This window comes from Temnothorax nylanderi, unplaced genomic scaffold (assembly GCF_030848795.1).
Source record: "Temnothorax nylanderi isolate EJ_2023f unplaced genomic scaffold, tnyl_v1.0 TNYL_tig0398_pilon, whole genome shotgun sequence".
Classification (NCBI taxonomy): Eukaryota; Metazoa; Arthropoda; class Insecta; order Hymenoptera; family Formicidae; genus Temnothorax; species Temnothorax nylanderi.
The window spans coordinates 107,372-172,889 of NW_027249460.1; the positions used below are offsets into that span (position 1 = coordinate 107,372).

The window sequence follows — 65,518 nt, forward strand, 5'->3', positions numbered from 1 at the left end:
AACGGAGGCAGAAAATGGAGTGGCTGACGACCCCGCCACCTCCAATGCCGCATCGCCGGGTCACGCCAGTGGAATACCTGGCCCGAAGGAAGGCCGCCGCCAAGCCAACTCCACCGCCGGCCGCACCACCGGCCATTCCGCCCGCCGCACCACCGGCCGCACCGCCTGCCGCACCGCCAGCCGCAGAGGGACAGGCACTCAGGCCCGTAGGCTCCCGGCTGCCCCCGAAAATCCCGGTAGAGGTAGAGCCGGGCCACGTAATCCTGGTGCCTCACAACGCCGCCCACGTCACCCGGGAATGGAAAACAACGGAAGGGGGCTACAAGTGGCATGTCCGCTTTAACCACGAGGGTACGGACCGAAAAATCCGGAAACTACCGGCCAAACCCAGGGCCCGTCCGTGAAGCGCCAAGTTCGCGCTCTAGAAAGGGGGGTGGGGTGATGTAACGATGCGCCCCGAAACGCATCGTTCCCGGCGAACATCAGCCGGATGCCGCCCGGCCGAACACCCGCCGGGCGAGACAAGGCACGGTGTGCCCTTTTTTTAAACATATTACCTCGCGTATAAGTCCGCGAACGGACTTACCGCGGCAACTGACTCGGAGCGCCGAGCGGTGCCGAAAACAGCCGAAAGCCGCCGAACGCAATCGCGGCGTCGGGACGCCGTATCTTCCGAACGCTCCGCCGCTCCATCCCGGCGCTCGCGATTGCCGTCGCGTATACCCCCGCCACACCGACACACCGCCGCGGGTATATAAACCGGCAAATTTTTAGCAAGATTAGATTCCGCCGTGAGCCAGCAAACCGATCCGACCTGTTCTCCGCTGCTCACGGATCCCGCAATCCCAAAACTCGAAACAACCAGAAGTTAGAGAGGCATCTCTGGCTCGGCCAAGTGACGAATCTAGGCGGTTGACTCGATCTTCCTTCCGAGGACTTGTGATACCGGAGTGAACCAGGGTAAGAGAGCTCTTCTCTTACTCGCCAAGGGTCTTGGCCACCCGGTACCGCTTCCCGCCCGCGTATTCCGAGACGCCCGGATGTAGAGAGACATCTCTACATCTGCTAAGGATCTTAGCCGCTCGATCCCGCGCGGTCCTGCACCGCGTGCGCTTGCCGCCGCCGCTGGCTAAGCCTGCACTTCCGCGGTCTCCGTATATATCGTCGATTCCGCGGCCTCTACGTATCGCCGTCGCCGTATCCGCATCCGCAACTCCCGCGATCCCTGTATATATCGTCGACTGCCGCGATCTCTGTATATACCGTCGACTCCCGCGATCTCCGCGATCTCTGTATATACCGTCGACCCCCGCGATCTCCGTATATATATCATCGACTTCCGCGATCTCTGTATATACCGTCGACCCCCGCGATCTCCATATATATATCATCGACTTCCGCGATCTCTGTACATACCTCCGACGCACCCGCGCTCTCGGTGCATGATTCCGGCGCACCCGCGCTTTTACTGTATGTTTAGTTACGCTTTATAGAATAAACTTGTTACGTTTCATTTCAACCGAGTCTTGTGTCTTCCTCCGCGCCTACTCCGAACCCTGACCAGCCGCGAGTTAAATCCGCGCTTCGGAAGCTAGGTTGTTTTAACCTGATAAAATATGGAAACGACATGTCGATCAGATTGTTCGATTCCGAGCGGCAACTGATGATAGCGATAAAGGTACAGCGGTACCAGCGAGCAAACCTGACGTTGCATTGCGACAATCGGAGCGTTTAAAAAAAAAACAGATGTAATTCAAAATAAAAAGGGAGGAGTTGTAATATATCCGGGCTCCTAACGAGAGAGTACGCTACTGTACGACACGTCGTCACGGGAGCGTGTGCTCCGAGAGTCAGGTTGCTCACGGAAGTCGAGCGTGACACACGTGTATTATATTCAATATAGACATCGTTAAGAATACTCTACTTTATTACCGATCCCAATATATAACAGTTACTATTGACGATTAGTATATAATAATAAGGCAATAATTTCAATAACTATCTAGCAATAACTATCTAGAGTCCCTCTATAATAAGAGTCGCGACTCGACACAGAGCAGTAATTTTTGATTGGTACGCATTTCGGCAAAATTTCGGCAAAAGCACGAGAAACAGAAAGAGAAAGAGATATAAGAGAGAAAGAGAAAGCGATATGAATGTATATCGCTTGAATATCGCTTTCTCTTTCTCTCTTATATCCGATGTCGCAAGTCTTATTAAAGGGACTCTAGAAATATCGAACAATGGAGATTTGATAATTATTATGAATTAACGACAAGAATACGTATGTGTTCGATAGTTATTATATTATTTTATTAATATTGGGTAATTAATCTATTCAAAAAGTACTAATACAGTATTAAACATGGCATTATCACAGAGAATTATTACACAGTTACTGGAAATAATAATGTAATTAAAAATAATGAGAAATATTATTTCAAAGGAAAACAAAAAGATAGGTATTTGAAAAGTGTATTTATTTGTACATACAAGGAGGTATACAATTCACCGTATTTATTGTAGTTTAATCTGTTTCGACTGTATTGACAAGCGGTATGATACATACTTTATCTTCTAATGTTCCATAAGGAACTCGTACACATTTTTTATTTATTGACTGAGGTTCAACACATATAATTCGATCAGACTGTTCCATTATATGGGCATAGTTCTTTGAACTAATACGAAGTTCAGCATCTTTAACAATCTCAATATTTAATGGTAATAATTGATTTCCCATGACAACACACCTTTTCCGTAAATTATAATTATTAATAGTAGAAACAATAAAAATATGGGTAATAACCATATACGTTCTACAAATCAATTCTACGGTATGATTACAGCGTTTTACAAGTCTCTTATAATCAGTAGAATGATATAGTACACTTTGAAATATAAAACGTTGATAAGAATGTACATCATTCAATACGCTTTCACGTAGTAGTGTTTCTATAGATGTTTGTTGGATCAAAGACAAAGACATATACCTATAACGTCCAAATAATCGTAAAAAATTATCATATTCAACAGAACACTGTATTTTACATTTTCCGAGCATTTTCACAAATAACGAATTTCCAAGAATATTTTTATCTTGTAGTGACCAAACAGTTCTTGACATTTTATCTATTACCTTAAGTCGCTGGTAAGATTTACATATTTGTTCGGGTACACATTGTGAGTTCTTAAATAACTTTCCCAAAATTCCGTTGAAATGTTCATAAGGAAAGGCAGAATGTGACCATACGGCACCAAAATTCTGAACACTCCGAGGTATATGACGCAACATATGAACATTATATTTTACAAACTCCTTACCATACAAGCTCTCCACTTGTGTGACAAATTTTAGAAGAGCTGCTTTTGCAACATTAAACTCACGTGTCGTAATTTTATCTTTTAGAAATATGTACATACTGAAGGTAAGTAAAAACCAATGTTTTATATATTTAGAAGGCATTAAATTAGTGATGCACGGTATAGAATAATATAGCAAATAATTCTTCCATTCAGAAGCTTTCCATAGTTTTCTGTCGTTAATGGATCTTGGAGTTCTACTAATTTCAGAAGGTGGTTTAATTTTTGTCAGCCTGTAATCAAATTCTGGAAGAAATTTATCCATATACCATGGTTTATCACTGTACACTGAGTTAAACCATGCATCAGCAAAGGTACGCGCTACACCTAAGAGCACACAATGCATATAATCTGGGACACACGAAGAAATAATATTGAATATAGGCAATGTCATAAGTATTGAAGGCCCCTTTATGCCCCTTATACTGATTCGTTTGTTAACAGCTTCCTCACAATCAGCTTCATGTTGTCTTATATTTCGTAATATACTTATACCTCCACAATACACTCGTGTATAATCTGCTCCAATTGATACTCTTTGGCCCTCGTTAAGGCAAAATGAACAACCAAAATGACCGTTAAACTGTTTCATGTTTTGTAAAAGAGGTCTAGCAACCGAGTCTACTGGAGCAAGTAATACATGAACTTTTACAGTAACAGGATCTCTGTACAAAGGTAATTTACATATTATTCCATCATTATGAAGGCGAATTAATTCTTGTACAAATGGCTTCAAAAACATTTCCATGACAGGTTTTTTACTGCCATACCATAGGCCACATAGTATCATATTCTGTCTTCTCAAACGATAAGGCAATTCATTGATGCTTACTTGAATAGACCACATGGATATCTTTGAGGATTTGTGCGTTTGGACACCATCTGTATTCCATTGCAAAGTGATGTCCGTTTTGGATATTACATGATTATCTATCAATTTACGATACACCTTTCCACTAACAACATCACTTTTTTCATTATAATACTGCTGTTTGAGGTGTTGCGAGATATCAGTATTATTTAGCATGTTTGTTAATTGCTCCGTTAATGAAAGATACATGAAGTAGTGCCCTGTTGTCTTCAAATTATTCTTATTATATTCATTTCCACAATCTTTGCATCGTGCAATAGCTGCATTTGCCTCAAATTCCAAAATACTTTCACAGTCCTGACAATAATATATTTTACGAACCGGAACAGGTGTTTCGAAGTCCTTGCAAAATAAATATTTGGATTTGTACTGCACATGAGGCAAATGACAGTCAATAAGTTGGAGCAAATGCGACAATCCTATATCTGACAAACCATGTCGTAACGCAAAACTTAAGATGAGCAGCTTGCTCTCTTCTTTTGTTAAGTTACATCCTTCAAACAAAGGTATTCTTTCCTAAACAAATTATTAAAATTTACTAAATGGCAATTAAAACATAGTCTACTGTTAAGTAAAATCAAAATCTTGTGAAAAAACATTATTTAAAACTTAATTTTTAAATACTTTACAAATCTATGAAGCTTCTTACAAGAAGTATGCGGCCGTTTATTAATATATATTTAATGGACAAATTAAAAAATGTAATTAATTATATATTATATACCATGTACTAAATTTATACAAAAAATTACAATTATACATAGATTTTTTTACGGTGTTCTGATGTCAGTAAACAGTAATATTCAATGAATATGAACATATATATTCAATGAAACCTCCATTATTTGAAGTAATAGAACAACACTTGGATGATCAAATATTTTAAGTAATCAAGCCGTAGAACGTTTATTTTTTGTACATCAAAACCACATGCTCGGATAATCGAAGATCAAACTGCATTAAATACAGTTTTATTTCGCTCTTAATGAAAATATATGCGTTCTACCAAATTGTATAATTTGCTTATATCACCATATAATAGTGTATGCATGGTCAATAATGACTCACCTCTACATCTGGATCCTCGGGAGCATCTTCAAATTGTCCCATTTCATCTTCATTACATTCAGTACAATTGCTGCTGATTTCACTGCTTTCATCGACATTTTCTGTCTCACAATGAGTAGTAACTGTCAATAGCTTTGCGAATAGTTGCTATTGAATCTCAATAGTATTTTTCCATAGAAAACTATTCGTAAATAGTTTTATGAATAGTTACTGTTGGACAATAATATTTAGTCCCTAAACAGTTTCTCAGTAGTCCGCCAAAAAACTACTAGAAATTTACTAATAGTTTTCCTGAACAGTTACTATTGAATCTAAATAGTTATTTTTCATAAGGGTAGCTCAAAATTGCCCGCGCAATGTTCCGACAAACAGAAACGAGGTCTAAAACGTGCTTCTGGAAATCTTGTAAGAGCACGTGGCGGAAGTTTCTGTTTGCAATAAAACTGCAATTAAGATTAGATGGAATGCATTTGTCTATCGGTACTGAAAATAGGGTCGCAAGATAAACTAAGAACCCAGAGCCCTAATAAAAGAGAAATCGACAATAATAATAAAAAAAAATGGATGCGTCACTGGAAGAATCGATAACTTAGACCCCCAAAAAATAAGACGGCGGGGGTGGGCCTTACGACAAAACTCGCCAATGGACAACCTTAAAAATAGATAATTATATCTAGCTCGAAGGGATAGGCGAAAAACCGAAAGTTACGTCACGATCGGAAGAGAACTCCACCAATCAAATCATATTAAAAAATAATCCCGCCTCCTTAATTCTGTATAAAAATCGCGACTTTACGCACTTGGAGACACTTCCGATCCGGCACGAGACAGTTCACTTCTGAGTCCGCATACTCATCCCAGTTTTCACTTACTTATTAAAGGCAGTTTTCTGTTGTTCGCCAACCTAAAGTATCGCGAGTAAATTCTGTGCGCGCTAAGTGCCACGAATCGCCCTCACTAGCGACTCGGCGAGACCTGCGGTCAGTACCAGCGCCCGACAGAAATATATATATATATATATATTTTACGTATACATATATATATATTTCAACAAATTGTAAGTCCTAAATATTCGTTCACTCTAACTTTCAATTGCCTGCACACGTATAAAAGTATATAAGTCGTATCATAATAGCCATTCTATTCCTGTCTCGAATAATCTTAGCGTTCTCCGCTCAAGATTGTTATAATTCCTCTCGAAATTACTCTAATACTACTTGCTCAGAGTAATTATCGAATCCTTACCTTAGCGACAACACGCTCAAGGCACTCCTCTACCGGCCCGTAATTCTGCTTCTCACGGCTCAGCTGTAATCCCCCAAGCATTATCTGCTCAGAGGATTTTCAGTTTTCTTGTTCTAGCGATATTCGCTCAGGACCTCTCAATACTCCCGTTTAATTGCTTTAGCGTTACTCGCTCAAAGTAATTAAGAATCTTTTGTCTTAGCGCTATTCGCTCAAGACCTCCCGTTAATTCTCAATTCTCCCGCTTAATTACCTTGGCGTTATCCGCTCAAGATAATTAAGAATCCTTTTGTCCTAGCGATATTCGCTCAGGATCTCCCATCAATCCGCTGTTCCTCCTTAAAGTTATTCTCCCGCCTAGTTGCTTTAGCGATTATCCGCTCGGAGTAATTAAAAAGCCTTTTCCTATATAGATAGTATGGAAACATAGAGCAGGCAAGAAGCGGAGAGAACGCATTCTGCAACATCAAAACCGGCAGAATCGTTTTCCGGTAATAACATCCGTCCTCTCCGGGAGATTCATCTCCGAGGACGCCCTAGCCGAACTGCGCCGGCTTAACACACTACACTCTGCTCTGACGACAGAGAACAACAATTTACCCGCGCCGGAAGTAATCGACTTGACTGTGCCTACACCGGTCATCGATTTAACCACCGAAAATCCACCCGCGTCAGATTTTGATGAGATCACCGCGCGTTTCTTCTCGATAGAAAATTTTATTAAATGTACCTACGCAAATCGTCCAGAATCCACATAATATACAATAACCGTTTACATAAAGTTTCATTTGTTTTAATATATACATTGTGACGTTGCAGTTTCGCTGCATCGTTGCAGCGCCCCGCCGCCGTCACAAGGCGCGGGTTTCGCGACCTTTTTCACGCCCGAGGACGGTTCAACGAATCGATACGAGATCTCCAGGGGCATATTGTACTCGCGTTGCATTTACTGATCCCTCTTATTTTATTTTGTATCATTTGCGTGGCGCCTCACCGAGCCGAAGACCGGAGTTTCCTGAAAGGATGCAGAGGACGCGAAAGCGGAGTCGACGAGAAGGACAAGGCAAGAAATCGGACGACGGAAAGCGGATCGAAGCGACAACTCGCGGGCCGCCGAGAGCGACGGAGCGCAGGAAAACACGCGCGCGGCGCGTGACACAGCGGCGGGCGAGCCCATAATGGCAGGGCCCCGGGACGCCGGGGCGAAATCAGCTCACCTGCCCTCCTCACATTACTGACCGGATCCCGGGATGGTTGGCCACCATTCCCGAACCGACAGGAAGGAACGCGGAGGCTAAAACGTCCCGTCCGCTGCCGGGGAGAATCCCGGAAAAATTGCCGCGCGAGCGAGGGCCGTTTAGCGCCCTGCGGAAAGCCGTAATTCACGGCCCTACGCACGAATCCGCCGCGAGCCTGCGAGCTCACCCCTCATTGGTCCGCGCTCCAACGTCGCGGGGCCGCGTACGCCCGGGGTGGGGTGCGCTATCGATTCCGCCATCGAGCGAAATTTCGGGAGCATTCGTGGATCGTCCTCGATAACCGACGCACGTCGATAGTCAAGTCGCGGTATTGTCTTCGCGTTAAGTCGCATTTTGGGAGCTGAGTACGACGTCCGGCTGCTCTCTTTACGACCCTTGGGACGACGGCGAGGACCCTCGGGAGAGAATCTGCCTACGGTGAGGTTGCCTCGGTAACGTTTTATGTAAAGCCACGACACCGCTCCCCGGGTCGCACTCTCGCTCGGAAAATTCGCGATAACTAGCGTATTCGCCGACAAGGCGTATTTAGCGATCGATAGCGAGAGCGAGGGGCACCGGAATGGTCTCGTGGCCGTGGAATCGCGATCGAAATCTACGAACCTCTGGAGATCGCGGTAGGCGCGTCGATGACGACGTTCGATATCGCGAATACGCCATTTCTCGCGCCCTTTGCTTTCACGACCGCGTGTCTCGTTATGCGTAGTATTTCGCCCGGTCAAATCTTAGATTCTGCACGCGATATTAATGGCGTTAGAGGGATATTCGCGTTGGTTTAATTGCGTTTCTTACGATTCGCGTTCGGACATTTAGACTATCCTCGCGATATCGGCTGCGTTGAGATCTTATTCGCGGTAGGATGTGGTTCGCCTTAAGATACCATTCGTGTCGACCTAATGTTGCGTCTCGTTATTACTCGCGGTAATCCCGTAATCTTTCTCGCGTTAATTCGAGTATTTCGCGTTATGCCGAGCGTCTCGGCGCATCATTTTTCGCGTTGGACGATCGCTGACGATCGCGGGTGTTGCGTTCGATCAGAATCACTTGCGTAATCTCAGTTTCTTGCGTTAGGATAAATCGGTCATTTCGCGTTAGTTATAGTATTGTTCGCGGTAATTCCGCATATTTTCTCGCGTTAGTTTAGTATTTCGCGTTATGTCGAGCGCCCCGGCGCCTTGTTCGTCGCGTTAGGATGTCCTTGGCGATATCACATGTTGCGTTCGTTCCTTCTTGCGTTGGGACGTTACTCGCGTCACGTTTATTCTCTGCGTTAGACTAAGACTATTACCTGCGTTAGATTAAGATTACTACTTGCGTTAGAATAAGATTATTTGGCGACAGAATCTCTGCACGGGTTTGGACCGTGCGCTCACGCGCTCCAAGCGTGACGCACTATCATTTCGCGGTATTTCACGTTATTATTTCGCGTTTATTCCAGTTACGCCGTATTCGGTCGTAATTTGACCGCTACTCCATATGATTTGTCCGCGTAATCTTCTGCTATTATTATCTGTGAACTTCTATAATCTCGGTGATTCAGAAATTTACTTCTCTTCTCGCGTTATTTCGCTTACTAACGGCGCATTCCGCGCGTTTACTGAGTTAACGTAAATTTCCGTTTATTCTGGCGTCCGCGTTACCACCTTTGGTTATTAAAAATCTGACGCCCGCGTTATCGATCACCTATTTGTTTCGGTTCGATTAAGAGACGCCGAATTGGCATTTACTGTTCATCCGAAGATTACTAAGGAATAAATGTTATCCTTTATTTGTTAATTGCTTGAGTTTACGACATTATTTATTAGACGTCACCCCGCCGAATACCGCGCTGCCCTTCATCAACCCCGCCCTGCTATTACGTCGAGCTAGCCATTCCCTCGCACACCGACTTATTTCGTTTCGCGTCTCGTTTTTGGTTTCTCGCGATTTCGCGGACGCGAATTTACGCGTCTGGCGCCCAACATTAGAATCGTTTCGTGGAGTGTCGGAGGTGCGAGAGAATCACCGGAGAGGCCTACCCTCCTGCTCTCCTTTCCCCTTTTGATCCGGCACACGTCCCGGACCGCTCCGGGAGTGAAAAAATCGTGACAACATATACACATACACATCTTACACTAACGCCTAGCTTATAATTATTTCTTTTATACCAGATAACACTCTTTTATGTCAAATAAATATAAATACTTATGTTAAAGACATCTCCATTAATTCATTAAATTAAGACCTCACCCTCAGTACCATCTCCCTCTCGAAATTGCATGAGGTCCGGTCCTAAGTTAAAGGGATTAAATTCTCTGACTTAAAAGAGGACCGACCATCGCACCGCTCACGGAAGGCGTCCTAGCGTCCCTACGGACGTTGACCCTTCCTGAGCCATTGAAAGTGCGTTCGGCTCGCGCCACGCGCTTCAGAGCGTGTACCTGCGAACATCGGAGTAAGTATCTGCTTGCGTCTTTCCTTACCCCTGCTCTTCTGGTTAGCCTTTCCTTCGCTTCCCAGTTTTTCTTATCCTAATCCTGGGGTTGGACGTAACAGATCAGATACAAAAATTCGAAAGGATATTAGGAGAGAAAATATTGACTTAGGAGTAAAAGGCAAATCTTGCATATATAATTTACTAGAATTTAATATGTGTTTTGGGTTTGCAATTGATTTATTTACACCAATCTCTAGAAGGCGTAGTGAACAAATTGCTATCTCTATGGTTTGATTCAAGTAATCATCAACATAATTTTTATATTGGGACGTTTATTGGACAAGTAGATAAAAGACTGTGTTCAATAACGCCTCCAAGTTATGCATCAAGAAAGCCTAGATCACTTACAGATAGAGCACGATTTAAAGGAAATGAATTAAGAAATTTTCTGCTATATTATGGGCTTCCATGTCTTCTTCACATATTACCAGAAGTTTATTACAACCATTTTAAAAAATTAGTCACTGCCGTATATATTTATCTCCAAGAAAAAATAACCTTTTATGAGGCAGATTTTGCTGACAATTTACTTCATGAATTTACTATTGAATATAGCAGACTGTACTCTGAAGCTAATGTTGTGTATGATATCCATTTATGTATGCATTTAGGAAAAATTGTCTCTATGCTTGGTCCACTCTGGGCTTAGTCCACGTTTGTTTTCGAATCAGGCAATGGATATCTTAAAAGATTGATTAAAGGCACAACTGGTATTGTAAGTCAAATGGGGCGCAAATATGTTATGTCCAAGAATGCCTCCAAATTAGTACGTGGTAAACAGTATAATGTTCGCAACAATATTTTAGAGTTTTGTTCAGACATATTTATGTATAAGCAACTGAAAAATTACACTGTCTGTAATGAATATACTCTTCTTGGCAGAAAGTATATTTCAGAACTTACTGCAAATGAAAGGGATCTTTACAATATTTTATTAATAAAATCCGTTTCAGTAGACTGCTACAATAGAGTTGTTAAATCTGGAGTCATTTATCAGGGAAAAAGGCACTCCAAACAGCAGCAATGACTCTTGTGTTCGACTAGATTGTGATGGTGCTTATGCATATATTGATTTAATATTTCTAGCTTATCAAGAGCAGTCATTAGACGTGTTCTGCTTCATTCGCCCAATACAATTGGCTCAAAATAGAAATCCTTACATGCCTCCACATATTAAGCAATGCAGTCTAGATCCATTTGGACCTCTCCAAATATGTAAGATGGGCAATATATCATCTAAATGCATCTTAATATGTTGTGATGGAAAGAAATATGTTACTGAACGACCTAATACTTACGAGAAAGATTAAAAAATGTTTTTTATTCCATAATCTTTTTATATGTATATATTTTGACTTTCAATTATTTATGTTTTAAATTATTTTTTCGATGTATGATCTCAGAAAAGTTAAGTGAAATTTTAGAGTAAAAATTTACTGTTATTTTACTCATTTCCAAAATGCATGTAATTAAATGCATGGTGAAGAATATATTGTGATAAACATTTAATGCGAGATGGTATTCAATTGTATTTTCCTTTCGTGCACCTTTCAGTGACGGTGCTTTATAACTTATCTACTTGAATTATGGCAAATGTAAATGCTTTCTGAATAAAGGTCGTGGGAACTACATGCAATCTCTATACATTCCTACACATTATTTCGTGTGCATATATGTATAGTTTTCTCTTCTATTATGTATGTGCGTTTTTTAGAATACAATTTGGTATACTCTGAGACCTTCTTTATAACTTTAAAATGCAAAGTAAAATATATTTCCATGACTTGAGACACTGTTTCTATTTCTGTGCACCATGACCATGTTTTAATCAAAAACTGCTCTAAAAACAAAAAAAAAAGATTAATTTTTACAATGCAACCTAAGTGTTGTTTAAAATTTTTTATCTCAAATAAGAGTTGCAGTACAAATTTAAACTAAATTTTATCTATAAATTTACTTTTGAAACATTAAAAATAGCTGCATGCAGCCTTTGCTATTACAGAGAACCAATGGAATAAGATATATGTATTAATTATACTCTTTTTATTCTACGCTAGTTAAACATTTGTTAAGATAGGTACACTAATTTATAAACCAAATAAGTAACATTTGCTTCGCCAGAGAATAATTAACACAATTAAGAATTTTTAATTGACTATATACTGGCAATGATTATAATCGTGGCAACGATTATAATCATCGTGACGAATCGTCACCGCGTTTCGACCAAGGATTCCTGGTTATTTAAATTAATGTAATTTTAGATGCTTATAATATAAGCGTCTTAATTAAATAATTAAATTTATTGCGAAAAATATTACCTCAGCCAGGGTTCGAACCTGGAACCTCCCTCATTCCGTGCGGACGTCGTACCAATTCGACCACCGAGGCATGTGGTAATATTTATCGCAATAACAATGTATTAAGATGACAAACAATATAAGATGGAACACCGCTTGGTCGAAACGCGGTGACGATTCGTTACGACGATTATAATCGTTGCCACAATTATAATCATTGCCAGTATATAGTCAATTAAAAATTCTTAATTGTGTTAATTATTCTCTGGCGAAGCAAATGTTACTTATTTGGTTTGAATATACACCTTTGACTGAAAAGCGGTGTTCCACCTTATATTGTTTGTCATCTTAATACATTGTTATTGCGATAAATATTACCACATGCCTCGGTGGTCGAATTGGTACGACGCCCGCACGAAATGAGGGAGGTTCCAGGTTCGAACCCTGGCTGAGGTAATATTTTTCGGAATGAATTTAATTATTTAATTAAGACGCTTATATTATAAGCATCTAAAATTACATCAATTTAAATGACCAGGAATCCTTGGTCGAAACGCGGTGACGATTCGTCACGACGATTATAATCGTTGCCACGATTATAATCATTGCCAGTATATAGTCAATTAAAAATTCTTAATTGTACTAATTTATAAATAATAATAAGAGAAATAGGATCGACAATATACAATCAAGAATTAGAAGCCTTGCGATCCAAGCCTAGTTCTTTGACGGCCTTATGTTAGTTTCTGTATATATATATACTATATATATACATATAATTTTTCCAACAAACTGCGCGCCGATTAATGTCGGACTTTAAAACACAGTTATTGTTAGAATTAAAAACCCTTCCCTCCCCGGAATTAAATCGACTCGATTTAATTATCTAAAAACTGTAAAGAATTTTATTGCGAAAAAAATTACCTCAGCCAGGGTTCGAACCTGGAACCTCCCTCATTCCGTGTAGGGCGTCGTAGGGCGCTGAGGTAATTTTTTTCGCAATAAAATTCTTTACAGTTTTTAGATAATTAAATCGAGTCGATTTAATTCCGGGGAGGGAAGGGTTTTTAATTCTAACAATAACTGTGTTTTAAAGTCCGACATTAATCGGCGCGCAGTTTGTTGGAAAAATTATATGTATATATATAGTATATATATATACAGAAACTAACATAAGGCCGTCAAAGAACTAGGCTTGGATCGCAAGGCTTCTAATTCCTAATTTATAAAGTTCACTAAATTTTAAATACTCTTCGTTAAGGCATCACTCTTCCTTAGATTTTTAATAAAAATAAAAAATATAAGTATGAACAATTTTGGTAGCAATATTTACAAAAACTTACATTGCAAATAATATAATAATCACTAACATAAATTTCAGCATATTTCTAAAAAATAATATGATACTAATCCTTTACTCGCTATTATTTAATTGTATATACTGAGAGAGTATAAACAACTGCAATTATCTGTATACACTGGGTATAAACAACTTCCTGGGTATAAACAACTTATTTGTATATACTGGAGGGTATAAACAACTCTTAGACCATCTTGGATATTGAATTCTGTATACAGATGTCCGGATATGCAAGTCGAACATACGGTATGCATGCACGTGAAGATACTTAATTGAGTATACGGAAGATTAATATGTGTATACACAAACCTTCCATATACTTACAACTGGGGTCTCTTTATACTTAAGGGGTATATTGGTCGTGAATATCCGAATACACAGGCCACGGAATAGGATACACGTATTTGATATACGGATACAGAAACTCTGTAAACGCATACATAAATTGTGTATACCTTCTGTATACCTTGTATATACTTTTTTGCTAGGGCTGGCCTGAGCGATCCTGCAGGTTAATTGGATCGCTCCTCTGCGCAACAGGTTTCCCAACAACTTTGGATTAACAGTCCAGAATAGCTTTCGTTCTAAGACGCCCCCACTCCTATCCATCCAGCTAACCTCAGCCCCTGAGAGTCCAACACCTCCTCGGCAGGGCACCTGAAGCTCCGATGGGCTTTCTATTTGGCTATAGTTTTTTTCTGCTGGTGATAGAGCTCTGGACGCACAGGCGATAAGTCTTTTGGTGTTATCTGGCATTATATGTGCTAAATATGCGCCGATTCCCTCGTGAATGCATCTGCGGCTGCAATTAAGGGTAGATCTGGATCATAATGGACGAATTGTAACTCTGATGTTAGTAGCTGTTTGAACTTGCAAAATGCTTCTTGGCATTCTGGTGTCCAACGAAATTCTACGCCTTTTTTTAGTAAAGCGTCCCTCGGGGCCCTCAGTTTACGCATATCCTTTATAAACTTGCTGTGATAGTTAATAGCTCCTAATAGTGATCTGAGCTGCGGTACTGTAGTGGGTGCTTGCATGTCACGGATTGCCTTAATCTTCTCAGGATCTGGTTTGATTCCTGTGCCGTCTATTATATTTCCTAAGTATAATAGTTTATTCTTATAGAATTCGCATTTAGACAATTTTACTCGAAATCCAAGATTTTGTAATCGAGATAGTACCTTCCTCATGATGTTGTCGTGTCCTTCTTTGGTTTCGTGATAAATAATAAAGTCGTCTATGAATGTATCTACTCCTTCTATATCTCCGAAAGCTTGTTCCATGTTTTTCTGGAAGAGTCCCGGTGCTGACTTACCTCCGGGTGCTAGGCGGTTATATTGAAATAAACCCTTATGGGTGTTGATTGTTAATAGTTTGCGAGATTCTGGGTGTACCTCTACGTTCAGGAATGCATCTGAGATGTCAATTTTTGAGATATATTTGCATTTCCGTACCTTTGCGTAAATGTCTTCTGACAGAGGTAGTGGGTGCTGGCACGGCTCTAATTGTTCGTTGAGGCCTGTGCTGTAGTCTCCGCAGATTCGTATGCTGCCGTTTTTTCTGCGGGTTACGACTATAGGTGCTGCCCATTCTGAAAAATCAATAGGTGTGGTTATTTGGGCATCGACTAATCTTTGTATCTCACTTTCGATTAACCCCATGGAGCCGAAAGGTACAGATCTCTTTGGACGGAATACTGGTTTGGTTTCAATGTGAGTTTAGGTTGAAAAGCGGTAACACACCCAGGGGTGTCGCTAAACAGCTTGGGGAACTCTCTGATGAGCTGGGCTGCAAATGCTGCTGGATCCACTTTGATTGTCGCACATATGGTGTTTAGAGGTACTTCAAATAGGCCGAGTTTTTCCATAAAATCAATTCCTAACACATTCAGTTTGGGGTTAGAAAACACCTGAATTGTGCCAGTGTGCAACTTATCCTTGAATTGGACTCTGGCGTCGAATTCGCCGATGAATTGCATGGCGTGGGCAGTAGCACTGGCTGCCGATATCGTGGATGGTCTTAGCGGTTGCGGGTTCAGTTTTTTATACAGCTCCTGTGAAATGATGGTGCCGTCGGAGCCAGAATCCAATTGAACGACCACCGGTACTTCATTGACTTGTATCTCGATGTACTTGCGTAAGGCGTCGAGTTGATTTGATGTCGCTTGACATACAACAAAGTTTGATGTGTGTTCCTATTTTGCATTTGTTTGCTTATCTTTAGCTTTTTGTCCAGGTGTGAGACAAAATCCCTCTGTATGCCCTATTTTACTGCATGTTTCACAACGGTGATTTTTAAAAGGACATTCAGATTTATAATGGAGTTGTCCGCAACCCCAACATGGTGAGTTTGGCTTCTTCCTTGGGTGTGAGTCCTTGGGTTTGTTAGTACTCCTGACTTGTGTCCTTATTGCGGCCACCTCTGCTGTCTGCAACATTGCGGAGTCTTTTTTGATAGTGAGGAATCGTTTGGCCTCTGATACCAGAAGTTCTACTGAAAGTGTGTTGCTCTTCTCAGGTTCCTCTAGCAGGGTTAACAGTCGCTCTCTGAATTGATTTGGAGTTATTGAGGAGACCTGAAATTCTTCACATAAGCAATTAACCCTAGCTCCGTATGTCACGTAATCTTCTTCAGCTGATTTTTCTATGTTCAGACATTTATATCTTTTGTTGAATAAAGACTCGGTTTCCCCGAAAATGGTCTCGAGTTTTTGTACTGTTTCCACAAATGATAAAGTGTTGGGCACTCTTGGCAAAATAATGCTAGCATACTTGTCGTAAGCTTCTTGACTAAGCTTTCGTAACAGTAAACGTACCTTAGCTGCATCTTCTAGGTTATGTCCGTCCTTTGTGAATACGTTTTCATGTTTTTTATACCATTTTGCAAATGAGGAAGAAGGTTCCGGCTTGAAGACGTCGATACTGCGGCTGAGCGTGTCTTGTACTACCTCTGACGGGTTAGCTGTTTGACCCTTGCCGACGTGTCTCATGGTCTCTGCGAGTGCATCGATTTGCTTTTGCATGTGCGCTTGGAGCGCATTTTGGTTAGCTTGAGCTTGTGCCTGTTGTTGCTGCATCTGCGCCATGAGAGATTGTTGCTGCTCGAGCAGTTTTGCAAGGAGTGCGTCTGCCATGACGTTGGTGCGTCGGTCACGATTATCCTCGTCGCCACTGTTAGGTTCTTAACTAACGTACAACTTGCTGGTGCTTATTACACGTTTATTCGTATGCCTGTACAACAGTTCTGATTCCCGCGCGTTAACCTCTCGCCCCTTACGTACTGCCAACCTCTAGCCTCGGTGGCCCCCTGAGTATATTGGCGGCGCTGCCAACATCCACTCTATCTGTTACATAGATGCGTCGCTCGTGTATCAACATAGGTTCGCATGGTTTTTCTTAAGGCGGGTTCTCAACTCCCTAACATCCCCCTTTTTCAGATAATCTTAATCTACTTATAAGTTTAATCTATCCGGTTGTTTTATTATTCTTCCGCTTCTAGTAGTTGTCGGATTTCGGTAGTTTAACTCAGCCTCATCTAAACCTCCCTCTGTATTGCTTATCTCTAGTTCGCTTTCTGATGCTATGTTATTCTTTGTATCTGACGCGGCATCCCTTTCTCTGTGATTGTCCTGCCTATTTCTTTCTCTTCCGTCTTCATCATCTTCTACTCTCTCTCCCCTATCACTTTCTATTTCAATATAACATTTCTTTGTTTCCTTCTCATCCTCTTCTCTCGGACTGTTAAACAAATAATGGTTCCTCGGTACTCTTCTATTTTTTGCATGCTTAGCAACTTTTATAAATACTCTGTTTCTGATATATTCAGAACCATTATCTGTTTTTACATGATATGTTCTATCTCTAGTTTTCCGTATTACAAAACCCGGTATCCAATTACCCTTTGGTTTTAGCTGTATTGCTACTCTACTTCCATTTTTTATTTCTGGTAACGACCTTGTTCCTCTCTTGTTATAGTAATGTTGTTGTATCTTTTGATTATCTCTAATTGCTTTTCCTAACATTTTCCTATCTACTAATTTGGGTATTAACTTCTCGTTAGTACTTGGAACTGTTCTTCGTAACTTCCTGCTCATTAGAATTTGGGACGGTGAGAAATTCTCAAAGATTGGCATGTTTCTATAATAAAGGAGTCCCAAATAAATATCTTTCCTTTCTTCTAGAACTTTTTTGAACATGTTCTTAGCCGTTTGTACATTGCGTTCAGCCATTTCATTTGATTGTGCATATGTAGGAGAGGTAAGGATATGAGTGAACTCCCAGTCTCTAGCAAATTTTTTGAATATATGTGACGAAAACTGTGGTCCTCCTTCACTTATTACTATTAGCGGTATGCCGTGCCTCGCAAACATTGCTTTTAAAACATGATTATTCTGTAACTACTACTTTCATCTGTCACTTCTTCTATTTCTATGAATTTAGAATAATAATCAATTACTAGAAAATAATTTTTCTCCTGTAGCTCAAACAAATCGCACCCTACTTTATTCCACGGCAACATTTTAATTTCATGTGTCTTTAGACTTTCGGACCTTTGCGAATTTGAGTATTTTACACAAATGTGGCACGATTCTATCTTTTGTATGATTTCATTGCTCATTGTCGGCCAGTAAACCGATTGTTTTGCGAGAGCCAAACATTTTTTAACTCCTAAATAATTGTAATGTATTTTGTCATGTTCCGTTTTGTTTTTCCCCCAGACAATAACATCATCTATGTATTGCTCACATCCTTCACAATCTTCAAAAGTTTGTCTAAATTTCTCCTGAAACACTTCCGGAGCTGATATTAAACCATATGGCATTCTCAGAGATCTGTACCGACCAAAAGGTGTTGCGAAAGTGCATAAATATGAGCTTTCTTCATCTAAACGTATTTGATCAAATCCGCTTGTCGCATCTAACGTGCTGAAAACCTTGGCTCCTGCTAAATTTGCTGTAATTTTCTATAACGTTTTAATTAAACATTGTTCGCGTTTTATAGTGTTATTTAGATCTTTTGGATCCAGACAGATTCTCAGACTACCATTAGGTTTGCGAGTTATTACCAGAGGATTCACCCAATCCGTAGCCTCTTCTACCTTTTCAATTATTTTCTGTCTTACTAGTTCATCCAGACATTCTTTTAACTTAGGCAATAATGATAAAGCTACTCTGCGTGTCGGATGAATCACTGGCTGCGAGTTTTCTTTTAACTTTATATGATATGGCTTTGAGAAGCAGCCAATTCCTGAGAAAATCTCTTTATACTCCCTCACTAACTCCTCATAAGTGCTACTATCGTTTATACTTTCTATCTTCTTTATAATATTTAATTCTAAACATGACGATAATCCTAGGATTGCTGGGAGTATTTGTCTCAACAATATAAAAATCTATTTTGAAAACTCTATCCTTTTTCTTGGCACTTATTGTACATATACCTTTGACCTGTAACTTATCCCCCGTATATGCCTTGAGCATTGTATCCGTTGGTTTGATCCTAACGTTATCTAAACCTAATGACTTTAAGTGTACTATTGACATTACATTACACATTGCCCCTGTATTTACTTTGAATTTCATTCTTTTATTCTTTATTTCTAACTCTGTAAACCAGACATGTTTCTCGCTATTATTTTCAATCGCTCCTATAAACAAATATTCTTCATCGTCCTGGGATGTAAGAGTATCTACTTTCTTTTCTTCTTTTTCCTGAATTTAATTTACTTTCTTTTTATTGCTACTTTTACATACAACTGTAAAATGATTTTTCTTACTGCATTTTGCGCAAAATTTTCCATATGCCGGACAATTGTTTAAATTGTGATTCTTGCCGCATTTCGTGCATTTAACTATTACTTTTTCTTTAGCTTTGTAGACACTTTTACCTCCCCCTGCCTGTACCTGACCTAACTTTTTCTGCGATTTAATTAAATCTACTGTTTCCGTCGTTTCCCCGGTGGCCTCCATCTTCTTGCTCTAGATTTTCGCCTTCTCCATCACCTTGCATTGGTGAATAGCCCGTTCTAGCGTCAGCGAGTCATCCTGCAGTAGCTTCTCCCTCATCTTGTTGCTGTTGACTCCGCAGGTGATCATACATTTAATTAGGCTGTTCTGTAGATCCCCCAGCTTGCACTTCTGGGCCTGTTCTGTGAGTTCCACCACGAACTGTTCCAGTGACTGTCCTCCTTTCTGTCTCATCGTGAAGAACACGTATCTTTCATACGACAAATTTTCCTTTGGTAGAAAGTGTGCTTCGAACTTCTCCAGTAATATAAGCAGCTTGTCTTTTTCATTTTCAGTTAAAGTAAAGGTTTTGTATATTTTGAAACCTTCCTTCCCTATGTAATGCAGGAGCTGGGCACATTGAGTTTCTTGTGGCTTCTTCGACACCTCCGAGGCTTTCAGATAGTTCTCGAATCTGCTACGCCACATCTGCCAGTTTTCTGCAACGTTCCCCGACATCCTCATGGGACTAATGCCTCTTGAATATCCCATTTTATTTGTTTTCTTATAGTCATGTCTTCTTGTCCCGCCGGTGCGCGGTTTCTAGTTTTCTAGGTTAGCTGACTTGCCACCTTTTCCACGTTGCTAGTCCTCTTTTCCTTAATTTGTTTTGTTTTCTTTCTCTATGTTTACGACTGCGCCATGTTATATTAGGAGAGGTGCTAATATATTAATAGCAATTAATCTGCAAGCGTGTATATTCTTAAGACTCACTTTAATCGTGTCTCCACTCTATCTGTTACATAGATCCGTCGCTCGTGTATCAACATAGGTTCGCATGGTTTTCCTTAAGGCGGGTTCTCAACTCCCTAACAGTGTCGAGCCTAGCTCACGTGTGACGAGTCGCCGTCGTGAGTTTCACGTCACTCACTACCATGCATCGCATTAGCTGATCATTTCATAGGTATATGGTACATGGCAGCCCAATATACCTAACCTTGCAGCCGCACCCTTCCGAGCAGCCGCACGAGTCGACACCACACCCGAGCGTGCGAATAACAATCGACTCACGGATCCTTGTGGAGAGGATTCCGGAAACGAGGGCTACCAGGCCATCCGAGAGCGAGGGATTTGCCAGCCCGAGCGGCAAGAGCGAACCCGAGGACGAAGCCGCCAAATAAGCGACCGGAGGTAACAACCGGCCGGCGGAAGTAACGACCGCGAAAAAAGCGCATTTTACATTGAGATTTTCGGTTAGTTTTAGATTAGACACCGCGGTCAGTTATAAAATTAAGTTTCATTTCATAAATATCTAGTGATATAAGCGTGTTAAAAATCATTGGTGATGGGTTTAGGTATAGATGCATAGTCATTAAGTAAATTAAGTTGCGCGCCGTACTCGCCAGATACCTCGATTATACAAGTACGCGAGTAAACTAAGTTTATTTCCAATTATAGGCTCTTGCAATCTGATAATTAATTTGCATTATTATTATTTCGATCGGTATTATAATTTCCCTGGCGTAAAAAGCGAGATAAATTCTTTTAGTTTTGCGCAATATAAGAGCCGCAAATCATCTCCAGGATTCGGGGAACGCCCAACGCTTGACCGAGATCGCGAATAAGATAGCGGCCCGCGAATACGCGAATCAAAAGGTAACGCCGGGGAATAACGGCACAAACTCATGTAGAATATCCGCAGTAAGCGTGCCGAAAGGTCCGCGAAGTAGGCCGACCACCGGGTCGAGTAAACGCGAACCCGACGACTTTCTCAAGAAGTCGGAACGCTAACAGTTCAAGGACACCCTAATACGCGTCGCGCACAGGTCGGCGTCAAGGCCCGCACCGGGGCCCGCGAAAACGCGAGCCAACAACTTCTACGGGGAGAGACCTCACGGGACGACCGAGGGGGGTCCCCAAAACGATACCAAGGGGTCGGCGTCAAGGTCCGAACCGGGGCCCGCGAAAACGCAAGCCCGACGACTTCTTCGAGAAGTCGCGGCGGAAACCTACTCAGGGGAGGCCGACGAACACGCCGGAGACATTCCCGTCGACGGCCGACACCGGGCCCGGAAACTACGGAGCCGGGGATCGGACGCGGAGTTTGCGAGCGGATATCGATTAAGGACGCCCCAGAGAGTCGGTATACGAACGCGCATCGACCGGAAACCAAATTTAAGATCCGGAGGTAACGACCGCCATTCCAGAGATAACAACCGCCGAAAATTTGTAAACCGGGTATCGGATTGTAAGTCAGACGCGAGATTATAAAGCGTAAAGCGTCGAGAACATTCGATTTGTGAAGATTGAGAATGTATAACATTATGATGCGAATCAGGTGAATATATTGCGATAAAGGTAGATTCGAGAACGTTCGACCGGCAGCGAGCGGAAATTTCCATAGATAAATACAGCCGAGGTAAACAGATCGGAATGCGGGCAAAAACAGCCGCCGCGAACATCTAAAAGTGGTAAACACATAGGAATACGAACTCCGAGTCGAAAACAAGTTCGAGCGCGAGTCGTGGTGGGGGAAGCCGCGACGAATCAGCGAGACCGAGCGAAGAGGAGGACTCGGGGAATCGCTCGACAGAGGTACGCGCGTACGGACGTATCGAAGATACACCTCTGAATACAATCGGGCACTTAGCCACGATTGTATAACGCTACCGCCCGCGATACTAAAGCGGGAATACATCAATGTATAAAACATATCTTAGCGCGCAAAGCGAATCTTGTGAAACTAAAATTCTGGTATTGGTCATCGAGTCTATAAGACCATCCTGAAATCAAAGTGTTACTGTAAATTGATCGAAGAATAAAAGATCGTTAATTTACATAAAACAAAAGTGTCTCAAGTTAGTGAATACTTACCTGATACTTACCTGATCCTTCGATATCGGCGAATCGTTGTCCAGCGGCGATCCAATTCCAGCGTTGACGATCCATCGTTGTCCAGCGGCGATCCAAGGTCACATCGTTGGTGGTTCATCGTTGTCCAGCGGCGATCCCTCGAAGACAGGAACCTGAAACAGAAAAGATGGTTAATATTAGGATTGAATTCTAATAAGAAACGAAAAGCAAACCTTCTCGGTTGATTTATGATTAAACCGAGTGGCGACCGATCATTAATTTCACATATCTCGCGAATCTGAGCCGTCACATAGCCGTGTCCGGCTACAACCTAACCTAACCTATTCGTTACCCTGACGGGAATTTATGCCCGATAGCACTGATCGAGACCAGCCGAGAGCCCAGGGTGTGCACTTGTATCGCCTGAACCCCGTCCGCTATCCGGCAAGCTGAGTACCCGGCGAGCACCAACTTGGAGGTGGGGCAGACTTGAGGCTGTAAGATCTGGTTACGCCTCCTTGCGAACGAACAACCATAACTCCACAGGGCCGAGAACCACAGTCATTCGATTAAATGCTCCCCGCGGTAACGGCTTAAGTTATTCCCGCTCCCTTAAGAGAGTCATAATTACTCCCGCCTTAAGAGAGTCATAGTTACTCCCGCCGTTTACCCGCGCTTGCTTGAATTTCTTCACGTTGACATTCAGAGCACTGGGCAGAAATCACATTGCGTCAACACCCGCGAGAGCCATCGCTTCAAAATTCAGAATTCTACTACCCATTGAATTAATGCACCTTACTGTAAATCATATAGTTCAATGCCTCTATGTGTGGCAATTTGTTTTATAATAAGATATTTATACCCTCCTATAGTTAAAGTATCCTCCGCTTCCCCGTTCTTATGAGCTCTCATTCATTAATTTCAGATATAATACTTTTTTTTAACGGTTGAAGTATCCCCCGCTGACCCGCTATTATTGGTTCTCCTCCAATTCTTTTGCACGTCAATTTACAAAATTTCTCGATATACAACATTTTTTGTAAATGTGGTCGAATTATGTCCGGGCGTGACTCCGGTTCGCCTGGGGCTGCGTTCGACCCCGACAGGGATCCGACGGGCACGTGAAATTAACGACACAGTTTTCAGAAGGACTGCACAACAATAACTTTATTCACATAGAGTACAAATGAAGCAAACGCTATCGTTTATGAGCGTGGCACTCGCGCGCACGTGGATCAGCGATGGGTGGCACGTGACGTAGAACTGTTCGTTAGATGCGGAGGCGCTTCTAGGGCGCGATGCGCATGTAGCACTTTACTGACACGCACTGGCGGCGTATGCAGTTATCACGCCTGTCTTTGGAGCAAGACGCGAGAATGTTCACAATGGCGAGGCGCTCAGGGCGACTTACACGTGGAGTTCACCGCTCGCGGAGGCGAGGGTGAATGGCAGCACGCTCGAACGGCGCGGTAATTAGCGGGGCTCTCGATGAGCGGTTGACTCGTGTGCACGACGGTATGTGTTAGACCGCGTGAAACGGAGCAAGAGATAACGGAAGCACGGCGGTGTACAACCTCGTGAACCGGAGCAAAGCTAGACTTCCGCTGAGCCCGGAGCTCTCGCGTTTCGAGACCTTTCGGGCGCGCGACGCGTGTCGACCAATCATCCGCAGTTTTGCGATCAGGCGATCACGGCATGACCGGATCGATACGCGTTGAACGCGACTTCGCGGTGAGGGTTGACGCGGGGAGCGGTGCGAGATCCCTTCGTTCGGAGGGCGACTGCTTGATGGCGTCACTGTACGGTATCGATTTGCGATCGCGAAAATTACGGAACAGTAAAAGATTTTGAATTTTCCTCAATAAGATATCCTTGATTGCTGTTTTCATCGACCTTAACTTTGACGCTATCCTTTTTAGTTGCTCTTGAGAATGCTACATAGAGTTGTCCATGAGCAAATACGGGTTGTGGCAGATAAATCCCAACTTTTTCTAAAGTTTGTCCCTGGGATTTATTGATTGTCATAGCAAATGCCACTCTAATAGGAAACTGTCTTCGTTTGAGCTTAAACGGAAGTTCCGAGTCATTTGGAAGGAAATCTATCTTTGGTAAGAAGACAATCTGACCTCGAGCGGGGCCAGTTAGAACCTCCGCATAAATAAGATTAGGTTTCAAATCAGTAACAATAAATCTTGTGCCATTGCATAGTCTTTTCTTGGTATTTAAATTTCTTAACAGGAGAATTGTAGCACCAATTTTCATTTTTAGTCGATGAACTGGCATCCCAGAGGGTGTCACAGAGTTTAAAAACTCAGTCGGGAAATTTAATTGCTCCTGTGAATCATCACTCACAATAGAGTCAATTGAAAGATATTCCTTTTCTCCTCCTTCCATTAGACAAAGGATTTCATTATTAATTTTGAATGTGTCCTCATTCTTAGGACAAAGGATCCGCTCGATCATGATTGTCTTTGACTTGTTCCATGTTGATTCTATCACCAAAAAATCTCAGTTATAAGAGATCCTTTTGATATAAAGTCCTGGGGAATTTTAATTGTTTCAAGATGTAATCCATCCGTATTAGACCATTTACCCTCTCCGAGTTCCAACAGCCAAGTTGTAAATTCTCTTTCATCTCCAATTCTCATATTTTGCTGGAGTTTAACTTGATTTACATTCTTCCATATAGGATTATATTTAACAGTCGACTCAATTATCGCTGCTTTGTGTGCATGTGGCACTATTGGTAGATTTTGTCTAAAATCTCCTGCAAATAAAATAACTTTTCCTCCAAATGGTTGTGACTTCTTCATCAAATCCCTGAAGAGTTTATCCACTGCTAAGGCATGTCCGACAGTCATGCTCACCTCATCCCATATGATAAGTTTGGCAGAGATTAGTTCTCGTGCAGCTTTCGAGTTTCCTCTGATATTAGATTTAGCACCATCATCAATTGGAATGGAAAGTTTGAACAGGGAGTGATATGTTCTTCCTCCCTTTAGAAGTGTGGCAGCAATGCCAGTTGATGCACATGGTAGATCTTCCTCGTTTCTTCCTCGGATAACACTCAGAAATGTGTTAAACAGATAGGTTTTACTACCTGCAAAACCATCTATACAAAATAGCCGCTGTGGTTCATTCTCATTGTCAATTGCTCGCATGACCAAATCGTACACGTGCTTTTGCTCAGCATTTAGTGTCGAACAAATAGTCACCACGTCTTTTTTCCTCATCCACATTATACTCTCTTATACGTAAATAATCACTGGATTTGGATTTGGCAATTAGAAATTCTCACAACTACTTCCATTATTCCTCAGAATTTCTTGTATATGATTCAAAGCCATATTTTCAGGATTGACAACATTGCTGTGTACAAAGTCCTCAATCATGGATTCTTTGTATCTATCCCAAAGAGTTGGTACATCTGTTAGATTTCCAAAGATACAAATGTAGGAAAATAGCTCTCGAAGCTGTGCAGGTGCAGCCGTATGCGTCGCGCCGACAATCAGGGGGCCCGGAGGTAACTACCAGGCCAACAACACGCCAGAAAGCGGTAAGAGAATCACCGATGGTTCACCAACGGGACCCACCGAGGGGTCACGAGTGACCGTAGGTCAAATTCGGGGGCGCGTTCGCGAAATCGTGAACCAATGGTCTCACGCGAGGCGGGGCCATGGGTGATTCACCCGCGAGACCGATTAATCGATCAGGGCAGATCGGCGTCGCGAACGGACGTCCAGGTAAGAAAATCGCGGACAACACGAAATCCGCGGGAAACGACAGTCGGTGACCGATGTACGACACCTAGTATACGCAAAAACCGGGTCGGCGTCAAAGCCCGGCCACGCGAAGGTCGAGTAACGTGACCGCCCGCGATCTAGTCACCCGAGCGTCATCGCCGGGAACAAAGAGCGAAAACCGGTTAGGGATGTCACACAGATGAGTCATCGGGGGTCGGCGTCGACGGCCGACGACACTAGGTATACCCGGACGTCTTCTACGAGAAGTCGGTCCGGATGCATGTATTAGAGCGCGGGGTAGGACGTGCGCACAGGTCGGCGCCAAGAAAAACCAAAAACTCAGCGAGATGGAAAACCACTACCCTGGAGCGAAAAGAGGGGATCGACCGGAGGGCGGGGCCACCGGAAATTTCCACCGATAACATCTGGAACGTTCGACGGGAGAAAAACAAGGTTGTTATTGCGCCGCGGCGAACGTTCGAGAAAGTGAAAGCGGCCGTGAAGTCGCGGTGGGGATAGCGGCCGTAAGTGGGGAGCCACTGAGAGCAGCGGCACTCGAGGCAGTCTCTCGAGGATAACCGGCGCGCTAACACGTTATCCAGATTATACACCGCAATCGCGTTAAGTCCCGCGAATGTAAGTCGAGTGTAATAATTATAGTTAACCGGTTTCCCTAACAATCGGGAACGCCCGCGAAACGCGTTAAACATCGTCGAAACGAAAGGCGAAAGGTATCGAGATACCGAAAAGGACTTGCGTGCGTTTGGCGAATTGTGCGAACGCCATCTTGTGCGAAATAAGTTTGTGAACAACCAAGTGTGTGTAAACCAAAGCCTGCGAATAAATGGAATAATTATTTGCAAAATAAATACGAAGTTGTCGATTAATTACATCCCACTTACCTGATCAAGCGGATGTCAGCCATCTTGGACAGTCGTTGATCCGGATCGGAGATTATCGTCGGTGATTCATTAGTGAGGGACGGAGAACGGCCATCCGTAAAGAAAATCTAGAAAAGTGCGGTCGTTATTAAGTTAACTTACCGAGTTGCGTATACTTACCTCAGGCGCGCGGCGGTCAGCCATCTTAGCCGGGCGTTGGTCCTGGACGTTGGTTAATACCTGTGATCCACGGGGCGGCGGCACGGACGGGGCATCCGTAGCGAGAACCTGAAAATATAATAAATTAACCAAGTTGATTTACCAAGATACGTATACTTACCCGTGGCAGCTGATGGTCAGACATCTCGGCCGCGCGTTGATCCTGGTCGGTGGTTAGTACCTATGATCCATGGGGAGACGGCACAGACGCGCCATCCGTTGCGGGAACCTGAAATTTTAATAAATTTTAGAAGTTAGTTAACCAACGTACTGATACTTACCTGATGAAGCGGTGGTCCGCTATTTTTGTCCTGCGGTGATTTAGAGCGGCGATTGAAGTCGATGATCCGAGGATTGAGGCTGGAAGTCGTCCATCCGTGGCGGGAACCTGAAAATAAAGAAGGATTAATTAATTCGATGACGCGTCACCGATATTCGTAAAGCATAGCTAGGAATCACGTATACATACCTTCTCGGTGAACAGAGGTCAAACCGAGTGGCGACCGTTAGACGGACAGATAGCCGCGTGAATCGGGCCTAAAACGTGCCGTTCGGTTACACAGGCATATGGGTTCCTGTCGCTTCCTCCATTGTTTTGGCCCACAGATCATCTACTTCTACCAAATTCTTTGCAATTGCCGCATCCTTGAACGTCTCATAAAGAACGCCGTTGACAGTTCTAAGATCCTCAAAACATTTAGCTCCAGCCACATAAAGGAGAAGAAGACGGAGATAAAATCTCTCATTGTCTTCAATTCTTACTGTGTAAAGCCTTGTAATTACTTTACTACTTTACTACTTTGTAATTACTTTATCTACTGTAATGAGCCTTGTGCCATCTCGTGTTTGCACTTCAATTGCGGCACAGTCAAATCCTTTATGAATGTACTTATATAAGTATTTTACGCTCTTCACTGATGAGCATATTTCCAAATTGATGTGCCGATCATATTTCATGATTAAATATAGCGAATATGGTACCACCCACGATTGTCAATTTCTTTGCCTCTGACAATGTATTTTTTCCCAGTATTCCTTCGTTGATACATGGGATATCCATTCACATTAGCATTTGTTTCGTCTCGAAACTCTTTTGGGAAGCTTTTTGAGCATTTTCCATCGTCACCAGTGCAAGGATATCTCTGAGATTGGTTGCCACAAGGACCATGAATCATGTGCTTCAGAACTTTTGCATTAAGTTCTGGATATTTTTCTTCGGGGGTCCCCTTTCATGGGGCCTTAGGACCCAGGACTCTGACACGCTTGGCTCTAGAACACCGTGACCGCTGAGGCACGAAGCCCTCGGGGCACGCGCTCCGCCTAACCGAGTAAGTAAGGAAACGATGAAAGTAGTGGTATTTCACCGGCGATGTTGCCATCTCCCACTTATGCTACACCTCTCATGTCTTCTTACAGTGCCAGACTAGAGTCAAGCTCAACAGGGTCTTCTTTCCCCGCTAATTTTTCCAAGCCCGTTTCCTTGGCAGTGGTTTCGCTAGATAGTAGATAGGGACCTAAGGACAAAGTCCTCTACAGGGACGGCGCACGACGGCTAAAAAAGTTATTTAAATAACCCAAAAACATACTCAAACTATTAATGATAATCCTTCCTAACATTCAAATATAGGTAATTATATAAAAAGAGGGCAACTTTACGTATGATTTTGACCTTGACATATACTGTCAAGGTCATCGTCATGAGTAACCAATGAGTTTGACTTTAAAAAAAGTGGCGGTCACAATCCGTTCAAAAGTTATGAAGCATAGAAGTTTCTCCGTTTTCTTACAACCTACATTCTTCTTACAGCGTGTTTACATACACTGACAATGGGTAATGTGTGTATTTTGATCAGTATGGTTTAATCGTTCAAACTGAAACGTCGTGAAAATGAAATTATATCAATTTTTCCCCGTTATCGATGATCGCGAAGCGTTATTGGATTTTTTAATTCAACACAAAGTTATTTACAACTCAATTATTTGGAGAAATTGCAGTTCGTTGTTAACCATCAATTGAAAGTCATTATTATTTTTCAATATATATACTTTTCAATATACTAACCATTCTCTGCTTTAACAAAAAGCATAAACTACCTTCATTGTTCCACGTGTAACTCTAAAACAGCTATTAATTAATCGATCGAATGATATTGGTATTGTATCGTGATTTCGTATTGTACAAAACGGAAACTTTAATGCTTCATAACTTTTTAACGGATTGTAATCGCCACTTTTTTCAAAGTCAAGGTTACTCAGAACGATGACCTTGACAATATATGTCAAGATCAAGGTCATACGTGAGGTTGCCCTCTTTTTATATAATTACCCTAATATATTCAGAAATGGCTGAAATTTTTAGATGTTTCTTAATTTAATTAAAAAAACTCTATAAAATATAAAAGTGATTTACTAAACAATTTAAAAGTTATTTAAGTTTAAAGTTGATAAAATTAACATTATCCTTTATGGAGAATCGACATTTTTGCTGTAAATATAAATAAAAAAGTATTTTTAGTTGTTTGACACGCATGTAAAGTCTTCATTTTATTAATTTTTTATTTAAAGTTAATCTTTAGCAGGAATTGTACCTACCATACATTCTTAAAACTTACTTCTCTAAATATTGAACGCCTAAATTTGTCTGCTTGGACGTACAGTCGCGCAAAATTTACTGTATAATTAAAACTTACTTGTTCTTTTCTTTCGTTCCAGTTAACGTTATTTTTCTTACTATTATTCTTAGTATTATGTTCTCGTTTCTCCTATTATCACGTCTGCTTAAATCTTTATTTCTTTTTTCCGTTATGTTCTTTCTGCTGTTATTCTTTCTCTCTCGTATATTCTGTCTCTCTCGTATCTATTCTGTTTTAGAAATTAATTTTTTTAAATTTTAGATTGTTTAAAAAATAATAATTATTTATATTTAAAGTTGATAAAATTAACATTATCCCTTACGGAGAATCGTAAATATAGGCTAGGGGCGATGACGAATATACGCGCCCTGTCGCCCATTGTATTTGTGCATGCGCGTCGGGCTTTTGTAAGGGAAGGAACACTTACTTGTTATTCTCTTTCCTTCAAAATCACAATCTATCTCCTTAATAAATATTTTCTATTACAAAACTCACTGATCTATGAAAACTTTCAAGACAAGGGACCTAAGTCGTCTACAGACGATTCCGAGTCTCGACATCGAACTCGCGAAACTCATGTTCGACCGTTAGACGCCGTGCCGTCGTAAGCGGTGAGATCCCGACGACGGGCAGAGGCGCCGTACGGCAAACCGGGCTCGTGCAACGACCGGCGCGCGAAAACCGGCCGCCTAGTAGTGTGTCACATTGTTTTGAGCCTTTCGACTCACGAGACTCCTAGAGATATCATTGCCACCTTTGACTAGAGAGGATACGGCCTTAGAGGCGTTCAAGCATAATCTGAACAATTGAATATCAACCACCGAAAATCGAGATTACATATAACATATTTCATTCCAAACTGATCGACCTAACATGTAACATGTTTCATTCCAAACTGATCGACCTATGAGCGATACCCTTTGTTTCTCTTTTAATTTGTATTCCTTTATATTCATTTATATTCATATTTTATTATATTTATTTATTATTAATTTTAGTATATTTATTTATTATTAATTAAATTATAATATTTAAAATTGTACAATATATTTTTTATTTAGTATAATTATCTATATTAAATAATTGTACAATTATTATAAGATAAAAATTGTTAAATAGACATATAACTTTACAATTTTCTTTATATTCTGTCTTTCTCACAATTTATTCTTCTTATTCTTCTTATTATTCTTGTCATGATTATCATCCTTTCTACGCTTTAATTTGTTATTGGTCTCCACAACCACATTACAATTTTCTTCTTTATCATCCATTTTACTATTTTTATGGACCTCCACGACATCACAGTTACGCCCTTCATTTTCCTCTTGTCTTCTTTCAAATTCTAATGCTGCATTTATTAATAATTCATCGAGTCCGTCTTCTAGCACTGAAATTTTTTAATTATAAATACTAATCATAAGTTAAATAAAAAAGTTTATTTATAAATCTAATAATTAAGTAATGTTTTTAATTACTATTTCTAACTTCTTCCATTTCATCCATTCTGTCCATTTCGTTCTTGTATACAGGGTGATTCAAAACAACCTTTTATCCTTCAAACTACAGATTCTTGACACAATTCTAAGAAAACTTTTCCTCTTGCAAAATTGTGTCCAACGCTTACTTTCCGAGATATTAACAAAAATTGTTACCCTATTACGGGCCGAGTACAGGAGGTAGGCAGGAGCGGCGCAACTCACCGTTAGACGCGGGCGTTTACGTCGGGTGCCTGTTGCGATCAGCCGATCGATGCACACAAGTTGCGTACCAATATTTACTGCCAGCACAGAAAATCTACAGTTTATGTTACGCACACCGTAGATTTTCAGAACTGGCAATAACATTGTAAAACACATACAATGTTTACGCGAACGTTACTTCTTGTAGTAACTTACGATAATTCCTTCGCGCAAACGGGATTTTTTTTCGCGTAAACGGAATTTTGTAGTAACTTACGATAATTTACTCCGCGTAAACGAGTGAATTATCGTAAGTTACTACAGAAGTAACGCTCGCGTAAACGTAGTAGTAGTAACAGCCACAACGACGCATACGCGCACACACATGCAAGCACGTTCCGTGCCTTTAGTTCTCTCTTCTTAACTTACTCACTAACTTCACTTTCTTTACTTCACTTCAATTCACTTCACTCTCTTTACTCACATGCTAAAAAATATTCTTTTACAAATAAATACACACTGTTTACGCGAGCGTTACTTCTCTAGTAACTTGCGATAATTTCTCCACGTAACCGGGGTTCTGTAGTAACTTATGATAATTCACTTCGCGTAATGGAGTGAATTATTGTGAGTTATTACAGAAGTAATGCTCGCGTAAACGTACTCGCGTAGTTGTCGATCGCTGTGTTTACAGCAAGATGCACTGGTATCCTTTAAGTGTAGAAAGGTGTAGGAGTGCGCGCCATCTCTAGGCTCCCGACGCGTATCTTTTCGAGAAACCGATTTCACGATACACTCGGTACTAGCGGTATCGAATGTAAATTGGTGTCTGATTGGTTAATGCCTCCGAATTTTAAACACGGAATTCGCGCTTCTTACTTCGCTTCCAGAACAGATTATTATTGCAAACTCGGAGAGAATGTTCCTCGTAATAAAATATTTGGTTGCCCTGAAAAGGGCAGATTTGTTATTTTTGGAAGAGATACTTTAATTACAGCAAATGTTCGAAGTGGCCACCGTTCATCGCAATACATGCTCTCATGCGTCTCAACAGGTTTGTCGGAATCTTCTCCATAATGTCGTCTTCGATAGCCCAAATAGCGTTGTGGAGTTTATCATTTAATTCTTCCACGTTCTCGGAAAGCTTTTTATAAATGATTTCCTTGCAGTATCCCCACAAAAAAAATCTAACGGATTGAGGTCCGGGGATCTTGCGGGCCAACGTATCGGGCCATATCGGCCCATCCAACGTCCAGGAAATTGCTGATTTAAATAATTTGTAACCACTCTTGCGTTGTGTGGACCAGCACCATCTTGTTGAAATACAATTCTTCCTCTCTCCGCCAATGGTATCTCTTCTAAAAACTCTGGCATATTGTCTGCCAAAAATTCCGCGTACGATGCACCATTTAAAATTTCAGGAAGGATAACTGGGCCTAGGATTTTCGTGCCCATTATCCCAGCCCACACATTTAATTTCCATCGAACTTGAAAATTTCTGACTCGAGTGACTCGAGGATTCTCGTCGCTGCACACATGCATATTGTGCGAGTTGAAAACTCCTTCCCGTGTAAATAGCGATTCATCGCTGAATATTACACGAGAAGGGAATTCCGGATCCTCATCTACTCTCGTCAGGAAATTTTCGCAGAATCTTCTTCTGTTTTCATAATCTCCCTCTCGTAAATCTTGCACGCTGGTGTAATGATAGTCGTGCAATTTCTCTTCTTTCAGAGTTCTCTGAACAGTCGAATACGATAAACCGAGCTCTCGAGCAATGACGCGAATACTTTTTTCGGGTTCTTGCCGGACAGCGCGAATGATTGTCTCGACATTCCGCAAATTTCTGGCATCACGATTTCTACCGGTGTCTTGTTTCTTTGGTAAGACGCTGCCAGTCTCATAAAGTCTTTGAGCCGTCGCAAGTATAACGGGAGCCGACGGATGTCTTGCTCGAGCGGGATACAACTCGGCGTATCTTCTAGCAGCAACGGCAACCTGGCCGTTGCACTCTCCGAGTGCCATCATCATGCCGTAATATTCTTCACTTGTGTATGCTGCCATGTCGTTCTGTTGTCTCTTCTTCTAATAATCGAGGGATTATTGAAGCAAGCATCGATCGTTTCATCTTATTTATACGATCTTTGCGGGGGGTCGATATCCCCTCCCGCGACCCCGCAACGAATAGCAGGTGTCGCGCGTCGCGTGGGCGCGTGTCGCGTGATTCCACTTCGAACATTTGCTGTAATTAAAGTATCTCTTCCAAAAATAACAAATCTGCCCTTTTCAGGGCAACCAAATATTTTATTACGAGGAACATTCTCTCCGAGTTTGCAATAATAATCTGTTCTGGAAGCGAAGTAAGAAGCGCGAATTCCGTGTTTAAAATTCGGAGGCATTAACCAATCAGACACCAATTTACATTCGATACCGCTAGTACCGAGTGTATCGTGAAATCGGTTTCTCGAAAAGATACGCGTCGGGAGCCTAGAGATGGCGCGCACTCCTACACCTTTCTACACTTAAAGGATACCAGTGCATCTTGCTGTAAACACAGCGATCGACAACTACGCGAGTACGTTTACGCGAGCATTACTTCTGTAATAACTCACAATAATTCACTCCATTACGCGAAGTGAATTATCATAAGTTACTACAGAACCCCGGTTACGTGGAGAAATTATCGCAAGTTACTAGAGAAGTAACGCTCGCGTAAACAGTGTGTATTTATTTGTAAAAGAATATTTTTTAGCATGTGAGTAAAGAGAGTGAAGTGAATTGAAGTGAAGTAAAGAAAGTGAAGTTAGTGAGTAAGTTAAGAAGAGAGAACTAAAGGCACGGAACGTGCTTGCATGTGTGTGCGCGTATCGTTGTGGCTGTTACTACTACTACGTTTACGCGAGCGTTACTTCTGTAGTAACTTACGATAATTCACTCGTTTACGCGGAGTAAATTATCGTAAGTTACTACAAAATTCCGTTTACGCGAAAAAAAATCCCGTTTGCGCGAAGGAATTATCGTAAGTTACTACAAGAAGTAACGTTCGCGTAAACATTGTATGTGTTTTACAATGTTATTGCCAGTTCTGAAAATCTACGGTGTGCGTAACATAAACTGTAGATTTTCTGTGCTGGCAGTAAATATTGGTACGCAACTTGTGTGCATCGATCGGCTGATCGCAACAGGCACCCGACGTAAACGCCCGCGTCTAACGGTGAGTTGCGCCGCTCCTGCCTACCTTCTGTACTCGGCCCGTAATAGGGTAACAATTTTTGTTAATATCTCGGAAAGTAAGCGTTGGACACAATTTTGCAAGAGGAAAAGTTTTCTTAGAATTGTGTCAAGAATCTGTAGTTTGAAGGATAAAAGGTTGTTTCGAATCACCCTGTATATTTGTAACGTTCTACTCTTGTTGACTGATTTTTAAATTGACATATAATATGTGAAACCAGTAATTTATCTTACATATAACATATTTTATTTAAAACTAATCGACTTATGAGCGATACCATTTGTTAATTTTTTAATTTATATTTATTTATATTTATTTTTATTTATATTTTTATTTATTTCTTTATCTATTATTATATTTATTTATTATTAATTTTATTACATTTATTTACTGTTAATTAAATTTTATTATTTAAATAATTTTTTAATTTATATTTATTTTTATTTATAGAGGAAAGACCCCGATTATGAGATACCACATCTATTTTGTGTGATTGCCGGAAGTCTATGGGCAGAATTGAAAAATATAGTAGGTCATTATGAAGGGAATTTAATAAGCTTTAAGATTCTGAAATGTAAAATTTAATTTAAATATTGATTTTTCTGAAAATTAGAAAAATGTAAAAAATAAGCTTTCAAAAAAATCGAAAAAGTGTGCTCCTAATATGAGAGACCCCGGGAAATCGCTAATAAAGTGCAAAATACATCATATTGCAATTAAAAAACTTTATTTAAAGTTTTTGAAAAACAAATGTAATGGAGAAGCATATTTGCAACAATCGTAAACCCACTTATACTCAATATTGTACCTAATCTTCCCCCTCCACCCTTCCCCCTCAAATCAAGGTCAGCACAGTCTTATAAATTCGTATAAACCTTCCCTTAACGTTAATATAGTATTTTCTCTTCTTTTATTACTATACAATAACTTTCATACTCCAGCAACCCAGGAGTACCCTGAGTATCTCATGTTACGAGCACCACGCCTTGCGGTTTCGCGATCACCAAATCTAATCTCTACAATTGATCAACTCAACATATCCCGTATTTTCCTATTAATACGACCTTACTCTATCGCTGCATGCAGAACTTATTGCCAAATATTTATTAATTATATAATAAACAAGGTTTAAAGAGTTGTCAAGTGTCAAGTGTCAAGTTGTCAAGTGTCATATCCATGGCACTTGACAACATCCAATTTCACAATTTCTTTCTCTGCAGCGACTACACGCACGATCAAACAATGAATTTTCCACTAAATAGGTTTTATCCCAAGGGTAATAAGTTCATGGTGGAACCAACAGATAGGGCCTATTAGTTTAGTAGAAACCTTGCTGTCGCATATTAGGAGCCTATCTCATAATAGGGGACTTTCCTCTATCTATTATTATAAAAAACTATCTTTATTGCTTATTCCCGCAGGGTTTGCAAGTCGTTTTTATAAGGAACGTTACCCAAACCTTTACACTACTACCCTTTCTCCTCTCACTTTAACCCTTTTGGACCAACGGCTTAACGTCTCTTTCCGAAAGACGGAGCCCAGTTTGCTCCGCACAAGAGCCTATCTTGCACGGAGGGGCGCAGCTTCGGAAAAGCATTCCATGTTTACATGGCTCTAGTGGACTCGAACCTGGTTCCTCAGATTACGAGTCTGGCGCTCTACCACTAGACCACACTGCCGCCCTCTATCTATTATTATATTTATTTATTATTAATTTTATTACATTTATTTACTATTAATTAAATTTTATTTTTTAAACAAAATTGGCCTCCATCACACATCCTTTTTTGGGTCATCTTTAGCGAGTAGAATATACTTTATAAATCGACCCCAAGCTATCGATCAAGCCTACTTAGAACTTGATCCGTTCACTCCTTATATGAGATCTCAATATCTCGAGTACTCGCAACTCGTCGCGTCGCGTAAAAGAGTCACGGTCGGTCTCGCTCCGCGTGTACTTGGCACGAGACACTACCGTGTCTCTTGATACACACATACCGACATTTTTTTAAAAGGTGATTTTTTTTACGTTTTTAAACATTCTGAACACATTGGCATAGAAAACTGAAAAAAATAGCACCGGTTTTAATAAAATACGTTCATTACTGAAAAATTAAACTCATCGTAGCCATCCCCGAAAAATTAGAAAAATTTTGAAACCGGTTTCCAAAAAATCGGGAAACGAAAAATTATACACATTATGGCAATCCCCGGAAAATTCTACCCCTACTTCATATACAATTTTTTGAGATTCGGTCCATTAACGAATAAGTAGTTCGCGGTCAGACATAAAAAAAGAATTCAGCTTGATATCTTAAAATTTGCGGAAATTAGAACAATTACGTACATTTTTTAAAACAGAAATCGGAAACAAAAAATTATACACTTTATGGCAATCCCCGGAAAATTCTACGGAAGTAGGGACTTCATATACAATTCTTTGAAAGTCGGTCAATTATTTCCTGAAAAATTGGAAAAATTTCGTTACCGGTTTCCAAAAAGATCGGTAACGAAAAATTATATACTTTATTGCAATCCCTGGGAAATTCTACCTCTACTTCATACATAATTCTTTGAGATTCGGTCAATTATAATTATTTCCGGAAAAATTGGAAAAATTTCGGAACCGGTTTCCAAAAAGATCGGTAACGAAAAATTATATACTTTATAGCACTCCCCGGGAAATTCTATCCCTACTTCATATATAATTCTTTGAAATTCAGTCCATTAACGAATGAGTAGTTCGCGGTCAGACATACATACATACATACATACAATACATACAGACGTCAGGTACTTATAATAATAGATGTTTAGACGAGGATCATCATAGAGGTAACAGCCCATTATCAAGGTTACCAATAGGTATGGTTTCCTTTTGAATATATGCATATTGTATGCTTGGGTCTCATGAAAAAACTTTTATCTGCGTGGGTTCATAGAAAATACTCACGTCTATCAAAATTGTCAGGAAGATTTATCTCTGTTTTATGTACAAGACTAAATATTCTCAAAAAATATTGTCCATCAGAGTTTACGAGACGCCCTAGATCTGTTGATATGTGCTCTAAGTTCAAAGCAACAGAATTTCGCCAATTTTTGCTTTATACAGGACCAGTTGTAATGTTTGGTATACTGGACAAACGGTTGTATAAACATTTTCTATTCTTGCATGCACCGATAAGAGTTCTAGTATCCAACTCATTGCCAAGGCGATACTTAGTTTTGCAGAACTTGCATTGCAAAAATTCTTTGATGTCCGAATTTATATGGTCCAACCTTTAATTTGTGACGATACGCGTATTCGTCACTAGCGCTACGGCCCTGACGGCCACCGAACATGTGTTCAGCGTGCGCTCCTGTGCCCGAGCGGTGGGGCAGCCCCCACCGCTCTCCCTCGGGGTATAAATAGGGGACTCGAGCCAACTCGAGTCACCAGTCCTGTCCGGCTCCTGCTCCCGACACGACCACTTTCCGAGACCGCTTAACCAGGTTGGGTGCCCCCAACCTTGTCCTCCGCCCTACTGAAAAAAATCACGTCACGAAATCACGTCATGAAATTACATCACGAAATCACGTAACAAAATTACGTAATTAATGACATAAATTAATCACGTAACGGATTGTTCCAAATCGGTACGTGATTTTAAAAATCACGTAATTTAGAAAATTACGTAACGTTTGAAAATCATGTAATTTTAAAAAATCATGATTTAATGTATAGAAAAATGGTCCATTAATTAAATTATTTTTTTAAGGATTATAATGTATTAAAATTTAAAGATGCTTTTTCGTCGTAACTTATGCATGTAAAACATGATTTAAGCAAAATAAGTGGTTCTAAATAAAGAATCAATACTGTAATAAATTATATTGTCTATAATTTTATTTTTATATTGTCTATAATTTTATTTGAGTCAACTTTTTAAGTATATAAATGAGTATATCACATATAACAATAGTTGCTTTCCATTTACATCAACTCAAATAATTCTCACTTGTGACGTCATAACTCAGTTGAATGCACGTTCTTTTTGCATGCTGACAAGTGAGATTCAACTGAGTATTTATCCACAATCGAGACCATGTGCTTTGATGAATCTAATAGACACATTAAAAATGAGGCTATAAACCGTGCGTATTATTACGCAATAGCTGCTTTGTCATCAAAATAAGCAGGTAAATACAAAATGACATATCTTACCTGAGTGTGAAATACTCACATAACTGAGTGACTCAGATCACTTGAGTGTAAATGGAAAGCAACTAATATAATAAAATAAATAGCATGTAACATAAACAATTTAGTTATACATTATGATAACATTAACTCTCGGTTGTCACACCTCTTCTTTAAACAGTTTTTAAAAGAATTTTTAGAGCATAATGCCACTCAAAAAGTTAATTCTTTATAATAAGGATACATTTTACAATGTTTAAACTTAATTCTAGAATTTTTTGTAATCTACTTAAACTGTTAGTTTTTGAACAGCATGTAGCTGTTTGAAAATTGGATGGGGTCATTTTGACCCGGTGTGACAACCGAGGGTTAAACTCATTTTAACATTGGTAACACTAAACTTAATCACTAAACTTAATCACTATCTGATGATTCATTGGATGATTCATTGGAATTTGAATCACTGCTTTGTGAAGAACGACTTTGTGAAGAGGCTGATGAATTGGGCGATGCACATTGAAGTTTTCTTTGATTTTCTCCTTCTTCTGCAAAACATTTTTAACATTATTATTATTAACGTATTTTTAATTTTTAAATAGTGACTTTTAGAATATATTGTTTTCTAATTTTTTATGTTTATTTGTTGAAAGACTGTTTTAAAAAATCTAGAATGTTTAGATCTGGAATATTAATTAAAAATGTTTATTATTTTTTATAATTATCCATGCTAAGAAATGTTTAGAAATATTAAAATTTTTTATTTAATTCAATGTCTTATATTTTAAACGCAACTATATTACAAATTATTTTTTTAAGTATTTTTTTACTGTTAAAGAGTTCTTTAACTGTGTATAAAGTAAAGAAAAAAATATTAATATTAATAGAAAAAAGTACTATACTTTAAGGATTAATTTCATTAATCCAGTTGTTTTTATAATTTTTTATGAATATATCAATTTATAAACACATATTTTCCTTTAAAAAAATACAAAAAGATATTACCTTTAAACATATAAAAATTATTTGTCTATCGTCGTTAAAAAATATTTACCTTTTATTTTTGTTTCAATAAGAAAATTGATGTAGATGCTTAAATAGCGTGTCCATTTATTTATCAGTTTCTTTTTTTCTTTTTTGTGATGCATCTCAATAAAAGCTGAATAGCATTCTAGATGAAATAGGTTTTCATTAGGCTCATTTTACCAGAGTACATTAATAGTGAGAGTGTGTGAAATCATAATTTTACTACCTAGACTTCTTACAAATTTTTAAACAGTTTTAAGTATATATTCACTATTAGAACTAATTATTCATTATACGTTCGAAAAAACTTTTAAGTGCTAAAGCAGGCCTTTCACACTTTCTACCAACGGGATTATTTTTTCTTTTATACATACTTCTTAAAACAGCCTTTTTTACTGGTGTCAGTGACTTTCTCGGGGATCGGTTTGGCAATCTATTTTTACATTTTTCTAACACTACAGCTCTATTCATCAATTTGTGCACTCCCCAAAGTGCTCGGCTCAATTGCCTAACAAATAACGAAGGTCTTCTCAACTTTTTTATTTCTTTCCATATTGTATACGGTATTGAGATACCGTATCTCAAGTGCATCATTTTAATCTAAAAAAAAAAAGAAATTGAAATTTTTATTTTAGAAAATATTTTAATGATTATCGTTATTGAATTATAAATACAGATTCAAGGTTGTTCTAATAATTTTTGTTTCCTCAAAGAAGAATCTTTGTTTTCGAAAATCTCGTATATGGACCTTTGATCACGTATAAAGCTAGGTCTAATCAACCAAATCTTAAAGAATTATATATGAAATAGGAATAGAAAAGACTAAAGAATTGCCAATATTCTAATATTTTTACCCTTACCTTTACCCTACACCTCAAGTCTAAACAATTCTCACTTTTCAAAAATTGGTGTTTGTTGACAATTTATTATTAATTATGGACAACTTTTCTAATTTTATTATATTCTTTAATCTTTTGTAATCCAGGTCACTTCCTTTATTTTTTTTCTTTTCATTGATCTTTCGTAAGTTTTTTTAGTTTTCTTTGCTTTTTTCTTTTGTTTTTTTTCTTGTTTTCAAATTACAGCAACATAATTATTAACATAAAATAGTATGGCTTCTTCATAGAGGAAGTTTTATGAGGAAAACACAATTATGAAGAAGCAATGTGCAAATTTCTAATTTGCATACTTTCAAGAAACTTGGAAGGAAATAGATCTAGTACATCAAAAACTTGCACATGTAATGATGAGGAAACAATACGCAAGTTTTTAATTTGCACATTTTTAAGTTATATTTAAGTATAAGTATATTTCTCATACTTAAATTTTAAGTTTTTAAAACTAAAAAATAAGTCATGAAAAATTGTTTTTACCAAAACCTCGATGTACAAAAACGTAAAACAGAAGCTAGTAGACGTTACGAGGAAATGCGTGACAAGATAAAAATGTTGAGTCCGTGAGTGCGAAAAGCTCACACCGCTCCATTCTCGCGAACACATTAGAAATGTCTTAAATTGAAATATTTTTTACATTTAAACTTACAGTTGTTCCGTTTACTTCGTCGTCCCAAGCAGTCATATTTTCTTTATCCGTTAGTTTAACAAATTGATCAGAATCGTAATCCAGGTCACTTCTTTTATTTTTTCCTTTTTCTTGATCTTTTGTAGGTTTTTTAGTTTTCTTTGCTTTTTTCTTTTGTTTTTTTTTCTTGCCTTTTGCTTTCGGATTGTTTGCTTTATGAGTCTTGTTTTCTGTTGAAACTTGCATACACAAGTCATCTTCTTGCAATGGAGATTGTTCATGTATTAGTTGAGAAGTACCAGGTTCACTACAAATAGTATCTTGTAAAGGAGCATTAACAGTCGTTTTACTTCTCATTTTTTTGGGGGTACTGGTTATAGGTGGTGATGCCGCACGCTTTAGGTCTGTAAAAATACATTGTCAAATATTAATAAAAATTAATGGCGTTTTCGATTTGCGACTCGACCCGACTCGGGGTCGCATCACGGACGTGGAATACATACATATCTATGTATGTATTCCACGTCCGTGATGCGACCCCGAGTCGGGTCGAGTCGCAAATCGAAAACGCCATAAGTAAATAAAGAACAATTTTGTTTCAAAAATAAATAATATTTTTTACCTTTAGGAAAGAATTGTTTCTTTGTTTTCAACGTATGAAGTTCCTCTTTAAGAAGGAATATATCAGTTTTCAAGTTGTTGTTTTCTAATTGTAATTTATTGTTTTCGTCTTTTAAATACTGAATTTCCTGTTCTACAGCAATTGGAATTTCAAACAGTTTTTCACAGGTTTTTTCAAATGCTATATTATCACGATTTAAAGTTTCCAATTTATTCTTAATTATATCGACATCGTCCATTTTAGATGTTCTATCTACAGCAGATGGAATTTTAGAAAATTTGTTTTGGTTTCTTTTAAATATTTTAGCGTCACGATTAGTAGTTTTCAATTTCTCATTGATTATATTTTCATCATCCTCTTCCGATGTCCTCTCATTATTGAATTCCTTGAAAATTCATGATTTTTAAAAAAACTTAGAGCATCATAAAACTAGTTTTATAATAAGTTTTCCATTAAAAAATAAGCATTTTAAAAAATAAATGATATTTATATTTAAAACAGAAAAAATGTTACTTTTGAAGATTGCATATAAACGTTCACATTATAATTAATTTCAGTTTATATTTATTTAAAATAAAACTTATATTTTCACACGGAGAAAATTCTTTAGCTGATGTTGCTGAACTATTAAGTAAAATCGGCTTAAAATGTCGAGCAACACTAGTTAAATAAAATTTACTTAATAGGATCTTGTTTCATATAGATCTGTAATTACCAATGGGCCAATTTATAGAATCTGTATAAAAAGTCTTATTTAAATGTAGTGGTGTAAAAAGTATAGCTTCCATATAATTAATTCTTTAATCTTCTTGAATTTACATAAAAATCTATTGTAAGAAATAAAATGTATCACTTATATTACGAGAATTTCAACTATAACTTATTATTTTTATTGTTTTTGCATGTAATATTACACATTCAAATTTCAAATTAAATTTTTTTTAAATGTTGATAAAAAGAGTAAGTTATAGTTGCAATTTATTTTATTTCTTACATTTAATTACGAGTCATAGTTAAACATTAGCGGGGCGGTAAAACAAAATGTAAACTTCGTAAGGCATGACCGTCACGTGTAGCGCCCGACTGTTCGACGGGCGCTACACGTGACGGTCATGCCTCACGAAGTTTACATTCTGTTTTACCGCCCCGCTAATGTTTAACTATGACTCGTAATTTTATAATGTTCGACACACATTGATCTATCATTAACTTGATAAGGACCCAAAATAGAGGTCAAAACGTTGTTATAATTATTAAATTAATGCGTCAGGCCGACTAATAAAAAGTTTTATATTATTTTATCACTGGCGAAAGATTATTTTTGAATTTATTTATTTACTATTAAAATTAACAATTTGGATATTATCGATTGTGTAAGTGCTATATAAATAAAATAAAAAATGAAAGTATAACAATTATAATAGTTATAATTAAAATCAGCAATTAAATATTTGTAAAACATTATCACAATAACATGATTGAAATATTACCGTTTCTTTTTGAGTTTTATTAGGCTCTGGATTTTCTTTATCTAATATTATTTGTACGGCATCACTGTAACCCAGTTTTTTAAAGACATAGCGTCGTTTGTTATGTTTCAAGTCCTCTTCATTAGCTGTAAAGAATGAAATACTAGTAAAAACCTAATAAAATTACGTCATTTACCGAAAGCATGAAACACTTACCAGGTATATTTAGTAAAAGATTAGAATGGATAATAAAATAACCCAGTGAAAACAACCTAGTCAAAATGATGTCAAAGTGACATCAAATTGATGAGGAGTATGATGTTAAAATAAGTGATCAAAATGATGGCAATATGACTGCATAACGTCCCATACCATGATGGTGATTTAAAATTAAATTATATTGAATAAGAGCATATTAAAGACAAAATATATTACATATACAATACCCAGATAGAACAGAGAAAGTAATAAACGACAGTTTTGACATTATTTTGACTAGGCCAATGACAAAATCTTCTTAACACTACAAATAGATAATAGCATGCTAAAAACTAGAATAAAGTACAATAAACAAAATAAACAAAAAAGAAAACAATTGGTTAAAAAAAGGTAGAAAGAAGAAAACCTCAAAAAATGTTATAGAAAAAAGAAAAGTGTGAACTTTATAATTTACTTAAAATTAAAATTGACTATGACAATGAATTTTGTACATACTTCCTACTTCCATAATTTGAGCTGCGACCAAACTTTCTTCCATGGTTACAGTGTTCAGCCTTTTTACAAAATATGGATCCTCATACTTATTCAAAACCACAAAATTCTTTATTCTTTCAATAGGGACAATATGGATTTTCTTGCTTTCATCATCGAAATAACGCACACTAGCAAACTTAATTTGTGAATCCATGGTTGCTTTAAAAAATTATGTTTATTACATTTTCAAAACTTGAAAAATATTTTTTAACTGTGATAAGAAAATAATTCAAATGATGTAGTATTTGCACATATTTATATTATGATTAATAATGTTGAAATTTGTAAATTATAATTAAAAACAAAAAGTTAAATGCTTTCTGCAATGTATATAAAAATAATCATATAGGTAAACTACTTTAAATAGAGATTGTTTCGTGCTCGACCGGAGATTCCGTGGAGCGCGATTTATGCCGGTACGTCGATCACGCGGGACGGCGTGATCGATCTCGTGCCACGAGACTGACAGCAGACACGTAGCAGTCAGCCTCGCGGCCCGATTACATCGAGAATATGTTCGATCTTTTACAGAGATAAATGATAACATCTATTTTGAGAACACCATTTTAATGTAAACCAAAAAAATACAACGTACAGACGGCGTCATTAATGCTTGCCTAGCTGTGTTCTGGGGATTTCTATAGTGCACGTTACATGTACTATGCCTTCAAGTGGAAGGCATTAATGACGCCGTCTGTACAAAGAGAATTTATACTTTAGCCTGCTCTGTAGTCATTTTTTTAATAACACTGCTAAATGAAAATCAAATTCTCTCCCCATTATTCAGGTAAACAAAAATAAATTTTACACAAAATATTTATTACTTACTAACTCATGTGCGCTTCTGCAATCCAACTTGTCAGTGGACCGCTCGACGTTTTCGCGGTGCGCGCCGTGGAAAGTACAAAAATGAGTACACGAAATAACAGTCAGTCCTTTTTATTAAAGTGGGTTACACTGGACTTCGCACTCGCGATTTCGCACTCGCTACATTCCTCCGTTTTCTCGACGTCGATCATGTATCGCGTGCGAGTTATGATGGCTCACTGCCGTCCCGGACGGAGCAGGCGAGGGATCGCGGCCGGAGCTTCGCGTCGAGGAATTCGGTGACGTGAGAAACGCTCGTTGGCTCCAAATCGTCTATTGGTCGCGGTGCTTGCGATCACGCGAGAAACACCTGTGCCGTTTGCTCGAAAACACACAAAAAAAGGGGGGGAGGAAACCGTCGCGATTTGGAGCCTTTCAAGCGTTCTCGAATAATGCTTGCTGTCTCGTCGAAGTTCGAGAATTTTCAGCTCGCATTTATCCAATTCTCAACATGCCGCCCGCCTCGCATTCGACGGAATGCGAAACGAACGGGGGTTGACAAGGTCGCATAGAGGAGCGTGGGAACGTCTTGGTTCAAAGCGTTATATACAATATATACATTTGAGAACTTAACCTATTTTTACAATGTCCTTAAATCTAATGAAAAACGAACGAGCTTAATTCTAACGGGATTCCGCGGTTCCCGGCGGACTGATAGACGCGGGCAACCGACAGATCTGGGTTATTGGTCGTTTTAGCTCGGAATTGGCGGTGCGTAATGTGACGACGCGAACGCGACCGTCAAGTCCGGGATGGACCTGCTGAATCCTTGCGAGTTCCCACTTTGAAGGAGGGAGTAGGTTACTCTTAAGTAAAACTAACTCGTCAACCTTCGGATTATCGTGAGATTCGGTCCATTTCACGCGCTGTTGCAATGAATGTAAATAGTCCGACGACCAAGAACGCCAGATCTGTTCGAGCATTAATTGTACGTGTTGCCATCGCGACAACCGATTCGCATTGATTTCGAGGACGGATTCCTCCGGTATGCTCGTGAGCGGTCGGCCGATAAGAAAATGACCAGGTGTCAAAGCGGTATAATCGGACGGATCGTCACTAAGTGGAGAGATCGGTCGCGAGTTCAAGCAAGCCTCTATCTTACATAAAAGCGTAACGAATTCGGAGCGAGACAGAGTGCGAGCACCAGTCACTCGCCTGAGATGGTGCTTAAAGCTCTTCACTCCAGCCTCCCAACGCCCGCCGAAATGTGGTGCCGCAGGGGGCACGAAATGCCACCGTACGCCGTCGTTAGCGAGAATTTCCTTAAGGGAGGGGTTGTTCACAAGCGCGCGGAAGCTGCGTTGGAGCTCGCGGTCAGCACCCACAAAATTCGTGCCATTATCGCTGTACATGTCCGATGGCAGTCCGCGGCGACTGACAAACCGTTGAAATGCCGCGAGGAATCCATCGGTGGAGTAATCCTCCACACTTTCGAGGTGGATCGCCTTAGTGGCGAGACAAACGAACACCGCGACGTAGTGTTTGCTCCCCTTTTGGCCGCGACCGACAACGGGGGTAATGTTCATAGGTCCGGCGTAATCTATGCCCGTGTGAGAGAACGGAGGAGCAGGATTTACTCGGGGACTCGGGAGATCACCCATTAATTGCGTAGGAGTTTTCGCGGAATGTCGAACGCATGTAACACATTTATGAATGTGAGATTTGATCATGCTTCGCGCGGAAATTAACCAATAATTTTGACGGAGACATCTAAGCGTGAGTTTAGTCCCTCCATGGAGAGAGCGTCGGTGTGCTTGATCGATCAAAAGTTCGGCAATATGATGTCGAGCAAGTATGACGGGGTGTCGCTCATTGTAACTCAGCGCGGAGTTTTCGAGCCGCCCGCCAAGCCGGATTAATTTATCTTTCCCGATAAAGGGGTGGAGAGAGCGTAAGGAACTTGATCGCGATACAGCGGCGTGAGCGTTCAAAGCCTTCAAGTCATCCGAAAAACAAGTCGCTTGTGCCGATCGAAGCCAAAAGACGGAGGCTTCGTGAATCTCCTCTGCGGTCAAGGGAGACTTGACGATCACCGAAGAGGCGACTTTATTTTTTAAGTTCCGAACGAAACGCCGAATGTACGCGGTAATACGAAGAAGTCGGATCCAGCTCGAGCAGGAGGTGGGCAGATCCCACTCAGGAGCTGAATCGACGAGATGAACGGTAGCTTTACGCGCTTCGGAAGATACCGTTTGAAAAATGTCCTTTTCAGTCGGAGTCGGGGGGATCGGCCACGAGGCCGTGGTCGAGCTAAGCCACCGGGGCCCCGACCACCATAATTCATGATTGACGAGATCGGCGGCAGTAAAGCCGCGCGACGCGCAGTCGGCAGGATTTTCCTGGGAGCGAACGTGTTGCCAACGTACGGTCGGAAGGCGCGTCTGCACCTCGGAGACGCGGTTCGCGACATAGGAATTTTAGCGGGATGGATGTTGTAGAAGCCAAGCTAATACGATTTGGGAATCAGTCCATCCAAACAAGAGAGCTCGCATCAAGCCCGTGGTGTTTCTTACCCATTCTATCAATCGAATTAATAGAACGACGGCGTTAAGTTCCAAGCGTGGAACGCTAACGGTTTTCAATGGCGCGACTTTCGTTTTGGCCGCGAGGAGGATGACTTGAATGTTAGAGGGAGAATGCACGATTCGGAGGAAAACTACCGCGGCGTAAGCGCGAGTGGAGGCGTCCGCGAAGCCGTGCAATTCAACATCGATTTTATCTTGACGCATCCCTGTCCATCGAGGAATGCGTATTTTGCTAATATTAGGCAAGTCTGAAACGTAATTGATCCACTGATGCAGAAGATCATCGGGGATGGGAGCATCCCAATCAATTTTACGGAGCCAGAGCTCCTGCATCAACATCTTGGCCGCGATGACTATCGGTGACGCCCAGCCGAGGGGGTCATACAGCTTTGCAATAAACGATAAAACGGAGCGCTTAGTATGAACTGTCACGGCGTATGGCGAAATTACGAAACGAAACGAGTCATCGCGCGGAGACCAAGACAGGCCGAGGACCTTGAGCGTGTCATCGTGGTTGATCGGATAGTCCGAGGATTCCCGTTGGTCCTCTGGAATATCCGTCAAAAGTTCGGCTGAATTCGCGGCCCATTTTCGCAGGGGGAAACATCCGCGATTCATTATGCCCACGAGTTGATTGCGCTTCTCGAGCAGAGACCGAAGGTCGTCTGCTCCGAAAAGAACATCATCGACGTAGGTCGACTCTTCGATTATATTGACCGCGTCGGGGAAGTCTTTACCTTCGTCGCGAGCTAATTGGATAAGGGAGCGCTGTGCGAGAAAAGGCGAAGGTTTTTGCCCGTAGGTCACGGTGAGTAAGCGGTAAAGCCGAATCAACAGACTGTCGGGGGGGCGCCAAAGAATTCGTTGATAGTCCGCGTCATCCCGATGCACGAGTATTTGTCGGAACATTTTAGCAATGTCAGCCATGTACACGTACCGAAAGAGTCGCCAGCGCAGGATTATCGCGGCGATGTCTTGTTGAAGTTTAGGTCCCGCCATTAGAAAATCATTGAGCGAGGTTTTGTCGGTCGATTCGCTAGAGGCATTAAACACGACGCGTAACTTGGTCGTTGTACTCGATTCGCGTAAAACAAAATGATGCGGGATGTATATCGGGGGGTAAGGGGGGCGCTCGTCCGCCCGCACCGACTCCATGTGCCCCATCGATTCGTATTCTCTTAAAAAATCGTGATACTGCGCGGCGATTTCTGGTTTCCGCGCGAGTCGGCGCTCCATATTGGAGTACAGGAAGGAAGCCTTTCGGAATGTGTCGCCGACGCGAGGGGGGCCGTTTTTGAACGGCAAACGCACAATGTAGCGTCCTTGTGAATCGCGAGAATGAGTCGTCGCAAAATGCTTCTCGCAACGTTCGTCCTCTTCGGTGAGAGGAGTTCGAGAGGGGATACGTTCGTCCTCCCAAAAACTTTGAATTAAGGAATTCGTATCCTCGCAGGATACGCAACTCAGGACAGAAGCGGACTCTCCAGCCGGGCGCGCAGGGCCGGCGGGACCGGAGAGGATCCATCCGAAAATTGTAAGCTGGCCCGTCGGAGTGCCGACCGGGCCCTGACGTAGACCGTCGAGTAGCAGAGACCCGTATAAATCCGCGCCGATTAATACATGAATCGGGTGATTACATGAGGGATCAGGATCTGCTAAAGGTAAATCGCGTAGATGTGGCCACATTGCGGCCGGCTTCTGTTGAGAGGCTGTATAAGAAGTGATTCTTTGATATACGTAACCCGAGAAGGGAAATATCGGTCCCTGTTTGTCGCAGGGCGCGAGAGCAAGATTAACTTGTGACCGCGCGACTCCATTAAATTTTTCTCCAAAACAATGTATCTTCAACGCGGCACGATGACGCCTGGTTCGCATCGTCTGACAAAGAGATTCTGATATGAAACTGTATGTCGAGCCTTGATCTAGTAGTGCACGTACTTTAAATGTGCGGCCCTCGATTGTACTTAAACTAACATACGCAGTGGCGAGAAGTACATGAGGCGGTTGTTTCACAAAATCTCGAGTAGCATGCACGTTTTGAACGAACGCTGAGGGCGCGGCCGGTGACTCGGAGGCAGCGGCGACTGACACAGCTGACGGAGCTGAGGACGGCGAATTAATCGCGGAAAGCGTACTTTTAGTACCAGTTTCCGTACCCTCGCGGTGAAGCAGCGAATGGTGAGCTTGGTGGCATTGATTGCACCGTCCTTTACTCGGACAATTGTTTGAAAAATGCTCGGTTCTCAAACAATTAAAGCAACATTTATGCTGTCGCGCGGCGAGTCGACGCTGCTCGACCGACAGACTTAGAAATTTATTACACTTTGCAAGACCGTGGTTTCCGGAACAACGGACGCATTTGACGGGCGAAACCGTATTCACCGAAGCACGAGCTCTATTACCGCGCGCACTATTTGACGCAGATTCGGATTGCGAAGGGTAATCCGCGAGACCGCGAATGCGAAGAGTCATGAAGTCATGAATCTCTTTATACGTAGGGTACGCATCCGTGTTGCCTCGTTTAAGATTCCATTCATTGCGCGTTCGCGGACTGAACTTTTGCGAGATAATATAAACTAGGAGGTCGTCCCACATATCGACCGGACGATCGAGATTCGTTAACGCGGCGAGAGATGCGGACACACTATCGCGAAGTTTTTTCAACTCGGTCACGTTCTCGTTTTTCATTTTCGGTAAGTCGGCGAACGAATGGATATGCGCGTGAATAATCGCGTTGCGGTTGTCGTATTCGTCGGTAAGAAGTAGCCACGCTGCCTCGTAGTTCGCGTCAGAAATTTGAATGTTATTAATCAACGACGCGGCCTCGCCGGAGAGGCTCGCTTTCAGATAATGTAACTTTTGCGTTCTTGTCAACGATTCACTGTTTGCTACGAGAGACTCGAAGATTCCGCGAAAATTCTCCCATTCAGCGAAAGCACCAGAAAAGTTCGGAAGCGAGATACGAGGCAGATGCAATGACACTCCGGAGTGCGCGTCGCGATAAGAAGACTCGTTACCTCGATACGGCGCGCTCGGGGCGTCGCTACTTAATTTACCGATGACCTCGTGGAGGTGGTCCGTCGCGTCGAGGTAGGCGTCCTCGGCGGCAAGAAATTCCTCGTCCTTGAAGTAGTGGGTCGACTTCTTCTCCTCCGCCGTAGCCGTCTGCAGCAGCTGGACATGGAGGGCTTGCACCTTTTCCCAGAGACCCTCCAAATTCGTCAGTCTCCCCTTCGTCTTAGGGAGAGTGACCTGAGCCTTGGGAAGCTTTTTGAAGTTAATCAGCGACCGTCGTAGCTGGTCAATCGCATTGCCTTGAGCAATGAGTAGATTTTCGAGATCCGAAGACATGTTGAGCAGATGTCTGGATCGTGTAGAAATCTTTCAGACACTTGCGTGTCAATCTTCTTGTCGAGCGAAGACGCTCGTGTGCGACTCCGCGGCGAGTAGCAGGGCGATCCTCGCGGGAGGCAGGGACGTCTGGCACGTCTCGGTGCGACTCCGCGGCGAGTAGCAGGGCGATACTCGCGGGAGGCAAGGACGTCTGGCACGTCTCGGTGTGCGACTCCGCGGCGAGTAGCAGGGCGATACTCGCGGGAGGCAGGGACGTCTGGCACGTCTCGGTGCGACTCCGCGGCGAGTAGCAGGGCGATACTCGCGGGAGGCAAGGACGTCTGGCACGTCTCGGTGTGCGACTCCGCGGCGAGTAGCAGGTACTCGCGGGAGGCAGGGACGTCTGGCACGTCTCGGTGTGCGACTCCGCGGCGAGTAGCAGGTACTCGCGGGAGGCAGGGACGTATAGCACGTCGCAAAGCAGGGCGCCGTCGGGCGGCGGATGCGTATCGCAAGGAGCACGATACGTTTGCTGGAGGTCCCGCAGGAGCCTCCGAAGCACTTCACAAAATCACAAGGCACCTATCTTTAGGAGAGCGGGTGTGGTGCGCTCAATGTTCGGAGTGAGCCACGGAGTCGAGAACGCGTAGGCGGCGAACTCCGTTTTCGAGCGAGTCGAGCGGGCGCGCCGATTCGTCAATCTCGGCGTAGCACAACGCGAGCACTTTTGAGGCGGTCGAACTGTCTATGCCGGTCTTTTATGTCGATCCGGCTCGAAGGACCATTAAATGTCAGTGGACCGCTCGACGTTTTCGCGGATTCGCGCCGTGGAAAGTACAAAAATGAGTACACGAAATAACAGTCAGTCCTTTTTATTAAAGTGGGTTACACTGGACTTCGCACTCGCGATTTCGCACTCGCTACATTCCTCCGTTTTCTCGACGTCGATCATGTATCGCGTGCGAGTTATGATGGCTCACTGCCGTCCCGGACGGAGCAGGCGAGGGATCGCGGCCGGAGCTTCGCGTCGAGGAATTCGGTGACGTGAGAAACGCTCGTTGGCTCCAAATCGTCTATTGGTCGCGGTGCTTGCGATCACGCGAGAAACACCTGTGCCGTTTGCTCGAAAACACACAAAAAAAGGGGGGGAGGAAACCGTCGCGATTTGGAGCCTTTCAAGCGTTCTCGAATAATGCTTGCTGTCTCGTCGAAGTTCGAGAATTTTCAGCTCGCATTTATCCAATTCTGCAATCCAACTTCTTTTTATTTTTTTGTAACGGCACCCGATCTCTTCTCATGGATCGATAATATAGCCAGCGACAAACTGATTAATTATCAATACACACTCGATACTATATTGAATGCTCAAGTAAACGTAATGTCGGGGTACGTTCCATTACTCGCATGATGCGCATAATACATCACTTATCCTTATTGCTCACCAAGTTAAACAAGGATAAGTGATGCATTATGCACATCATGCGAGTAACAAAACGCGCCCTAGGAATGCAAAGCCGATGCTACGCGGTAACACGAAAAACTAAAAATTTAACGGCTGGATACAACACTGCTGCGCTTAGAGGATCCTTGCAATCCTTCAAAATCGACGCGCCACGAGAGCGACTCGCAACGCAATCCAACGAAAAATAAATGTTTACTGATTTGGTCCACTAGCTATTTGTTTGTCGATCCACAAAAATCCTTATATTATTGAACCGATTAAACGAGATAGAACACGTGCTCGGCTACGCTTTTCCAGGCGGAAACGAGAAACAAAACGTACGTAATAGAGCGGACAAATGTATAAAGTGGGAACAGTTAAGCAGTTAAGTCCCAGACACACACACAATGCGAGATGCGAGGCGATATAGGCGATACCTAGCATACTAGCGACAGCGACATGCGCATGCTCTGGTAGCCGCACGCGCATGGAGCGTCAGGACTGCGTTCGGAAACGTCACCCGGGTACACACAGGTACACTCCCTTCTCCTTCTAACTTACTGAGGTAGAAAGAGAAGGGAGTATACTCGTGTGCACTCGGGTGACGTTTCCGAACGCAGCCCAGGAGGAGAGGCGCACCGCGGTGCCGGCGGGACGGCTGCGAAGCGGGGAGACGACGAGAGAGTTGGCCCTGCGGAGGAGGGGCGGCTTAGCGTGTGCAGACGTGTTCTAGCGAACGGTTGATACGGACGTAGTAGAGTCTAGTGTGTTCTAGCGAAAACACCGCGATTGTTGACGAACGAATATTACGATATTAACGTGTTTATTACAATATTAACGAATATCACGATCTTAACGTAATTATCTTCGTTACGATTAAAATTATATTACGATACGAGCGTATTTTCTTACATATTCATCGATATTTGAGGTGAGGCTCCCTAAACTGAATAATTGCCGAGTTTTGGAACGTAGCCCAACGGACTTTTTAAAGGCTTTTGCCTGCTGTAACTTTTAACGACAAAGTCATTATTCACGTTTACCGTTTACTGTGTATTTTGTTTGTGCTTCTCTTGTTGTTGAAATGATATTAATAATATATATATAATGAGGAGGTATCACAATTATCTTGAAAATAAATTTCAAAAAGTCCCAAGAACGAGCCAATACAGGAGAAATCATACAGAATACGAATTAAGTGTTCAAAGCAGTGATGACAGTGTCGAAGATGCTCAATGGCGAGTAAGTATTATAAAGTTATATGGATAAAAATATACATAAATTATGAATTTATGTTCAAATTTATTTATTTTACAAGTAATGTTTATATATATTACAAATTTAATTAACCTTATAAATTTAAAAAATTATGTATTAAAATTTATAAGTGTACAAATAAAGGTATTTTAGAAAGATACATTAAATACAACAGATTTTTAACTAATAAAATTTTGTTAGAATCTTACTTATTATTACGTCATACTTTTCATGTATGCGCAAATCACAAGCTCTAAACATTTTTTACTTCTTTTTTTTATTTAATTGTATGCTCTAAATTGAGATTATAAAAGGAGACTGACTTTAAAAAAAGTTAAAATGGCCTATTCAAAACATGTTTATTTCATTTTGTATCATATTAATATTATTTTATTACTTTATTTAGGAATACTGTAATTGCCAATCATCTAGTGATAGCAACAACACGGATTCTGATAGTACGAGTCAACATAACAGTATTCGCTCATCAACCTCCAATGAAGCGTTGCTAGCAGGTATTAGAAACAATGAGCTTAGTTCTGACTTGTCATTGCATTCAGTACAAGACCAGCATATAGATCTCATACAACATAATTGTCATGAATCTTCAGTAACACACGAAAATACATTTATTGAGCAAAACGATAATCAACAATCATCGTCAATATTAGAACAGGTTAGTATATAACTTTAATACTAAAAAATTATTATAAATTATACTTTAATACTAAAAAAATATTATAAATTCTTATAAAAAACACACTTAGTATTCATTTGTTTACGGATAAATGTATTTTTTAAGTAGTATATGCAGAGGCAGACATCAGTATTTGATTGAAAGAGAGAGAGAAAATAGAAAGAATGCATAAAGTTCTTTATTATTATTTTAAATATAATATTGTATTGGTTTTTTCTTAATTATAAGTTTTTTAATCTTAAATATAGGGATCTACATTAAAAACTTTGTATCTGTATATATTAAAGACTAACTTAGTACACTTTTAAATTATAAAATTTGTTTTTTGTAGACAGTAGATGCATCCCAGATTTCAAGAAATGATAGAAATCAACTGTACGGCTTATCAGACTCTGAGGATGAAAATTTTCATGTAAGAATATATTTTTTAATTTTATATGGTTCATAACATGTATGTAATTTGCCTGTAAGTTTTAGAATTCAAAATAACTTTTTGTCTTCGAAAAATTAATTTGTTTTTTTTTCACTGTTACTATGTTTACTTTACTCAATTCTTTTATATATTATACAAAGATATGTAAATGTTGAAATTAATTAGATATTTTCCTAATAGACCTTTGAAAATTACAATTATTTTTATAACTATTTCTTAAAATTCTATAATAAAAAACGTTAAAAAATTTATATCTACAGGATTCATGGGTCTACGATGCACATGAAGAATTATTTCAATTTAGCGACGAAGATGATAACAATAACGATGACGATGATGTTTGTGAAGAAGTCAGCTCTGAAGATGTCAATAGTGAAAATAATTATATTGGTTTTAGTAGATTAATAGAAATGACGCAAAAAGATGAGAATAATGAGACTATAAATGCTCAAGTAGTCGTGAGTACAGCTGAAATTTTACTTACAGTTTTAAAGTATGGAATCACGTATTGTTTATCACAAAGTGCATTAGCTGATCTTTTTAAAATGTTAAACTGTTTTTTAAATTTTTCTTTGTTACCTAGTACGCGTTATCTTGTTGACCAAATGTTCAATCCAGAAACGGTCATAGAATATCATGCAGTTTGTCCATGTTGCAAAAAATATGTAGCAAAGTTTGATCGCAAAGATCGCCGCGTTGAATGTCAAGCATGCGATACTGTAATTGAATTAAAAGATACAACATATAATGACTTTTTTGCTATTATGAATGTAAATAACGAAATTGCAAATTTAATTCAAGACAATCAGAAATATTATGATTATGTAATTCGCGAAAGGGTGCGAAATCATGAAAAATTTGATGATATTACGGATGGAGTATTATACAAAGAATTTGTTGACTCATTGTCAACAAATGATAAACTTAATTTTGCTACGACTACGATGAACAGTGATGGAGCGCCGATTTTCGAAAGCTCTAGATTTTCTATTTGGCCGATTCAAATGATTATAAATGAATTACCCTTGGATGTAAGAACTAGTAGACCTGTAGTATGCGGCATATGGTTCGGTAAAGATAAACCAAATATGAATATTTTTCTGAAGCCGTACATTGTTCACATGAACAAATTGTCAAATGATGGTGTACGGTGTACTTTTGCAAATGAAGTACGTACTATTAAAGTATTCACCATATGTTGCTGCGTAGACTCTGTTGCCCGTGCACCAATGCAGGGTATGGTTCAGTATAATGGCTATTTCGGATGTAATTGGTGTTTACACCCAGGATATTATGTTTTCCACAAGAGAGGTGGAAGTGTAAAATATACTTTATTAAATAAAGTACCACCTAAAAGAACTGAAATTGAAACAATCGAACACATGCGACAGAGTCTTACATCTCGAAATCCCGTTTATGGTGTAAAAAGACCTTCGTGTTTAATTAATTTGCAAGGTTTTAATATTATATCCGGTTTTGTACCAGACAGTATGCACTGTCTTTGTTTGGGAATAGCGGAACAATTTTCAAGATATTGGATCGAATCGAACAACTTGCCATATTCTTTATCCAATAATGATATTAATAAAATTGACAACGTGTTATTAACAATAAAAGCTCCCAATCAAATTGCTCGTTTATCTCGCTCCATACGAGATAGAAAATATTGGAAGGCAAGAGAGTGGGAGAATTGGATTTTGTACTACAGTTTACCGATATTATTATGTTTTCCACATTTAGAAATATGGGTAAAGCATTGGTCACTTTTAGTAGAAGCATTCTATATTTTACTAAAGAAAAGCATTACACGTGACGAGGTCAATTATGCTCATACATTATTAACAAATTTTGTTTGTTACACCGAACACTATTATTCGAAAGCTGCTATGACATACAACGTTCATCAACTACTACATTTAGCACAAAGTGTAGCAGATTGGGGCCCACTTTGGGCTCATTCTGGCTATTGTTTTGAAAACGGAAATGGTCAACTAGTTCGAAAAATCCACGGTGCTAAGGGCGTTGTACATCAAATTTGTAGATCGATAGCAATGAGTCAAAGCGAATTGATTTTAAAGAAACATGTTGCTTTAAAAGCGTTTTCAAATGTAAATAGTTTTATTTCTTATCTGGACAAAAAAACCGCAAAACAAACATATAAATTATGGCATGCAAGATACTTCGGACCACACTACAAAACTAGCTTAATGTGGATAGAAAAACTTGAATTATCTGATGAAAGTCGAACATATCGGAAAATTGTAAAAGAACGGTGTTTGTACACATCATCAAAAAGAAATATAATTCGATCAGATAATTCGTATGCTTTAACAACAGAAGGGATTTTTATTCACATTGTAGACTTTATTATCGATGCACCAACAAGGAAAGAGTACACCATCTGTCATTTAGTAAATACGGAAGATATTTTTAATAACAATTCATTACCGCTAAAAAAAGTTGTAAATATTTCAGATAATTTAGTAGCAAAAGACACCAACAGCATTGAAAAAGTTTGCGTTTTTATGAATATAGATAATATGATGTATATATGCGCAGTGCCAAATCTGTATTTTTATTAATCGTTTTTTACTTGCGAGATTAATAAACATCTAAATCAAAACTATATATTTTCCTTTTTCTATTTCTATCATTCAGCTCTTTAAAATTTGATTACTATACTTAAATGCAACATAATTGTAATAATAAAAAGATTATAAATTAAAGCAAAACGTTTTAGAACTTACATTAATGTAAAAATTATAGGTCCTATTAAATGCAATATCTTGTCTTTTTTTAAGAATGTAATGAAGAGAATGTAATATCAAGAATCTTTAAATTTTAATACATTATAATCCTTAAAAAAATAATGTAATTAATGGACCATTTTTCTATACATTAAATCATGATTTTTTAAAATCACATGATTTTCAAACGTTACGTAATTTTCTAAATTACGTGATTTTTAAAATCACGTACCGATTTGGAACAATCCGTTACGTGATTAATTTATGTCATTAATTACGTAATTTCGTTACGTGATTTCGTGAAGTAATTTCATGACGTGATTTCGTGACGTGATTTTTTTCAGTAGGGCGTGCAGAGAACGGGTGCCCCCGTTCTCCCTGGGTGCCCCCAGAGTACGGGCCTCCCAGCCGGGTGCCCCCGGTTGGTTTACCTGCCCTCTCCTGCCGCTGGGTCGGGCGCCCCCGACCCTTTCCGCCGTACGGAAGACGGGTGCCCCCGTCTTCAAGCCGGGTGCCCCCGGTGTACGGGCCGCTCGCTCGGGTGCCCCCGAGTGAGCTCCTGACCACCTGACCGTCCGCATAAGGCAACCGTGCCTCCGCGAATCCGTCCGCGTAGTCATAAGTCTAGCGATAAATACTTACCCGCGAATTCCAGGCAACCGCGCCTCCGTCTCTTGTCCGCGAATTTAATGCAACCGCGCCTCCGTCTCTTGTCCGCGAATTCAAGGCAACCGCGCCTCCGTCTCTTGTCCGCGAATTCACCCCGCACACGTACACAGCGGCTCAGCGGAGCCACACACACACCCAAGCACTTACACTCACACTCTCCATCATTTTGTATTGCAAAGTAGAGAATAAGGAATAAAGAAATATTGTGAAACCAACCAGTGTCTCCACGTTTTCTCCTCCTGGCCCGGCGAGCTAACTCCGAGCGGGAAACGCGAACGTTACAAATTCTTATAATGTACATGGTCTTCTTCATCTTACCGACGATGTGAGACGTATTGGTTCATTAGATTCTTTTTCTGCCTTTCCTTATAAAAACAACATGTCTATTTTTAGGAAATATTGTCGGAAGCCAGGTTTACCTCTTCAGCAATTCTTCAATAGGATGACAGAGATAGACATTCACAGAACAGGCGATGATCATAATACAGATTCATCTATTCACGGAATCGCATTCCGTAATAATGATATTAATTGTCATCAATATCGTAAGATTCGATATAATGGAATATCGCTAAGTATAGAGACACGTGACAACTGTTGCATTTTACATGACGGATCCATTTGTATCATTTCCAATATTGTCAGAACTCCTATCGTTTAGCAGTAAAAAGATTTTCACAGGTTGAGGATTTTTATGATATCGGCATGTTATCTTCAGATCTACAAATATATAAATGTTCCGCATCGAGTAACGAAATTTTTTATGTTTATTTGGACGAAGTTCTTGCAAAGTGTTATAGGATGCCTCTTTGGAATTCGATGGAAGATAGTGACAGTGATGAGGAAGATGATTCAGAATTATCTGGATATGTTGTTACTGCTCTCATACATAATGAGAAGCCATAAGAAATGGATCACAATATGTTTCAAACGTCCTTATTATTTTAATAGCGAACTCGAGCGCTTACACTGGTGCACACTGGTGCGCACTAAGGCTTAATTGTTTATAATCTGTTCTTATATTTAAGATCACTTAAATACACGTTTAAAAACTTTTTAGCCGATAAAACAATCTGTATGGATGCTGTACAGATCATTTTACTGCTAAGAAATATTTCAAGAAGTATTTAAGATAATCTGTAAATATAAGAATTGACTAAGAACAAGCTTTAGTGCGCACTCAGTGTGCACTAGTGCAAGCGCCCGAATTCACTATAAGATTAACACATGTTATTATTATTGTTTTTGTTACGTTTTAGTTGGTTCCCAGTCAAAATGTCTCTCCTAAATGATCTCATACAAAAAAGTCTCGGGAAAAATATCTCAGTCCAAAATGTCTCAGTTCAAAAATATCTCAATCCAAAATGTCTCAGTTCAAAAATATCTCAATCCAAAATGTCTCAGTTCAATAATATCTCAGTCAAAAATGTCTCAGTTCAAAAATATCTCAGTCCACGCTTTCCACGCGTAGAAAGTTGTAAACCCATATAGGCACCTTGTCTCGCGTGGAAAGTATATGCGTGGAGGCAGTAGGTTCCGCCCCCCTGCGGGGGGCTCTACTATTGTTAAACTAGACACATAGTGTGCCCCCAAAGTATATGCGTGGGCTTTCCACGCGTGGAAACAAAATGATATTACATTTAATTAGTATCACATTCATGAACAGCCATACATTGATATTAAATTATTCCAGTCAAATGAATATAAAAATAATAATAAAAATATAATAGATCAAACTAAATATACAAATAAATAAATAAATAAATACAACTTCTACAATGTTAAATTATGCGCGATGCCACGTAAATAAACAATAATTTCAGCTTTTCTTTCATCATATTTTCCCACAATTTTGAAAATTTTTTGTTCACGATTACGGTACCGACGCTTACTTTGAGTACCATCATTTCCAGCCAGCAATTTTTCAATTTCACGATCAGTAAATACTTGCTCTTCTTGGAGTAACTCTATGAACTTCCACACACTGACATGGGCTGCTTGGGCACGATTATTAAATCCACTGTGCCAACCTTCTACTTTGTTATTTGTTCTGTCTTCATGCTGCAAAGTTGTATCATAATGATTCCATGATGAAATAGAGTATAAAGCCCCAGTCCTCTGCTGACGTCGATTACGAATTCCAATCCAGGTCTCTTCAAAGTAATGTAATAAACGATCCAATTCTTGAGCGCGATCAACATAAAAGGGGGTAGCAATAAGTTTTTCGTAAGCTCCCACAACATCATTCGGCGGTACAAACGCAAGCGCGCATAACAATCTTAAATTTAAGGCATACTCCGCATCATTGCCGTAGTTTCCTTGCAATCCACACGCTTGAATTTGCTTCCACACACACTGTGTGAAGTGAAAGAAACATCCTTTAATAATTGCATTCGGAAATATTTTGGCGCTTGCCGTGATAAATGCACGCTCATAATCAGCCATCACTACTTCCGGCTGAAATCTAGGCTCTATAGCTTTTAACTCTTTCAATAATGTGGAATAAATTTTTCGTGTTTTCCCAGTAGTCAGCGCGAAAAACTAATGGCAATAGTTTGCCATTACTCAACAGCACCATGTATACTATACATTTGGTAAAATATATTAGGTACAGTATTGAATGTACCATCAGCATACATAACTCTACTAGACCGCAACATATTCATATTGTTGTTTGTAGTGAATATCAAAAGCCGATCACTTCTCTTGGCAGTTGTAATCGTAACATCTCGTTGTAAAAATAAGTCGTTACTTTTTGTAATGCAATATTCCTGAGGGACGACAAGCTCAGCAGCAGTAGTAGGATTAGCTGGCAAATTTTGACTAGCATTACGTATACGATTTACCGTGCGACTCAAGTCCCGACGACTTGCAAGCTCACCAGAAGCAGCGACAGAGACATTAGCAACGAACGCGGAAACAATAGTTGCAGTAGGTTCTTTACTATGCTGGGCTGTATTTCTCAATTTTGCCATTGCGACCATAACCTCAACTTTAGCTGGCTCCGGAGCGTGTGTATGATCAATTTCATCTATAACATTACCTGTAAAAATAATTACACGCTTGATAACTAAGGTATTATTAGGTATTATTATTATTAAAGTATTATAATAATTGAATAACAGCAAACAAATAATTTACCGTCTTCGTCTTTTGTTGTCGTATTACAACTACTACGACATTTTCCGGTGCCGTAATAAATACACCTCCAAACATGATGATCGGAACTCTGACGATAATAGCGATAAATATAGCCATCATGGATAAGGTTATATCCTTTCTTTTGATTTTGTACTAAGTGTAATGGCATGTTAACAATAAAAATCAGCAATTAGTTAACGAGCTTCAACGTACTTAACGAGCCAATAATACACGAACCACCCAATCAACAGCGAATCAACCAGCCATCATGTATACACATTCAACTAATGCCATCTCTTATTATAAGCCAACAATAGAAACATGTGCCTCGTTTAAATCGACGATTTAGAACGTTGATGAATCACCAGACGTTCCGTCCCATCATTATTATTTTACTCGAGATATTTTGTTCGATACATTATTGTCTGAGATATTTTTGGACTGAGATATTTTTGAACTGAGACATTTTGGACTGAGATATTTTGAACTGAGACATTTTGGATTGAGATATTATAGACGAGATATTTTTGCTGAGATGTTTTGGGCTGAGATAAAATGAGGGGTCACCGTTTTAGTTAATACTTAAAAGGAGATTGTGTCACAGTTTTATTTTGGCAAGGTGCGAATATAAACTCATGGAAAGAAGATATAAGTATTAGGTAATATCATAAAAAAAAGGTAAAGAGTTACCGCCTATAACTAAGAAATGTAATTTCGAGAATACCTCATTCAATTATGATATCAATCTTGCAGTGTATATATAATATTTTAAAATAAAATGCACTATATATATTAAAATTAATTATATTCTTACAAATAATCTAACAAATATTTAAAGAATCAAAGTTTAGAAAATTGATTAAAGATTATTAAAGATTTCAGTTATTAATAAGTACATATTCAGAGAAGAGTCAATCGATATCGTAGCTGTAAAATAAAATTATATATACTACATATTGTATTGTGCTAACAGATAAACGTTTTTGCTTACAAATAAATGCAGAGACCAAAGCGAGTTGTTACCAAGCTGATTGATATCAGACAACCTCTTCAGAGGACGAATTTCCCAGACGACTTACAAAAAGAGCTTATAGACCATCATCAATGACGGATGGACGAGGACATCGGCGACCTACGAAGGATTTTAGATAACGGATCTACTAATACAGATGATATATTAATATAATAATATTATTTAATTTTTCTCAATCTGATAATTATAATTCACAAGATTATCCGCAAATTCCCACAAACGCACGACCGTACACACATACATCACATACACTACATACACCACATACATCACATACACTACATACACCACATACATCACATATACCACATACTACACCACATACATCACAAACATATCAACCTACATACACAAACCTACAAACACTTTCCCCTTCAGATACATTCACTTTCAATTATAACGCTAATTTATTAAATCCATATGCGCCTCTTTCGACACATATGTATGGTTGGAATTATTTACAGTAATAATCCAACATATGAAACTCAGTTTCAGGGAAATGTAAGACCGAGGTCAACACGTAATTCACATGAAGACAATGAACTGTCACGGTGTAATAAGAAAATTAATCGGTATATAATCTTTATAGTTGTAAAAATAGAATATAATAGAACAAGGTGATAAAATCTAGAAATAGATTCGTTACGTATACGTATTATAGAAATATCAATAATCGTCAGTTAATGTTTGCAGGTCCATTAATTTATTACAAAGACGCGTAGATAGTATTGAGGCAGAATTGAAGTAAACAAATATGTATTTCATATTTATCAATATATAACATACCTCGATGACAATATTAATTTTGCGTTTTATTTGCAGGCGGATACATACCTTGCTTCAAAATATTTTGAAGTGCGTACAGAATAATTGAAGTGTACCACGCAAGCCCGAAATTCTTTCGATATCCCTGGCAGAGATGAATAACTTCGGAAATATGTTGATCAAAATATTTACGCTGATGTTGTAAGTAAAGAAGAAGATATAATTATTATTCTATTTTTCTTACTCATTTTCTCTGTTTCTCACACACGCGCGCACACACACACACACACACACACACACACACACACACACACACACACACACACACGCGCGCGCGCGCGCGCGCGCGTTTTCACTCACTCATTCATTCGCTCACTCAACTTTGTATATATAATGTATTTACATTATCTAATCTGTACTTACTCTCTTTATTTAGGTGAATTACTTTCGTAGACAGCTTTAACTTGAAGGAAGCGAAAAATCTCTGCTTAAAGGAAGCTTTGAAGCATTCCCTGACGTCGTTGTTTACATGGTCGGGTCGCGAAGAAGGGCAACAACAACGACCATTATATAATGTACGTGTTATTATTGCAATATATGGTACGATCTTTTTCCTTTTTGTGTACTTATTACTATTATTATCATCCTGTGGCATTAATTTTAATATATATTACATTTTTTTGCAGAAGCCATGTGCAATAACAAACATTTTTCGAAACTCGGTCAGAGTTTTAGACACAAGCTAAGGAAGCTCTCCGGGCGGCAAAGGAAAGAGCTAGGAGCAAATTGCGTCCAAGTGCGCAGGTGCCTAACCCGAGGGTCCCGAGGAACTAATGCAACTTTGGGATGACGAAGAGCAAGAAGAAAACAGAGACAATGCTCAAGAATGATTAGTAATATATGAAAAGAAAATATACATATACGTGCATGCAAACAATATATGTACACACGTACATATTATATGTAACAATAATTATTAATGTCTAGATACAGGTACGCCGATAGGAAGACGTTGATGTTCACCAACAGCGACGGAAGATAATGGTTGACAATGGAGGACGACGGAGGACCACGGAAGACGACGGTGGACGACACAAGACAACGGAGGACAAAAAGTTATCGGCATTTTTCAATGCCCTGTCTCAGTGGGTGCTTAAACTGAACGAGCAAGTATTTAGTCCCGAACTCGGTACGTAAAATCAGTTCAAGTAATCGTTATAGGTACCGAAACTGATTTCGAAATCGATACGTGGTTTGGTTAAAATAATCGTTACCATGACTGAATTTGACTGATCGATATCGGTTATCGAATTATGCGATAACGATACCGGTTTCAAAATCAGTTGTTTCAACGTAATGATTACTTTCAATATAACAATTACTTGATCTGATTTTACGTACTTCGTTCGGAACTAAGACTTCCTCGCACAGTTCTAGTGGAGACCAAACCGATGTGAAGTTACCGCCCAACTTTAAGATATCAAAAAACGCCCAACGCCATTCGAAAGAGAATCGTTTGTACCCGTTTGTACCACATTTCGTTTCGTTTGTACCTAAAGGGTTAAGGAGTTAGAGGGGGGTGAAAAAAAACGCCAGCGCCCAACTTTAAGATATCGAAAAACGCCCAACGCCATTCGAAGGATAATCGTTTGTACCCGTTTGTACCTTTGTTTAAATCGTTTGTACCTCAAAGGAACCGGAAATACAGGCTTTTCAAAAAACGTTCAAGAGGTAGTTTCGTCAATTTTTGAGATAACGAAAAACGGCCAACGCCATTCGAAGGAGAATTGTTTGTACCCGTTTGTACCTCCGTTTTAAATTGTTTGTACCTTAAAGAAACCGGAAGTACAGGCTTTTCAAAAAACGTCCAAATGCTAACTTCACATCGGTGGAAGAGGCTCGTCCTTGGGCTCCTC

General features: G+C 39.9%; 5 protein-coding genes, 2 long non-coding RNA genes and 1 pseudogene across 16 annotated transcripts; 2 read left to right on the plus strand and 6 right to left on the minus strand.

Moving 5' to 3' along the window:
• Positions 1-2,501: 2,501 nt before the first annotated feature.
• LOC139782246 (uncharacterized) lies at positions 2,502-6,628 on the minus strand. Its single transcript, XM_071721217.1, has 3 exons — positions 6,548-6,628; positions 5,303-5,449; positions 2,502-4,750 (listed from the first exon to the last, which is right to left on the minus strand). Exons 1-3 carry the CDS (start codon positions 6,626-6,628, stop codon positions 2,528-2,530), a joined length of 2,451 nt encoding a protein of 816 aa, XP_071577318.1. The 3' UTR covers positions 2,502-2,527.
• A 12,522-nt stretch (positions 6,629-19,150) lies between these two features.
• On the minus strand, positions 19,151-20,452 carry LOC139782245 (uncharacterized; annotated as a pseudogene).
• Positions 20,453-38,990: 18,538 nt separating this feature from the next.
• LOC139782243 (uncharacterized) lies at positions 38,991-53,300 on the minus strand. 8 transcript variants are annotated; one of them, XM_071721212.1, is made up of 10 exons: positions 53,203-53,300; positions 52,663-52,771; positions 45,523-45,536; positions 44,656-44,853; positions 43,963-44,087; positions 42,473-42,857; positions 41,872-42,254; positions 40,704-40,929; positions 40,358-40,474; positions 38,991-39,851 (listed from the first exon to the last, which is right to left on the minus strand). In XM_071721212.1, the coding sequence occupies exons 4-10, from the start codon at positions 44,846-44,848 to the stop codon at positions 39,721-39,723; spliced, it is 1,560 nt and encodes a 519-aa protein (XP_071577313.1). In that variant the 5' UTR covers positions 44,849-44,853; positions 45,523-45,536; positions 52,663-52,771; positions 53,203-53,300; the 3' UTR covers positions 38,991-39,720. The 8 variants fall into 8 exon arrangements, with proteins under 8 accessions (XP_071577313.1, XP_071577314.1, XP_071577310.1 ...); XM_071721213.1 differs by having other exon boundaries at positions 52,663-52,743; positions 53,078-53,284; XM_071721209.1 differs by having other exon boundaries at positions 53,078-53,284.
• LOC139782247 (uncharacterized) lies at positions 46,185-47,231 on the minus strand. The gene has a single exon (XM_071721219.1). The coding sequence runs from the start codon at positions 47,229-47,231 to the stop codon at positions 46,185-46,187; it is 1,047 nt and encodes a 348-aa protein (XP_071577320.1).
• Positions 47,979-51,437, minus strand: LOC139782248 (uncharacterized). Its single transcript, XM_071721220.1, has one exon. It carries the CDS (start codon positions 51,435-51,437, stop codon positions 47,979-47,981), a length of 3,459 nt encoding a protein of 1,152 aa, XP_071577321.1.
• Positions 53,301-53,532: 232 nt separating the features above from the next.
• Positions 53,533-57,873, plus strand: LOC139782249 (uncharacterized). Of its 2 annotated transcripts, XM_071721222.1 has the most exons (5): positions 53,533-54,102; positions 54,524-54,632; positions 54,729-54,793; positions 55,146-55,226; positions 55,508-57,873. In XM_071721222.1, exons 1-5 carry the CDS (start codon positions 53,968-53,970, stop codon positions 57,827-57,829), a joined length of 2,712 nt encoding a protein of 903 aa, XP_071577323.1. In that variant the 5' UTR covers positions 53,533-53,967; the 3' UTR covers positions 57,830-57,873. The 2 variants fall into 2 exon arrangements, with proteins under 2 accessions (XP_071577323.1, XP_071577322.1); XM_071721221.1 differs by having other exon boundaries at positions 54,524-54,793.
• LOC139782250 (uncharacterized) lies at positions 54,801-56,514 on the minus strand. Its single transcript, XR_011720833.1, has 3 exons — positions 56,425-56,514; positions 55,827-55,964; positions 54,801-55,206 (listed from the first exon to the last, which is right to left on the minus strand). It is a non-coding gene; the product is annotated as an uncharacterized lncRNA (long non-coding RNA).
• Positions 57,874-62,733: 4,860 nt separating the features above from the next.
• On the plus strand, positions 62,734-64,424 carry LOC139782253 (uncharacterized). 2 transcript variants are annotated; one of them, XR_011720834.1, is made up of 5 exons: positions 62,734-63,409; positions 63,531-63,581; positions 63,660-63,803; positions 64,039-64,202; positions 64,289-64,424. It is a non-coding gene; the product is annotated as an uncharacterized lncRNA (long non-coding RNA). The 2 variants fall into 2 exon arrangements; XR_011720835.1 differs by having other exon boundaries at positions 64,039-64,177.
• Positions 64,425-65,518: the final 1,094 nt, after the last annotated feature.

Bases quoted from the DNA above. Each gene is read 5' to 3' on its own strand.
- LOC139782246 (XM_071721217.1), bottom strand. From the start codon at position 6,628: ATGCTTGGGGGATTACAGCTGAGCCGTGAGAAGCAGAATTACGGGCCG. The intron at 5,450-6,547 runs GTAAGGATTCGA...GAGATTCAATAG, and splicing joins TTGAGCGTGTTGTCGCTAAG to CAACTATTCGCAAAGCTATT. The intron at 4,751-5,302 runs GTGAGTCATTAT...TAATTTGTTTAG, and splicing joins CCGAGGATCCAGATGTAGAG to GAAAGAATACCTTTGTTTGA.
- LOC139782243 (XM_071721212.1), bottom strand. From the start codon at position 44,848: ATGGATTCACAAATTAAGTTTGCTAGTGTGCGTTATTTCGATGATGAA. The intron at 44,088-44,655 runs GTATGTACAAAA...CATTCTTTACAG, and splicing joins TCAAATTATGGAAGTAGGAA to CTAATGAAGAGGACTTGAAA. The intron at 39,852-40,357 runs GTAAATATTTTT...AATGTTTTGCAG, and splicing joins TATTGAAACAAAAATAAAAG to AAGAAGGAGAAAATCAAAGA.
- LOC139782247 (XM_071721219.1), bottom strand. From the start codon at position 47,231: ATGATCAAATCTCACATTCATAAATGTGTTACATGCGTTCGACATTCC.
- LOC139782248 (XM_071721220.1), bottom strand. From the start codon at position 51,437: ATGTCTTCGGATCTCGAAAATCTACTCATTGCTCAAGGCAATGCGATT.
- LOC139782249 (XM_071721221.1), top strand. From the start codon at position 53,968: ATGAGGAGGTATCACAATTATCTTGAAAATAAATTTCAAAAAGTCCCA. The intron at 54,103-54,523 runs GTAAGTATTATA...TACTTTATTTAG, and splicing joins TCGAAGATGCTCAATGGCGA to GAATACTGTAATTGCCAATC. The intron at 55,227-55,507 runs GTAAGAATATAT...TTATATCTACAG, and splicing joins CTGAGGATGAAAATTTTCAT to GATTCATGGGTCTACGATGC.